General features: G+C 36.0%; 2 protein-coding genes across 2 annotated transcripts; both read left to right on the top strand.

The window, feature by feature from the left end:
* Positions 1-36,413: 36,413 nt before the first annotated feature.
* On the top strand, positions 36,414-48,931 carry LOC149539750 (uncharacterized). Its single transcript, XM_089800954.1, has 4 exons — positions 36,414-36,530; positions 41,077-41,309; positions 41,473-41,769; positions 48,615-48,931. The coding sequence occupies exons 2-4, from the start codon at positions 41,285-41,287 to the stop codon at positions 48,641-48,643; spliced, it is 351 nt and encodes a 116-aa protein (XP_089657080.1). The 5' UTR covers positions 36,414-36,530; positions 41,077-41,284; the 3' UTR covers positions 48,644-48,931.
* LOC149539751 (uncharacterized) lies at positions 36,459-37,634 on the top strand. The gene has a single exon (XM_089800953.1). It carries the CDS (start codon positions 36,459-36,461, stop codon positions 37,542-37,544), a length of 1,086 nt encoding a protein of 361 aa, XP_089657079.1. The 3' UTR covers positions 37,545-37,634.
* Positions 48,932-72,089: the final 23,158 nt, after the last annotated feature.

Genomic DNA, 72,089 nt, shown 5'->3' with positions numbered 1-72,089 from the left:
GAATCAATAAGTGAAAATAATATAGAGAAAATATATTTGGGGGATAATAGTGCTTTAGAAGTTAAAGGGACTGGTAATGTCAAAATTGATAATGGTTTGTTCAAAAATGTGAAATTAGTCCCTGAATTAAAAACAAATCTGCTTTCAGTATCTCAAATTGCAAGTCAAGGACATAAAATAGAATTCTACAATGATAAGTGCTTAATCAAGGATGTCAATGATAATTATAGAGTCATTGCAATTGGTAAAATGGAGAATGGATTATATAAATTTCAAGAATTTACTTCTAAATGTGGAGATAAACATATGTGTGCTATTGCTCAATATGATGATATGAGCAGGATATGGCATGAGCGTTTGGGGCACATCAATTTTCAAAGTCTCAAGCTTATGGAGAAACTACAAATGGTGCATGGGCTGCCAAAGATATCATTAAGCCCTAAGGTGTGTGAAGGATGTGCAATGGGAAAACAACATGTGGAAAGTTTCCCTCAAGGTAAATCATGGAGAGCAAAAACTCCTCTACATCTAGTCCATAGTGATGTAATGGGTCCTTTCAAAACATCATCAATTGGAGGATCAAGGTATGCCCTCACTTTTATAGATGATTATAGTAGAAGAATTTGGGTGTATTTTCTACAAAAGAAAGATGAAGTGTTTCAAAAGTTTAAAGAGTTTAAAGCTTTGACTGAAAAACAAAGTGGAAAGTACTTAAAGATACTAAGAACTGATAGAGGGACTGAATACATGAATAAAGCTCTTTTAGATTTTTGTAAAGAACATGGCATTAAAAAGGAATCAACTGTCTCTTATTCACCCCAACAAAATGGTGTTGCTGAAAGGAAAAATAGAACTATAATAGAAATGGCTAGGTGCATGCTTCATTCTAGAAATCTAGAAGCTAAATTTTGGGCTGAAGCAGTTCATACTGCCGTATATATCTTGAATAGAACACCTACTAAGGCAGTTTTGAACATAACACCAGAAGAGGCATGGAGTGGAAGAAAGCCTACAGTATCTCATTTTAGAATTTTTGGTTGTAAAGCATATGCTCACATTCCTGATGAAAGGAGGAGCAAACTTGAAAGGAAAAGCGAGAAGTGCATAATGGTTGGATATAGTGAGGAATCGAAAGGATATAGGTTATACAATCCTAGAACTAATGAAATCTATATTAAAAGAAATGTATGGTTTGATGAAGATGTTAAGAATGATAATTCTCCAACATTATCTTTCTTTCCAATTTTGATTGATGAAGAAAATTCTACTTCTACCAATAGTCAAAGTCAAGGTGTGCAAACCACTACATGGGATGAGACTCAAGAAAGTGATAATGAAAATCCAAAAAAATTTAGAAGCATCAAAGAAATTTATCAAGAAGGTCCTAGATATATATTTGCTAACTATGCTCTTATGACTAAGGTGATGCAGGTTGACACTCCAAACACATATGAAGAAGCAAAAGGAAAAGAAAAATGGGAAGAAGCTATGCAAGAAGAATACAATTCTTTGATGAAGAATGGAACATGGGAACTAATAACACTTCCAGAAGGCAAAAATGTGGTTGGTTGCAAGTGGACCTATAGAACCAAATTCACATCAGATGGAGCTATTGAAAAATACAAAGCAAGGTTAGTGGCTAAAGGTTTCTCACAAGAAGAAGGTATAGACTATACTGAAACCTTTGCTCCAGTAGCTAAGATGACTTCCATTCGTACAATAGTTGCTTTAGCTGCAAAGTTTGGTTGGAAAATTTTTCAAATGGATGTAAAAAGTGCATTTTTGCATGGTGACTTAAAAGAAGAAATTTATATGCAACAACCACCAGGATTTATTAAGTATGGAGAAGAGAATTTGGTGTGTAGATTAAGAAAATCACTCTATGGTCTCAAACAAGCACCAAGGGAATGGTACTCAAAAATTAATAAGTACTTCCTAGAAGTTGGATTTAAAAGAAGTAATGCTGATCCAGATGTGTATGTAAAATATTGTGATAATAAGGTTGTTATCATTGTATTGTATGTGGATGACTTGATTATTACAGGAAATCACGCACATGATATTGAAATAACTAAAAATCAACTCAAACAAGCTTTCGAAATAACTGATTTAGGACTAATGCACTATTTTTTGGGTATGCAAGTATGGCAAGAAGAAGGAAGAATCATGCTCTCTCAAACTAAATATGCTCTTGATGTACTTAAAAAATTCAATATGAGTGATTGTAAACCATGTAATACACCATGTGAAATAGGAGTAAAGTTAGGTGCTAACTCTACTCAAAAGAAAGTGGATGGAAAATTATATAGGCAGCTTGTTGGAAATCTTTTGTATCTTACTATAACTAGACCAGATATTGCATATGCAGTTGGTATTGTATCAAGATACATGGCAGATCCACACATTGAACACTGGAAAGCAGCTAAAAGAATATTAAGATATATTAAGGGTACTTACCAGCTTGGCATTGAATACAAATATGGAGGAGAACCTACTTTAGTTGGATATACAGATTCTGATTATGCAGGTGACATTGATGATAGAAAGTCAACTTCAGGATATATCTTCCATCTTGGATCGGGACCGATTTCGTGGAGTAGCAAGAAGCAATCAACAGTGTCACTCTCATCTACAGAAGCTGAATATATTGGTTTATCAAAGGCGTCTCAAGAAGCATTATGGCTTAGGAGGTTACTTGAAGAATTGCATCATCCACAAGACTCTCCAACAACAATATTTTGTGATAATCAAAGTACTATCAAGCTAGCAAAAAATCCGGTATATCATGCAAGGTCCAAGCATATAGAAGTGCATCATCATTTTGTTCGAGATCTAATTGAAAGACAAGAGGTGGAGCTTCAATTTTGCGGAACAGAAGATCAACTTGCTGATATATTTACAAAAGCATTGTCTATTGTAAAATCTACGAAATTTAGAGATCTATTGCAGCTCAAAGATGTTCCTACTCTCTCCAAATAAACATTATGGGGGGGTGTTAAAAATAATGTTTATTATAGTAGCTGGGCATTTAATGCACAGTCCAGAACTTTCTACTTGCTTCTTGGAGCCTCTCTCTTTGTGCAAAATTTGAATTTAAAATTATGTAGAAATCTCTAGAGTGCTTCCTTTCTTGAAGCTTCTCAAGAACCCTCTAGAAATATGTATGAGCTCTATAAATAGAGCATTCCTCTCAGCTGTAAGAATAAGAAGAAACTTTATAGCTCTTTGATATATTTGAGTTTTGCTGCTCTGTTTTTAAGCTCTGTTTTTATGCTCTGCTTTTCTTTCTTTGTGCTGCTGTTTTAATTCATCAGTTAATGACTATGATGGATTTAGATACTTGGTACTTACGATGGCTCTCAGCGAGGTTGATGTGTTCGTTCTGATAATTGCCGAATGAGATTCATTCACTCCTGGGTATGAGAGATTGTATTTCTTATTCCTAGTTCTATACACGGATTGCCTTCCATTTCTATCTGTCTTCCATTTCTATTCTTCCTACTATGGTGTTTGCGCCCCAGTGTTAAACCATTTCAATTTATCATTATTATTATTTTATTATTTACTTTTATTTAATTGATCTATTTATAGATTATTATTCCAATATTATAGTTAATATTATAATAAATTATATTATAATTTTATTATTAAAGTAATTATTTATATTTTATTAATAAATTCTACTTGAGGAAATAGGGGACACGACACTGCCAATATTTTGAAAAAATATCCTCATTTTTAAATTTCCAAATAAACCAAAGAATGTAAGAAGATAGAATATTCTTGAAAAAGGTTAGCATCTTTTTTGAGACCAAGAATAGAGCTAGTAATGATATCAAAAGGAAAAACATGACCAGTTAGGGAGATTCCAAATAAATGTCAAATATCTCTGGCAAAAGAATAGTCAAAGAAAATATGTCACATACTTTCAAGCATGTTACAAAAAAGACAAGTAGGAGATCCACCATGTTGTGTCTGAATTGGCAGCCTATCCAAGATGAGCTGCCATCTGAAGCATTTAACCTTAGAGGGACCAAAGATTTCCAAATTTTATTCAGGATTTTTTTCTAGTCGGAGGGGTTAATATTGATAGACCAAGTGGAGTTAAGGTGATTCAAAATCAAGGAGTCCTTATTACAAACTAGATAAATATCTTTAGCCTTGACTTGAGGGAGGAGGGATCCATCAAACCAACAAAAATAGAGAAATTTGTGGGAGTCTACATCAATGCTACAAGCAAAATTAAGGAGGGAACAAGCATCTTTAATAATGCTATAAGTTCTTTTGTGGGTAGTAGGAAGATCAAAATTATTAACAGGAGTAGGCTAGCTGATAAGGTTACCATTGACCATAATATCCATAAAACATTTAATCCCTTTATTATGCCAATATCTAGTAGAACATCCTTGGGTCAAAGCAAGGGGTTTACCATTATGTTGGAGGTTCCAAGAGATAGAATGTTCACCATGTAGGGAATTTTAGTTGTCAAACCTAGAGTTATGTATATGGCCATGGACATGTTCCCAAGCTCTCCAAATGGATTTGAAAATCGAAGTACCCCAAAGAGAAACAGGAAAGGAACTAGCAACAAGATCACTAAATGGGAGATTTTTCCAAGATTTGGCATGTTTAGGAACACCAGCTTGGATATTGTTTCTAACAAGCACTTCCAAGGTTTGTGACCATCAAGGGCCTGGAAAATCCACTTAGCAGCAAGGGAGATCCCCTGCAATTTAAGATCCTTCAAACCCAAGCCACCAAGAGACTTATTAATATGACACTAGCTTCGTCTAATGACATGAGTTTTCCTTTTCCCTTTTCCATCAGATCATAGGAAGTTCCTAATAGTCTTTTGGATTTTATAGATTTGATAATTGCTAAACATCCAAATGGATGAGTAATAGATGTTGTATGATGAAAGGATCTTTGACAAACTTGGATCCTATCGACAAGAGAAAGCACTCTATTATCCCATTTAGTAAGCTTCTTACTAATCCTTCCTTAATCCAAAGCCACATATCTTTAAGAGAGGGAGAAATAGAGAAGGGGATGCCCAAATATCAAACAATTTTATGGGGGGCACCCTAGGAGAAGCCAGTGCATTGAAGCCAATCTGGGGGGATCTCATCCCAACCCAAGAGAATGGATTTAGAGGTAGAGCTATGAGCACTAGAAGCCTTTTCAAATAAATCAAGCTTTTGGGTGAGGTTTTAAATATTATGATAGGTAAGTTCAAGAAAGATCAAGGTGTCATCAACAAATTGGATATTAAGAAGTTCAGAATTATCAAGAAGGGTAATGCCTTTGAACTTAGGAGACAACATTCTATCTTTGAGTAGGTAAAGCAAGGCCTCAAAGCCAATAACAAAGAGGGTAGGGGTATGAGGGAAACCTTGCCTAATGGAGTAGGAGAGGGGTATAGGATGAGAGAGATTCTCATTGACTTCAACAAGGGCAAAAACCTCCGTAAGGAGGACAATAATATATCTATAGAAGATGTCAAGAAATCTAAAAGCAGAGAGCATGGTGAGAACAAAGTCCCATTCAACACAGTTGTAAGCTTTTTCAAAATTAACAAGGAAAATAGCAGCATGTTGGCTAGAAGAATTGGCCCACTCCATGGCCTCCCAACTAGTGAGGAGTTTTTCCAAAATATAACACCCCTTGATGAAGTCGGTTTGAGTAGAGCAGATAAACTTGGGGAGAATATGCACAAGGCAGGAAGCAAGGCCCTTAGCAAAATTTTTATAAGAAACATTAGGAAGAGTGATAGGGTTTCACCTTATCCCCATCCTTAGGGAAAAGCTTAATAATGGCGGTGTCGATGAACTGACCAAGAGTACCCGAATCAAAAGCTTCAGAATATAGATCATAGAGGTCTTTTGGAATCTAATCAACATTAGCCTTGTAAAATTCAGCAGAAAAGCCATCAAGGCTAGGAGCTTTATCATCTTTAAGATAGTTGATGGAGCTAATAATTTCTTGGAGGGAGACCTTGGAGTTAAGTAAGATAGCATCCACCTTAGAGATCTTGTTAGGAATTAAGGATTTACATTTGTGCCTGATAATCTTAAAAACATCATTATCCTCTAAAGTAAACAGGGATTTACAGAAATTCTCACGATACTTAGATATTTAGAGAAAAATAGAAGTCTTAGTTAATATTAATTATATTTAAGAACAAAATTCAATTGCATAATATTTTTTAATCTATCCTTTATATCACATTCTATAATTTATTACTAATAATCATAAATTAAGAGGATTAAAATTTGATAAAATAAAATCTAATTGAAAATATTTTAAAAGTTAAAATACAAATAAAGCATGAACTTTTCAAGAATCACAAATTTTATAAATATGATTTTATATAATTACAAGGATAATATATATCAAATTTAAATCTCTACAACATGACTTTTTTATCTTACAAATTCTAAAAATCACATTTCTAACAAAAAATAGAAACTTGCTTATAGAATTAAAACTTAAAATGCTAAAATTTTAAAAGAAAAACTTTCATTATTATTGAGTAAAGTTTTATTATTAAGAGTTCTTAAAAAATAAGATTTAAGTGTATTAAAAATTAAATTTTTAAATATTAAAAGAAATTCCAACTCAATTATTAAATTGAAATTTTTTTTAAAAAAAATTATATTTAATAGCTATAAAATTCTATATTATTTTCTTATTTAAAAAAATAAAGTAGTACAAAATAAAACTATTTTTTTTGCTAACTCTCTTGTAGACAGATAATTTATTTAATTTTTAAAATTAAAAAATAATGCATCTTACTTTTATGAAGTTTAATTTTTCTAAACATAACATACAACTATTATTTAGGTGGGCAATTAGAAGTTTGAGGCCATGCTTTTAATTTATTATTATACTCTTAGTAAAGGTTTGAAAACAAAAAATAATGGAAAACAATTTATAAAAAAGAAAAAATATAATCTTCAATGATGTTTACCATAACAAAATATAAATAACAAACAAAAGATAATGAAATAAATTAGCATATTGTTGTATTGTTGTGGATAATTAAAATAAAATAACAAAATAGTCAAATTCTTAAAAATGAATCAACCAATATAATGAGAGATTTAAGAAGATTAAAAAATGAAATCTTCAAGATATTATTTATAAATATATAATTCCATAAGAGATCTAAACCTCAACTTTAATGTACTCATCCATTTCAATTTAGAATGATTTAAATGTTAGAGAACAATAACACACATTTTGAGGAGAAAACCATTATGATAAAATGAATATAAGTCTTTTCTACCTATAATCTTAAATCCATCTCTGGAATAGTTGACTATCAAATTATTTACAAATTTACAAATACATTTACACCATTTTAAAAAAAAAAATAGATCTCTTTGTTCTCAAACAAAATTGTACAATTAAAATATTTAAATGAATCTATCAAGAAAATCAATGGATCTCAATGGATCTCTGTATTCACCTACAAATAAAAAATAAACATTTTCACTATGAATAGCTTTAAAAAAACTTGAAAAATTAAGTTTGCAAGACAAGAGGGTGATGATTATGGGAAGAAATCATGAAAAAATAATGTTTCAAAGAGTGTAGTACAATTTATATGCAAGTTAAAGGAAAGATCATATGCAAAACAAAAGATCATAAATTTAGGAATGCAAATTAGTAATAGCCATAATGAACTAACTTATAATAGTACTTTCTTAAAAAATAAATTCACAATTAAAATATTTTTTATGCTAGGCTAACAATTTTTCGGTGGGGCTGACAATTTTCTGGCAGAAAATTATAAAATCCAGGAGCAAAGCTACCACATATAAGCCTATTGGCTTAAAAATAACATTAAAAAATATATGACATACAAATAGATGAGATCTATACTCAAAATTTTGAAATTTGCCACAATGAGATTGGAGATTTCAAGAAGAAAATAAAATCAATTAAAACCTACATAAATCACAATGAAATGAAAATTATAAATTATCTTTTGTATTCTCACTTTTTCCTTTAAGTTTCTATGATGCTTTTGATCAATAGAAAAGATCTTTATAAAAATATATAATAAAAATGACACTAATAATTTTTTTGATACAAAATGAGATAGAATAACTAAATCTGTGATAAGTATTTGGATATCTATCTTTCACTATGCTATATGATAATTTGTTAATGGATTGCTAGTTTTCATTGCCCGACAAAATTATGAGACAACAGCTCTATTCGAGCTTCAGTCCCTGCCTTTTATGGGGAGTAATGTAGTGAGGCTATTATGTGTCTTAGTGGTTTAATGTTAGCATATTTTAGCGTACAAGAAAATTGTGTGAAATGAACACCATGAAGTAACAAAATGGAATAAGGAAATTGGGAGTAAAGATATGGTTTTGCTAATTCATCCATTTTGAGAAGCAAGTTTTTATTAATAATTATTTTATTTGTGAAAAGTATAGCATGAAATATTTAGAAGAGATTTGGTTCAACATTTTTAGTATGTGTGGTCAGTCAAGTTTGACGTGTTGTAAGTGGTTTTGTTGGTCTTAGTGCTGAAAGGAGACAAGATGTATGTTGAATTTATTGCTAGAATTAGAATAGTGTGTTGTAAAAACTATGAAGAGACAACACCAAAATAGCATTGTATATTTATATTGCACAAAGAAGAAAATTGCCAACCTTGAATGGTTCATTATCAGTCCTGAACTTGATTCCACGAATAAAGGTGCAACCAAAGTGGGAAATCCCTATATCAATTGAAATGACAATGATTTCATCTACCATTTCTATACAACCACGAGAATAGATAACATCTTCTGGGCTTGACTTACCCATAAGTCCACTCTGCACATGCATATGGACCAATACAAAGATGGGCATATAGTCCAGCCTTTTGAATTTATTTTATGAACTTCATCAAATCATACCTTCCCTTAAAGTTGTATTGTAGAAAATAGTTGATAACAATATAGACTTAAGCAAAATGCATTCGTTAGGCAACATATGCTTGTGATTTTGTTCATTAGTGACAATACATCATTTCTCACCATGGCTTAAAAAATTCTCCAATCTATATTTAGAAACATTTATGACAAACAAAATAATTTCTACTTGTTTTAAATATACCATTAAAATTTAGTATTTAAGAGATTACCAAACCGAATATGTGGCAAGGAATAAGGGAAAGCTAATTAAAATAATTAAAACAATTACTTGATGAACTAGATCCCTCAAGAAGTAATGCATCTGGGGAATTAATCGATCAAATAAAAATACATCCAGAAAATTATGGCATAGTAATTGCAGAGAGAGCTTCTAAGCCCATGGAAAGTTGTGTTAGAAATTTTCATTTTTTATAAGAAAGGTGTAGTAGCAGAGGATATTTCACACTCTATGGAAAAATAGAATTGTTGAAAAGCCAGTTTCTTGGTCATGAAGTATCATAAGGTGCTAAAAAAGGTTCAAGGTTGGAGACATAACAATATAAACTTCTAAAAGGAGGCAAAGTTTCAGAATGATTTGATGCTTTTTGAGGCATTTTATCAAACACTTGCCATGCCTTGTCCGCAATTTCATATTTTCTATGCATTGCAAAATCCATTTGGTCCGTTTCACCAAAAATAGGAGAGCTCCATAAGCAGAACAAGACTATTTGGCTAACGAAAAGTACATGTTACATATAATAATAGTTCCTTCAATCATAGCCATGCATTTCTAAATATGGGCATATGCACCGAGTTGTGGTGCCAAAAAGATGACAAGGAATTTTTTTTTTTCCTACTTTTAAAAGTGTGTACACGCTATAGCGCGTACACACTATAGCGCGTGCGCGCTTTAAAAAAATAAAAAGTATATATGATGGGCTGCAAACCCGTAGCCCATCATTTTCATCAGCATTTTCTTCTACTCCTACAGCGAGCAGCACGTACGCGAGTTGAAGACTCAACATTTGCACCACCATTTGCCAAAATGCCTCCTCGTCAACGAAATTCAAGACCACAAGCGCACCCACGACGACACCATAAGTGATATAAACCTAACTTTGCATTGTTTGATATATTTTTCATATTGTTTTGTAAGTTTTTTATATTCTTTTGTAGGGTTTTTACAAATTTCATTTAGATTTGTTTATTTATTTGAATTTGAATTGATTTTTTATCAAGAAATGTTCATAATCAACCAGAAAATCCACAAGAACATCAAAACCCTCAAGAACCCCAAAACCAAAACCCTCCTCAAGAAGAAGAACAAATTCCACAACTCAAACCAATTGCAAGACCTCCACTAGGCACACAAGAAAATATAAGAAATGAAATAGAGAGAGGCAAAATTGAATTAGAAGGAATCATTGCTTGATTGAAAGAATCCGGATAAACCAATCCAATGAGGGCTCAATTGGCATCATCCCTCGAATCCATTAACACTCAGATAGCCTCAGTTAGTGGTCAGTTAGATATTTGGCAGGCTAAGAGGGATGGACAAAAAAGATTTTATGCAAATAAATTGTCATATGAAGATGTTAGAAAAAAGGAAATACCAAAAGGTAGTATATGTGCATTATTTAGAAAACCCGGTGAGAAAAATACTGTTAGAGAGAATACTAAACGATTCCCCATCCATTGGTGCATACATGATGCTATTAGAAATAATTTTTGGGATAGATGGTGGATGGTTTTTGATGCCCCTCCTTGCAACAATCACGAGGTCCCCATGTATTTTTTGAAGAAATTATATTGTGAGTTTGTCCTTGGGGAGATCCCCAATTATTTTGATATGTTAGACTCCCAAGGTAGAGGTGGAGGGTCATCATTTGAGAGGCCAGGAGCACGTCGTGACCCTAATGTAGTTAGGGCAGTCATGGTCCATCCACAGCGCGAGCATGTGATTATTCCTTCAGTTATGAAGGAACATGTAGAGGCCAACACTCTAGGGACCATTAATGCTTTGATGCAGACCCTCATCCATTCCACGAGCCCATTAGTTGAGGGGGAGCCTTCTATACATCGTGGTCACATGTGCACTTCATGCGGATCCCTATGCACATTTGGCACTCATGTCGGAGATGGTGCAGATGATGGGCTTGTCATTGATCAGTTCCTGAACGAGACATTTGGCATTTACACACAGGTAAATTACTAATTTGATCACATTTCATATGTATAGTGAATGATTAATTAATTAGGATTTATTGACATTGTTCAAAATTTAGGGTCAAAGTGTTCCTGGGCCTAGCAACAATCCTCCAGGCCCTTTTTTTGTCCCTTCGACGAGTCTTGAGGTATGTATCAATTTAATCATTTTAATTAATACATATATTTATTACGTAATCATATTAAGGATTGACCAAAAAAAATATGCATGTGCATCAGTTCTCCACAGGACCCTCAACCTTTACCATAGACGCAGAGCAGAGACATCATACGAGCTTCACATAGGTACAGTTGTTTGATGTTAATTTAATTCATTTGATTATATTTATTCCATGTTTCATGTTATATATAACATGTATTGTATAACATGCAACTCATGATGTCGGACACAACTCTTCATCTGCGACAGTCTGTTGATAGTGGAGTGGCCGCAGCTATGGCTAGCTCACAGCCATTGACGGAGGTATGAAAAAAATTTCTTGGTTTTAGTTGTTGTTTATAATAGTTAATCTCAAAATTTCTAATGTTATTTATAAGTGATTATATTTATTGAGTTGTTGTAGGGTCTTGTCACGCCTGATCGTCCACGAGCATTTGAGGTGGACTTACAGAGTGACTATTTGTTGGCGGTAAGAAAATAATTGATTTTGTGAGTACATATATTTGATTTCAACGTATAATAAATATTGATTCATATCTACTTTCTTTGTATCATTTGGACCTGGAGAAGAGCCTCAACAAGAGGTCAAGTGAGCATGTCAGGAGGGCCCCGTCATCTCCACTGTCTCCCTCCACACGACAGCAGAGGACGTCGAGAGACTTGTTTCCTTCCCCTCGTGGGAAGGAAAAGATGTAGTTGAGATATTTGATACATACATATAGAGACTTGTTTCCTTCCCCATGTATATATATAGGCATCTGAGAGACATATTCGATACACATTTGATGTACATATGACATTCTATATTTGATGTATGACATATTTGATGTATGACATTATTGGTTAATATATGATATGTTTGTTCATATACGACATTATTGGTTATCATAATATATTATGTGTTTGTTAATGTATATGACATTATTGGTTATCATTTTATATTATATGTTTGTTCATGTATGACGTTAAATTAGATATGTTCGTGTATGACATTAAATTAGATATGTGCATGTATGAAATTAAATTCAATTGCTAGAGAGTTGCCATTATGTCTACCAACTAGTAGATGTTCTTTTTTGCTTTATTAGTATTTCTCAAAAACTGCAAAGAAGTTGTTTCTGGTGAATAGTTGTAAACAATTGTGATCATCGACTTCATGTACTCATGGCTTTGGCTGCGAACACTTGTAACTTTGGCTATAAGCATCCATGGCTTTGGCTATGTGCACTAGTGGCTTTGGCTGTGAGCATTTATGGCTTTGGTTGTAGGCACAATATAGCCTTGGTTGTAGGTTGTCTTTCTTGCTGCATGTCGAAGTTACCTTCAAGAATATCATTAGTCTAAGATCATTACAATTAAAATACTATGACATAATACCTTGGAAATAATAGTCTTTAACCCATTACTTTATTTTTTAAAACATCATGTAGTATCTACTGTAGTCCTTCTACTCAAATATGTTTTCAAAAATACTTAGTATGGCAAAGAAATGTCTATGGAAAGCTTGTCAAATAGGATATTGAAGAACTAAATGTGGATAGTCATTAGTACCCATCAATAAGAACATAGACATCTTTCTCAAGCAAGCCATATGACATTAGCAAGTAATTTATAAATTTCCTTTGCAAATAACTAGAAGATGCTATGAATCTTAATACAGAGTTAATCACGAACTCATTATTCCATCCAAGAAGCATATATCACCCTAAGCCAATTAACCAACACGATAAAAATTAATTCAATTTCAACAAAATTTTGAGTATAACAAGCATCTTAGGGATTCTTACAAGAATTAACACGATGTTCACAAGAGCATTACAAGTTCTTGTAATGCTATTTCACATATTGTAATCATATTCAGTTTTGAATGGCCATTTGTGTTACAAGCATAAATGTTCTTTAAGGTCTTTTAATTCTAGACATGAATTTTATTATGAAGCTTTTTTATGACAACCCACTCAATGCATATATTGTTGTTCCACATTATGCTAATTTGACTTTCATTGGTTGATTTGGGTCTAGACATGACGTTATTCACTATCTTTTATATATATAATTTTTTTGTAGTGAGGTTCTGGCATGAATGAATGTATTAATCATCGAAGTTGTGAACCTTGGTCGAGATCCTTACAAATATATTTTCAAATTGGACCTCAAATAGTTTTCTCAGTCACCCCCTGTACACAGATACTGAAATTGTAGTTAATTACAAAATTAATACTGAATTAACACAAGTTTAATTGAGAAGTATTATGTTCCTCAATAGGCTAGATTATTATTGACCGGGAAGCTTTATCTTAGAGCAATTGGTTTCCTAAATCTTTAGCGCAATGACAGTCTTATGGAATGTGGAATTAGGTCTGCTAGCTAAGGAACGTTCTTTAAAAGGTAGAGGAAACTCAAGACTCACGTGTTTCCAATCAATATAAATGTTTAAATCGCTTCTCTAATTTTTTCTATTTATGATCTTCTTAAAACTTAACTTTCTAAATGCATTGATGGGGAAATAAAGATCTTCTAGGAACTAAAGGCTAATCATGTTTAATACTTACAATTCTCTGTTTTTATCTAATAATTTAAAAAAGATTGTACAAGTGTTTTAAAAGAGCAACACTTGTCACTAACATCATAAGAAGGAATATCCAAGGAGACTTACCACTGATCCCCCACCACCAAATTCAAGAGAAAACAAAATTCCACTACTAAAGAGATAGTAACAATGATCATCCCTAGTCTCTCCCTTATCACAAAATGATTACCATCAAAATTTGCATTTCCAATTGCGTCATGTGCGTTGAAGCGATAGTAACATTTTCACTCTCTTACCTAATGTCTCCCATTTCTGAAACTCCTAGGGAAGGGCAAGGCCATCTTCTCAGTACTTCAAAATACAACGAGTTCCATTTTTTCACATATTGATAATTTTTGACTTAAAGTATAGTCGAAGTATTGACAACCCATAGATATGCCCCATCAAAGATCGCAGCCCTGTGGCATTTAGTGACCCTTAGGGACATTCTGGTTCAACGTGCCTGAGAATGTTCGAGCACTGAAGGGGACAGGAAGAGGTTGGGGATAGGGTTTACCCAGCCACTCGGAGCTAATGGAGCAGACAGTTTGATCCCACGACGAAAGATGAGAGAGATTTGGCAATTGGCAACTTTGTACTGGCCAACACTACAAGTTTTAGCATCACCTGAGATGGCATTGTAGAATGAAAATGGAATGTGATCTCCAAAAAGCGAGAGAGGTTATTGTAGGTCTCTGCAACACAGTCCTTTAGGAATTGGAATCTCATCCATATCTCGCACGAGCTCCGAGATATGCCCCGTCAAAGATCGCAGCCCTGTGGCATTTAGTGACCCTTAGGGACATTCTGGTTCGGCATGCCTGAGAACGTTCGAGCACTGAAGGGGACAAGACAAGGTTGGGGATAGGGTTTACCCAGCCACTCGGAGCTAATGGAGCAGACAGTTTGATCCCACGACGAAAGATGAGAGAGATTTGGCAGTTGGCAACTTTGTACTGGCCAACACTACAAGTTTCAACATCACCCGAGATGGCATTGTAAAATGAAAACGGAATGTGATCTCCAAAAAGTGAGAGAGGTTATTGTAGGTCTCTGCAACACAATCCTGTAGGAACTAGAATCGTATCCATACCTCACACGAGCTCCGAGATATGCCCCATCAAAGATCACAGCCCTATGGCATTTAGTGACCCTTAGGGACATTCTGGTTCAGCGTGCCTGAGAACGTTCGAGCACTGAAGGGGACAAGAAGAGGTTGGAGATAGGGTTTACCCGGCCACACGGAGCTAATGGAGCAGACAGTTTGATCCCACGACGAAAGATGAGAGAGATTTGGCAGTTGGCAACTTTGTACTGGCCAACACTACAAGTTTCAACATCACCCGAGATGGCATTGTAGAATGAAAATAGAATGTGATATCCAAAAAGTGAGAGAGGTTATTGTAGGTCTCTGCAACATGGTCCTGTAGGAATTGGAATCTCATCCATATCTCGCACGAGCTCCGAGATATGCCCTGTCAAAGATCGCAGCCCTGTGGCATTTAGTGACCCCTAGGGACATTCGGGTTCGACGTGCCTGAGAACGTTCAAGCATTGAAAGGGACAAGACAAGGTTGGGGATAGGGTTTACACGGCCACCCAGAGCTAGTGGAGCAGACAGTTTGATCCCACGACGAAAGATGAGAGAGATTTGGCAGTTGGCAACTTTGTACTGGCCAACACTACAAGTTTCAGCATCACTCGAGATGGCATTGTAAAATGAAAATAGAATGTGATCTCCAAAAAGAAAGAGACGTTATTGTAGATCTCCACAACACGGTCCTGTAGGAACTAGAATCGCATCCATACCTCGCACGAGCTCCGAGATATGCCCCGTCAAAGATCGCAGCCCTATGGCATTTAGTGACCCTTGGGGACATTCCGGATTGGCGTGCCTGAGAACGTTCAAGCACTGAAGGGGATAGGACAAGGTTGGGGATAGGGTTTACCCGACCACCTGGAGCTAACGAAGCAGACAGTTCGATCCCACGACGAAAGGTGAGAGAGATTTGGCAGTTGGCAACTTTGTACTGGCTCACACTGCAAGTTTCAGCATCACCCGAGATGGCATTGTAAAACAAAAATGGAGTGTGATCTCCAAAAAGTGAGAGAGGTTATTGTAGGTCTCTGCAACATGGTCCTGTAGGAATTGGAATCACATCCATACCTCGCACGAGCTTCGAGATATGCCCCGTCAAAGATTGCAGCCCTATGGCATTTAGTGACCCTTGGGGACATTCTGGATTGGCGTGCCTAAGAACGTTCAAGCACTGAAGGGGATAGGACGAGGTTGGGGATAGGGTTTACCCGGCCACACGAAGCTAACAAAGCAGACAGTTCGATCCCACGAGGAAAGGTGAGAGAGATTTGGCAGTTGGCAACTTTGTACTAGCCGATATTGCAAGTTTCAGCATCACCCGAGATGACGTCGTAAAATGAAAACGGAGTGTGATCTCCAAAAAGTGAGAGAGGTTATTGTAGGTCTCCAAAAAGAGTGTTTAAAAATGCAAAAACAGTGGGGGGTCCTTTGTATGGTTTGGGAGTTTGACCGTTAAAACTAGAAATTGTCCTAGTAGTAAGTGCTGGTAACAGTTTTGAAATTTGATTGTTGAGTGTTGAGAAACCTCAAGTTAGGGATTTTTCTTGTTGGTTTGAGTCTATAATAACCATTTCCATCTGAAAAGTTGAGTGTTGAAACCATTTAAGAAGTATTTGCATAGTTTTCCCTAAAATTTGAGTGCATAAAAAGGGGTATGTGATTGCTCCCAAGGTGGATTTAGTTTTTTCTCCAAACAAGAGTTGCATTTTATGTTTGAAGTCATCTAATATAACCAAAGTGAAGGTTTTTGAACCATTTTGGGGTTCTAGAGATGTTGCAAAGTAAGAGTTCTAGAAAGCCCTAGGGTAAAGGGGCTAGAAAGGAGGGTTTTGTAAAAACCATTGTAAAGTTGATCATTAGACCAAAAAAATAGAAGAATCCTTGCATTTGAGTCGTGTCTGAAGACTTTTTTGGGTCATGGGAGTTCCAAAAGTTAAGGGATTGTGAGTTGCTTTGTAAATGGCCTCAAACTAGGCCTAGTTGGTAGACTGAAATAGCTAGTTTTGAGTGATATTTTACAAAACAAGTGTAGTTGGTTTTGGAGTATATTTTAGAGTGAGGAAAAGGGTATTTTAATCACCCAATAGTTTAGGAAGTTCTGTGGAAAATTTTGGAGAGAAGAACAAATTAGTGACTGGCAAGGGCTAGTTGGAACAAGCCTAGAAGAGGCAAAATTGAGAAAGTGTAAGAGATGAGTTGCTGAGAGTGTGCAAGGAGTTGGAACATGTTAGATGAGATGTTTTGAGATTATCCAAGGTGTTGAGGCCATGATATGATGCCAAGGATGAGTTTTGGTACTTGCATAGGGTGTTCCAACCAAGCTACAAATGCATAGGATAGGACCTTGTAAGGTACTTGCAAATTATGGTTCTAATGCCGACAAAATAGAACTCCCACCAAACTTGGAAATTTACCTTATCTTTAATGTCAAGGACTAAGTTCAATATAAAGGGCCTACATTGATAGAAGGACAAAAAAAATCAAAGGTTGAAGAAGTCACTATCCCATTATAATCTCAGCCAAAAGCTGAAAAGGTTATGGATTCAAGAATCAAGAAGAAGACTTGTCATGGCACCTATATGGAGCATCTTATCAAATGGAAGGATCAACCAGAATCTGAAGTAACATGGATAGATGAGAGTGATTTGGAAAGAAAGGTATTCCTACGAAATTCCTTCAGATTTATCCACCATGAGTTCTTTGTCACATGGGGAGAATGGTGCAAGAGCACCTAGTGAGTTTGAAAATTTTGGCCTCATTGGGGCTCTAGACCTAGTAGGTCAAGTAAGAAAGAAAAGGACATCTATGATTTGGGTTGGTGAGTCGAGTCTTGTGATAATTAGGAGAGTTTGGAAATATCAAGTTGAGGACCATATAATAACCCTAGATATTGCATTGGGGTTTGTGCCCAATTTTTCCTAGTAGAGAGAAAATGCCTTCATTTGAATATTGGGGTGATTGAAGTTGACATAGTCAATTGGTGTGCATAGATCCTAGGGAAGGGGATAGTTGGGAGATATCCTCTTAGGAATAGGGTCAGGAAGAAACCCTATAGGAAACTAGAAGAAGTCATTGGTTAGTTTGGGCATAGTGGCCTAAACTAGCAGGGTGGGTCTCCTTACATTGCTGTTGGTTAGAGAATTCCAATTTTTATTTGTTCAAGGCTAAGAGACATATAAAAAACTACATTTTCAATTATGATCTCAAGGCCTGCATGGCAGTCCAAGTACATGGATGGATGATGAAATAATTATTCTTGAATTGGCTAGACCACTTTGTAAGAACAATTCCATGTGGGGTGTTTCTCTCAAAAAGGTGTCTTCTAGTATTTGATGATCATGGAATCCATATGACATGGAAAATAATTGATAAAGCAAAGAAGTTGGGCATAGATTGTGTGTCACTTTTAGCGTATACCATCTATAGGTGTCAATCATTGGAAGTTAGTTTTTTCTACGTTACATGCCACTAGACAGAAAACAACATAGTGGTTTACCCAGTAGATTCCTATAGCTACCAAAGAAAAGGATACAAAATTCTAAGGAACAAGAGAGACTAAGAAGTTATTTGAGGCTAATGCACTTTACATGAAGGAAATATTCTGATATACCTTTACATGAAGAAATATTTGAGGCTAATGCCCAACATACCTCTTCTCCCATAACATAAATCACATTCTGATATGTTCAATTCTCTAATCCCTAGATTAGGAAATATTCTTACTTAATAAGTGTAACCCCAAGCATTGTCACCATAGTTGGCAACAAATGGTGAGAGTCCCAATCAACTAGTGAAAAAAATGACTAAGTTGATGGAGCTGAATCCTACATTACACACATCTCCTAGTAGTGGACAAGAGGATGTTGGGATTGGGAGCATAGCACCTATTCCCTTTCCCAGTTTTATGGACAATTGATGGGAACTCAAGTAGATGGGAGAAATTCCAATTTTTTTGAAGCGATAAAGTTTTGTGATGTATTTAGAATATGTAATGTCCCTTTACTGATTTTTTATGATATTTCCAACCTCAAATCAGAACTTTTAAAATCAAACAACCAATATTACAAAGATCTGCCAATTTCCCAATAAAACCCAAATCGGGTATGTCCAAATTAGTGCCAAAAACTTCACAACTTCACAAATTATTAATAAATTTGAAGATTGACATTTTTACAGAAATTTCAGCAGCAAACCAAACTGATATGAAACACTCAGCTGAAAACCCAAACTCAAACCAAAAACAACCCCGAAAACACCCAAATCGGCACTATTCAGCACAAAGGAAAACTCTGTATGAGCATGCACATGGAATGGCTTCAAACTCCCGTCTGTAGCCTTCTTGAAAACCTGCAAACTCCCATTCTTGGGTCTCCTTCTCCACATGTTTGGCAGCCTCTGAAGAACAACAAGAAAATTAGCAAGAATCAAGATGTAGAATTAGCCCAAAATGCCTCCAAACCCCTTTTAAAGAGGGCATAACCCTAACTCACGTCCAAGAGGGGTTAATAAAATATAATTTAATAATAATTTTTATTTATTAGTCCATTGGTTTCCAAAGATTAGCCACTTTTTTCCGAAATTTCACCTTTTTGGAGCCTGCCTGCCTTAACAAAGTTTATTTATTTTTAATTATTTGAATAGGGGACATGACAAGTCCTCCCCTCCCAAATATTGCTTGTCCTCAAGCAATGAAGGTTGGAATTCTCAAGAATATGTGCTCCTTCCCAAGTTGCATCCTCTAGTGGTAATCCTTTCCATTTGACCAAATGCTCTATGATGCTCCTATTTCTCAACCTTTTCTCTCTTGTATCCAAAATCTCTTCTGGTATCAAAACTAATTTCCCTTCATCATCAAGAGGTGGTAATTCTGTAGATACTATGGTTTGCTGGCCTAGAACCTTCTTTAAGCAAGATACATGAAAAATATTATGTATTTTGCTGTTTGGTGGGAGCTCCAATTCATAAGCTACCTCTCCTACCTTCTTGATGATTTTATAAGGCCCATAGAACCTTGGCTTGAGTTTCTCTGCCCCACTTCTCTTCAAGGTGCTTTGTTTATATGGCTGCAACCTAACAAATACCAAATCTCCCACCTCAAAAGATCTTTCAATCCTTTTCCTGTCAGCATATATCTTTTGTTGGTTTTGTGCATGTTGTAGATTATCCTTGAGGGACCTTATTATGTCTTGGCTTTGCTTGATGAAATCACTTGCTGCGGGTACTCTGCTATCGAAAAGTATTAGATCAACAAAGGAAAGGGCATCATAACCATAAAGAGCATGAAAAGGAGGCATACCAATAGACATGTGATGAGATGTATTATAACAATACTCCCCTAGGTGTAACCATTTCACCCAAGCATGTTGTTGATTTGAAACATAGTTCCTCAAATATCCTTCTATCCATTTATTAACTATCTCTGTTTGTCCATCTGTTTGAGGGTGATAGCTAATACTGGGAGTGAGTTCAGTTCCTGCCAAATGAAAGAGCTCCTTCCAAAAAGAGCTGAGGAATCTACTGTCCCGGTCACTAACATTGTTTCTAGGCAAACCATGTAATCTAAAAATTTCCTTAAAGAACAATTCGGCCACTTGTGATGCCTTGAAATCAGATGTGATAGGAAAGAAATGTGCATACTTAGTTAGTCTATCTACCACCACATATATGCAATCCTTACCTTGAACCTTGGGCAACCCAGTGATGAAATCCATGGAAATACTTTCCCATTTTTGTTCGGGAATAGGAAGTGGCTGCAACAACCCTGCAGGAAAATTTTGCTCACTCTTGCTTTGTTGGCATACCATACATTCCTTAATGTGTTTAAGGACATCCTCCTTCATACCCTTCCATGAAAACTACTCTCGAATTTGCCTGTATGTCTTGAAGTATCCCTGGTGACCAGCCAAAGGTGTGTCATGAAAGGCCCTCAATGTCCTCTCCTTAGTTTTTGACCCTGGCACTAAGAAGATCCTGTTCTTGTAATAAATCAATTCATCAACAACCTTGTACCTGTTATCATCCACTAACTTATCCAAAATCTTGGTGGCAAATGAATCTTTAGCATACTCTAAAATTATGGAGACCTTCCAATCAGCAGAGATAGATGATAAGGAACACAAAGTGGGCTTTCTTGAGAGAGCATCAGCAACCACATTATTCTTTCCTTTCATGTATTCAATATCAAAATCATAAGCTTGCAATTTGCTTACCCATTTTTGTTGACGATCATTCAAATCCCTTTGGTTCAAGAAGAACCTGAGGCTATTATGGTCTGTCTTTACAATGAATCTCCCACATACCAAATATTTTCTAAACTTATGAAGTGCATGCATGGTTGCCAACATTTCCTTATCATAGATGGAGTACCCTTTCTCTGATTGATTTAATTTTTGACTCTCAAATGCTATTGGATGTCCCCTTTGAGTTAGGACAGCCCCTATACCTTCTCCAGAAGCATCACATTCAACAACAAAAGGTAAAGAGAAATCTGGAATTGCAAGCACAGGGCATGAACTCATTACTTCCTTAAGCTTATCAAATGTTTTTTGTGCCTCTTCTGTCCAAACAAAAGCTCCTTTCTTTGTCAAATCAGTCAAGGGGGCAGCAAGCTGAGAAAATCCCTTGGCAAATCTCCTATAGTAGCTACACAACCCGAAGAAACCTCTCAACTGTGTAAGATTAGTGGGTGGAGGCCAATCCAAAATTGCATGGATTTTTTGTTGATCAACCTGTACTCCTTTAGAGCTTATAATATGTCCCAAATATAGGATCTCTGTCAAACCAAACTCACATTTAGATAGCTTAGCATAGAAGGATTGCTGCTCCAAGATTCCCAAAACAGTGTCTATGTGCTTTAGATGCTCTTCCCATGTTTTACTGTATATCAAGATATCATCAAAAAATACCAAAACAAATTTTCGAAGATGCTGACTGAATACCTTATTCATACAAGATTGGAATGTTGCAGGTGCATTAGTGAGTCCAAATGGCATAACAAGAAATTCAAAGTGCCCATAGTGACATCTGAAAGCAATCTTTTCCACATCTTCACTCCTCATTCGGATTTGATGGTAGCCTGATCTTAAGTCAATTTTTGAGAAGTATACAACACCATGTAACTCATCAATGAGTTCATCTATGCGTGGTATGGGATACCTATTTTTTATGGTCTTCTTGTTTAGAGCCCTGTAGTCTATACACATTCTCATTGTACCATCCTTTTTCTTGACAAGTACCACAGATGATGCAAATGGACTAGAGCTAGGCCTTATGAATCCCATGTCCAGGAGTTCTTTAATAGTTTTTTCGATTTCTTCCTTATAACCTCTTGGATGGCGGTATGGGGTTGTTATAACTGGTTTGGCAGCCTGTTCTAACTCTATAACATGCTCAAAACCTCTATCTGGTGGTAATCCTGGAGGCAAATCATTGATAACTATACTATGCTTGTCAAGAATATTTTGAATTTCAAAATGGAAATTACCTTGATTCTTTGGAGAGCTTGTTGGTTGGATTATGACTCCTGCTGCCCATGTTACTTGTCCTCTTCAAAAAGTCCTCTTCATCCTCTTTGCAGAGACCACCTTAGGTGCTCCATTCGATAACCCTCTCAATATGACTTCTTTCCCATTGGAATGAAATTTAAACTCCATAGTTTGATGGTTCATGTAATAGCCTCTGATAGAGTGCAACCATTGAACACCCAATACAAGATCTGTCTCCCCAATACCAACCACATAGAAGTCATCACATAACTCATAATCTCCTAAGGTCATCTTGAGTTGTTTCACCACCCGTGTGCAAGGCATAGTGAATCCATCAGCTACGGTAACATTGAATCCCTCAAAATCTTCTGCTTTAAGCCCTCTTTTCATGACAAATCCCTCATCAATAAAATTGTGAGTTGCCCCACTATCAAGAAGAATAGTCAACCTTTGCCCTGCTAGTACCCCTCGAATTCGGAAGGGATGGTATCTTGGGACTCCTAATAATGCTGCTAAAGTGCCATCCTTGCTGATTTCTTTTACTTTCTCTTCTTCTACCTCCTCCTTAGTATCATGAAATTCCTCATGCTCATTTGAATCAGATTCTGAAGCAACTTCAATATAGTGCACTTGACCTTTCCCCAAACATCTGTGTCCTGGAACCCATGGTTCTCTACAAGTAAAACAAAGCTTTTTCCTTCGTAATTCACTCCTAGTCTCTTCATCTACCTTCTTTTTTGCCACATTTGTCACATCTTTTGGTGGTAGTGTTGGGAAAGTCTTTTTCTGAAAAATTCCCTTATGTTGCCAAAGATTTGGGGGTTTTTGATTAGTGATTGATTTCATAGGCATGCAAGTTTCAAGTTGCAAGCTTCTTTTGATAGCATCCTGTAAGGTTGAGGGTGAGAAAGCCTTAACCAAACCCTTAACAGAATCTTCTAAACCATCAAGAAAAAGATAAACGGTCCTCTTTTCACTCATATCAGTTACCATAACAGCCACCTTTTGAAATTCTTCTATATACTCATTAACTGATTTGGTTTGCTTCAACTTTGACAATTCTTAAAAGTACTCTTCATCATCCTTGAGGTCAAATCTATCTATCACCCTTTGACTGAAATCTTCAAATGTAGTTACCTGATCGTGACCTTGAGTAGTCATTCCATGATACCACCAATCATAGGCTGCATCTTCCAAGTGTAGACTTGCAAATTGAATAGCATCACTCTCTGTCATGGGGTTAAGTGTGAAGAAAGTTTGTAATTTTTGTAGCCATGCTCTAGATGAAATTTTATTTGTTCCATCAAAAGTAGGTGCTGTAAACTTGCTTATTTTATTTTTGAGCTCTCTTCCACTTGTGTCATGCTCCCTCCTGTTCTCTTTCTTGGGCATCAAAGCGTTCATCATATCCACATATTCTCTAAAAGGAACTGAACTACGAAAGTCATCATCTAAGCCATTGTAAGTAGCTCTTAATGTAATCAAATTACCTGTAACCTCTTCCACTGGATTAATGGCTGGATTTGGTACTTGTGGCTCATCTGTAGGCAAGAAAATAGATTTGGTTGATTTAGATGGTGTGGATCTCCCATTTCTTGGCTCCTCTGAAGTGCTCCCTTTCTCATTAATAGATGCAATTCCTTGTAATTTTTCTGTCAATATTCGCAAAGCCTCTCTAGTTTCCACCAAACCATCCACTGTTTGCTTCTGAGTATTTTGGATGTCTTGGAAGAATTTCTTTGCCATCTCATCTGGATCAGCCATACCTTTTTCTTCCTTGGATTTTGTACTTTTGCTTTCAACTGGGGGTTTGATCAAAATTTTTTTATTCTTTTCTCGCTGCAAATATCTTTTTTCTCTTTCACTTAGTTGCATGCAATCATAAAATATGACATGCAAGATCTGGTTAGTTATCAAAACTTGACATGCAAGATCTGGGTAGTTGTTAAAACTGACATGCAACTTCTACAAACCCTCAGGCTGGCAAGATCACGGCTCTGATACCACTGTAATGTCCCTTTACTGATTTTTTATGATATTTCCAGCCTCAAATCAGAACTTTTAAAATCAAACAACCAATATTACAAAGATCTGCCAATTTCCCAATAAAACCCAAATCGGGTATGTCCAAATTAGTGCCAAAAACTTCACAACTTCACAAATTATTAATAAATTTGAAAATGGACATTTTTAAAGAAATTTCAGCAGCATAACAGCCTAAAAAATGACATTTCCATATTTGTATAGCCTTTACACAACAGCTCACAAATGTAGGGCAAAACTATGCTCAACCGGGCTCCCGAAATTAACACAAAAATGCTCGGAAACACCACAAAACACTCATAAACTATCTCAGAAGTTTAATCACGACCCAATACATATATTCAACTCTATTTTAACATCATAAAGTCTGAAATATAGCAGCAAACCAAACTGATATGAAACACTCAGCTGAAAACCCAAACTCAAACAAAAAACAACCCCGAAAACACCCAAATCAGCACTATTTAGCACAAAGGCAAACTCTGTATGAGCATGCACATGGAATGGCTTCAAACTCCCGTCCTTAGCCTTCCTGAAAACCTGCAAACTCCCGTTCTTGGGTCTCCTTCTCCACAGGTTTGGCAGCCTCTGAAGAACAACAAGAAAATTAGCAAGAATCAAGATGTAGAATGAGCCCAAAATGCCTCCAAACCCCTTTTAAAGAGGGAATAACCCTAACTCACGTCCAAGAGGGGTTAATAAAATATAATTTAATAATAATTTTTATTTATTAGTCCATTGGTTTCCAAATATTAGCCCCTTTTTTCCGAAATTTCACCTTTTTGGAGCCTGCCTGCCTTAACAAAGTTTATTTTTTTTTAATTATTTGAATAGGGGACATGACAGAATATCTAAGATAGACTTATTTTTTATGTGAACTAAACCATTCTTACATTACTATTTAAATGTATTTGTATTTTTATAATAGTTTGATTGTTGGTCATGGTGTACTACTAGCATACTTAAAATTTTAATTATTTTTTTTGGTAAATTAAGTCGAGAGATATCTAATTTAAAATATGTAAAGTTTAGAAATATAAATAGTTCATCATAGAGATATTATAGAATTAATTTATTTTAAATAATAGAAATAATCATAACAAATAGATAGAAATAAAAAATAATAATTTTATACAAAAAGTTTTAATTTATTTTAAATAATTAAATAATAGAAATATCATAGAATTAATAATTCAGTATAATCATAACAAATAGACACTAAACAATCCCGAATTCAAACATACGAAGGTCCAACTAGAATAATGACTTTAAATAACCAAATACCAAAGCCAAACAAAGGAAATGAGACTTTTACCTTAAATGAATAAATTACATGAAGAAGGGTGGCTAGCTGTTTGGAAATCTACTTATTTTTCTTCTCTCTCTCCTGTCATCCAAGAGAACATGCAATGAAAGAAAAATATTGTCACAATAAGAAAATATGAAAAATATTGTTCTAGCTTTAAAAAAATTGGAGACATCAAAACATAAAATCTAGATTCTAAACAAATCAAAACATAAAATCTATGATTTAAACTAAATCTCATCACTTACGCATCATAACAATACGGTCCACCTTAGTCATGTTGACAGTCTTGGGGAAGAGGTTGCAACAATGTATTTGGATCCAGTTGATCTCTCTCTCTCTCTCTCTCTCTCTCTCTCTCTCTCTCTGTGTATTCAATCTAATGAGCCAACTGGATCTACTTGACATTTTAATGTGTCAAGTATTGCCTCGTGGTCTGACTCACGAACTTTCCAAAGATTCTTATTATGTGGTTTTCCACCATATTTTATCAAGTGGACATTTGATGCGACAACAAGATTTGAATAATGAAGAATCTTCCTCTCTGTTTGTCAATCCTCAAATAACCACAAGTTAGGGTTCTTCATAGAATATCGTCTAAGCCATGTGCCGATTACAACCACTGCACTAACATGGTACTCTAAACCTTCACCATCTATAATCGAGTGATCCAATTTTTGTTTGGCTTGAACACAATGACACAAATAATAATCTGTCCCTTCTTCATTGTCTTCAAGTGCAATAATAGCAAATACATGGCCTGCAGTGACAAATGTACAAAATGCGGTCATTAATTCAGAAAATACTTGCGTAAAAGTTATAAAGTTACATATTGAAATTACAAAGATATATAAATATATATATTACCAGGTTGCACTAGATCAGACAAGCGGTCAAAGTCAATAGACGATTCCATCTGTACCATTTCCAGTGCTTGTGGGGGACGATAGGTGTCAATTGGGTCCAAAACTCGTATATCCCATTTGTCCACCCATTCAGTCGACTCACAGTCATCCCAATTTTCCTTTGCACATGATGGACAATAGCATGCCATTTTTCGTGTGTGGATACTCCATGAACCTACATCAGAGCTTCTAAAAGAGTGCAACTCACTGGATCCTGTTAGTGTGCAACAATCCTGATATGGTGCAATGTTAGTATTATCTATCAACCAAAAAAATCTACGAACCGTAGACTCACCTTCCTTACCTGGACCCATTGTAGCGTTACACCACTGGACGATGGATTTTGCATCTGTCAATATTGCTCCATCTTTGTACTTTAGTTCTTCACGAGCTAAGGCTCTTTTGATGCATGCACCTGCACCATCGTGCTCTCCCTTTCCATGACCAGCCTCTGTGAAATTCCACATGTATTGAATTCTACACAACTTGTGCATCCTACTCAACCAATAGAACATCCGTGCATTCTTGAATTGAGATGCACAATTGTCTGACCAAATAATGTGCTGACGATATGTGATGCCCCTATTAGCCAAATCTCCATAAAATAGTTGAAAACAACCATGTACGAACTCCGTAGAATTTGATCGATCATCGCTGATGTAAAAATGGTACTCCCTCAAAATCTTCCTGTCATCCTCTGTACTTGTAGGTGAATGCATGAATGTTATGTGAACAAATATGAAAACCTGTTGAGAAGTAGAATACTTTGCTTGCACCTCATTTTGTGGTTGTAGTGTGTAGTTCTCTGCGAAATCTACAACCGAAACAATGGTATCCAGTGGAAACGTATCCTTGCACAACTTGAATTGCAAATCCAGCCATCAAGCTCTATGAGTATGCCTTACATACTCGTAAATAATATTTTCATGAAAAATCTTCATGAACTCATACACTGGAATCTTTTCAATGACTAAATCACATCTTTTACCATGTTTCCCATCTTTTAGAGCATATGTCACTGTCTTAAATTTTTCGTAATCTACTATTTCATTTCCAATTGCATGTGTACTATCCATATGTTGACAAGTTGATAAAAGTTGCAAAGAACCACAAAATAAACACGTACCATCCAAGCATGATGTCTTGTAAAATTGTTGGCCGTCCCTTATTTCACATAAAACGTTGGATATGAATTCCCTTGAAGATCTTGGTGGCTCATTTATGTCACAATCCTACAAAACAAACTAAGAATGCAAAATTACACATATATGCCTACAAACATCAAAATGGTTAGAAAATTCAATATGTATCCTACAACAACAAGTTGTGCGTGTGTGATTTATCTTCACATAAAAAGGTTTACCCATCTCAAAAAATCTTTAACTTATTCGAATTTGAGGATACATACCAATAAATTTTGCAAAAAATTGTGTCTGAGTTGTGTCCAAAAAATGTTTCGCATGTGGCTCGCGATTTTGGCTACCAATCCTCCTTCTTACAACATCTCTTTGATTAGGGGAAACACGTGTGTTATTTTTTCAAAAATCTTCAATCAATGATTTCAAGGCTTCACTAATTTCTTTATCCTTTCGTGGTAGTCTACCGCTAAATGTCCATAACTCATTTTTTGTTGGATCTTCCAATCTCTCATGCCTTAGCATGGCTCTACTTAGAGTACCTCTACCAATTTTTAATGTTTTGCTTGTCTTTCTCATGAGTCGAGCTTTCTTCATTTGGCTACTTACTATTATCGATGTAAGTACTCGTCTTGCGATATTAATATCTTTGGTACGTGATTTAGAACCCACTTTGTCATAAGCATTCATTAGATTCTTTACAATGTTTTTTTCATTTGAATCGTCCATCGTTCTTAGCCCAAGAATCTTCATGATAGGCCTAAATTTTAAATTCCTCATCATTTCAACAAATAATTGGCATTGACCTGTAATATTTAATTCATCAAAAAATAATCTCTACATACGATTAACTTTTCTTTGACAAGTACGCTTGCTAATCTTGTCAGACATTGATTTCAAAATGTTACTATCAATATCAATCAAATATTTTGGTATTCTAAAACGAATTCTAGAAGGTGTTACAATCTCTTCAATTCTCTCAACATTTTGAACATCAACATAAGGTTGAGTGTATTGCGTACCTTGAATCGAAGATGATGTGCCTTGGCAATAAGATGCAAAAGATGGAATATCACCTACTTGATGTGTTGATGTTGTGCCTTCAACATGACATGATGGAGTGTGTATATTGTCGGATCTACAAATCGGTGTCTCTTCAACATGAGAGGACGATATGACTTCAACATTGGAAGATGGTGTAGCGGACGATATGACTCCAACATTAGAAGATGGCGTAGCTTCACAATTCAATTGTCTTCTTGAGTGTAACAGTCTCATTCGTTCTCTTTGTCTTTCCAATTCTTCCTCTTTGTTTCTTGGTACCGGTGGTTCTTGATCCTCTTCGAAAGTCAATTCTTCATTATTGCTTTGCAATTTTCTTTGCTCACGTAGTAATTTTATTTTATCTCTTTTAATTGCCAAATCTCTCTCCCTATCTTCATTTGTTTAATTTTTTGGTTTCTTCCTTAGCATGATGATGATTTTTACATGTCAAATTATTCAAACATTTGAATTACTTAAAATGTGTAGATTACAAATTATTCAAATACATATAAAAATTATAATTATTTGAATGAATACACAATATATATATAAAATGACTTGTCAAATTTCTAACCATTTCGAAATAACATTTCTTTGAAACATACAAATTTCAATGAATTCACTATATATTAAACAACATGTCAAATTATAATCAAATTTGTATCTATATATCAACAAACAATATTTAAAATAGATTGCACTAACCTTTTCTATACAAGGAATATTCAAAAAGTCTTCAAATCGTGTATCCAATGATTGAATTTGGTGTTTGGTAGCTTCCAAAAGTGTTTGCCACCTTGAAATAGTGTTTGTTAGCTTGAAATAGTGTTTGCCACCTTGAAAGAGTGTTTGCTGTGTTGAAACTCGTGATTTCTGTCGGGATAACAGAGTGCAGAACAGAACAAAAGCAAAGAGTGAATGAAATGGGCCCCAAAGTTGCTTTTTGACCATTTTTAGGTGATTTCACATAGTGCGTACGCGCTATAGCGCGTATGCACTATGTGAGAACACATCACTCTCCACCCTCCCTACTCTCTCTCTCTCCCCCTACTCTCTCTCTCTCTTCTTACTCTCTCTCCCCTCTCCCATCCCCTACACTCTCTCTCTCTCTCTCTCACCTCTCCCATCCTTTACTCTCTCTCTCTCTCCCTCTCCCACCGCCTACTCTCTCTATCTCTCTCACCCTCTCTCCTCTCCCATCCCGTACTCTTTAGATCTCTCACACACACTCCCATCCTCCCTCTCCCACTTCTTACTCTCTCTCTCTCTCTCTCCCCCATCTCCCTACTCTCTCTCACACTCTCACATTTTCTACTCTCTCTCTCCCATCCCCTAAACTCTCTCTTTTACAGATACACACTCCCATCCCCCTCTCTCTCTCCTCTCCCATCCCCTACTCTCTACTCTCCCTCTCCCATCCCCTACTCTCTCTCACACACTCTCTCCCATCCCCTACTCTCTCTCTCTCTCTCTCTCTCTCTCTCTCTCTCCCATCCCATTCTCTCTCTACCACCTCCTACTCTCTCTCACACTCTCTCCCATCCCCTACTCTCTCTTACACACACTCCCATCCGCCTCTCTCTCCCATCCGCTACTCTCTCTCTCTTGGGCTGCTCTCTCTCTCTCTCTCTCCCCTCTCCCACCACCTACTATCTCTCTCTCTCTCTCCCTCTCTACTCTCTCTCTCCCATCCCCTACTCTTACTCTCTCTCTCTCTCTCTCTCTCTCTCTCTCTCTCTCCAATCCCCAACTCTCTCTCACACTCTCTCCCATCCCCAACTCTCTCTCACACTCTCTCTTATCCTTTCACTCTGTCTCTCTCATCTCGTACTCTCTCTCTCTCTCTGCCACCTCCTACTCTCTCTCACACTCTTTTCCATCCTTTCACTCTGTCTCTCCCATCTCGTACTCTCTCTTTGCCACCCCCTACTCTCTCTCACACTCTCACACTCTCTCCCATCCCCTACTCTCTCTCTTTCATAGACACACACACACACAAACACTCCCATCCCCCCTCTCTCTTCTCTCCCATCCCCTACTCTCTAGATTTGTCACATGCACTCCTATCCCCCTCTCTCTATCTCCCTCTCCCTACTCTCTCACACTCTCTCCCATCCCGTACTCTCTCTCTCACACTCTCTCCCATCCCCTACTCTCACTCTCTCTCTCCCCCCCATCCCATTCTCTCTCTCTGTCACCTCCTACTCTCTCTCACACTCTCTCCCATCCCCTACTCTCTCTTACACACACTCCCATCCGCCCCTCTCTCCCATCCGCTACTCTCTCTCTCTCTCTTGGGCTACTCTCTCTCTCCCCTCTCCCATCCCCTAAACTCTCTCTTTTGCAGATACACACTCCCATCTCCCTCTCTCTCCCCCCTCTCCCATCCCTTACTCTCTAGATCGCTCACACGCACTCTCATCCCTCTCTCTCCTCCTCTCCCACTCCCTCTCCCACCACCTACTATCTCTCTCTCTTTCAAGTTCTCTCTCTCCCTCTCTACTCTCTCTCTCTCTCCCATCCCCTACTCTTACTCTCTCTCTCTCTCTCTCCAATCCCCAACTCTCTCTCACACTCTCTCCCATCCCCTACTCTCTCTAACACTCTCTCTCATCCTTTCACTCTGTCTCTCTCATCTCTTACTCTCTCTCTCTCTCTGCCACCTCCTACTCTCTCTCACACTCTTTCCCATCCTTTCACTCTGTCTCTCCCATCTTGTACTCTCTCTTTGCCACCCCCTACTCTCTCTCACACTCTCACACTCTCTCCTATCCCCTACTCTCTCTCTTTCACAGACACACACACACACACACACTCACACTCCCATCCCCCCTCTCTCTTCTCTCCCATCCCCTACTCTCTAGATTTGTCACGCGCACTCCCATCCCTCTCTCTCCTCCTCTCCCACTCCCTCTCCCAAGTCACCTACTATCTCTCTCTCTCTCAAGTTCTCTCTCTCCCTCTCTACTCTCTCTCTCCCATCCCCTACTCTTACTCTCTCTCTCTCCCATTCCCAACTCTCTCTCACACTCTCTCCCATCCCCTACTCTCTCTCACACTCTCTCCCATCCTTTCACTCTATCTTTCCCATCCTTTCACTCTGTCTCTCCCATCTCGTACTCTCTCTTTTCCACCCCTTACTCTCTCTCACACTCTCACACTCTCTCCCATCCCCTACTCTCTCTCTTTCACAGACACACACACTCTTATCCCCCCACTCTCTTCTCTCCCATCCCCTACTCTCTACATCTGTCACGCACACTCCCATCCCCCCTATCTCTCTCCCTCTCCCTCTCCTACTGCCTACTAGATCTCTCTCTCTCAAGTTCTCTCTCTCCCTCTCTACCCTCTCTCTCTCTCTCCCATCCCATCCCTTACTCTCACTCTCTCTCTCTCTCCCATCCCCTACTCTCTCTCACACTCCCATCCCCTAATCTCACTCTCTCTCTCCCATCCCGTACGAGCTCTCTCTGCCACCACCTACTCTCTCTCACACTCTCACACTCTCTCCCATCCCCTACTCTGTCTCTCTTACACACATTCTCATTCCCCCCCTCTCTCTCTCTCTCCCTCTCCCACTCACTCTCCCACTGCCTACTTTCTCTCCCCCATCCCCTACTCTCTCTCTCCCCTCTCCCATCCCCTACTCTCTCTCTTTCATAGACACACACTCCCATCCCCCCCTCTCTCTCTCCTCTCCCATCCCCTACTCTCTAGATTTGTCACACACACTCCCATCCCCCCTCTCTCTCCCTCTCCCACTCCCTCTTGCACCACCTACTATCTCTCTCTCTCTCTCAAGTACTCTCTTTCCCTCTTTACTTTCTCTCTCCCATCCCCTACTCTCACTCTCTCTTCCATCCCCTACTCTCTCTCACACTCTCTCCCATCCCCTACTCTCTCTCTCTCTCTCTCTCTCTCTCTCACACACACACACACACACACCCCCATCTTGTACAAGCTCTCTCTACCACCCCCTACTCTCTCTCAAAATCTCACACTCTCTCCCATCCCTTACTCTATCTCTCTTATACACATTCCCATTCCCCCCCTCTCTCTCTCTCACACTCCCTCTCCCATTGCCTACTCTCTCCCATCCCCAACTCTATCTCTCTTACACACTTCCATTCCCCCCCTCTCTCTCTCCCTCCCACTCCCTCTCCCATCGCCTACTATCTCTCCCTCTCTCCCTCTCTCTCCCATCCCCTACTCTCACTCTCTCTCTTTGCCACCCCTACTCTCTCTCACACTCTCTCCCATCCCCTACTTTCTCTCTTACACACACTTCCATCCCCCCTCTCTCTCCCTCTCCCACTCCCTCTGCCATTGCCTAATCTCTTTCTCTTCCATCCACCCTCTCTCTCCCTCTCCCACTCCCTCTGCCATTTCCTACTCTCTTTCTATCCCATCCCCTACTCTCTCTATCTCTCTCTCCCCTCTCTCATTCCCTACTCTCTCTCTTTCACACACACCCATCCCCCCTCTCTGCTCTCCCATCCTCTACTTTTTCTCTCACTCGCTCTCCCTCTCCCACTGCCTACTCTCACTCTCTCTCACTCTCTCTCTCTCTCTCTCTCTGCTACCCCCTACCCTCTCTCACATTTTCACACTCTCTCTCTTTCTCTCTTACACACATTTCCATCCCCCCTCTCTCTCTCCCTCTCCCACTCCCTCTGCCATCGCCTACTCTCTCTTCCATCCCCTACTCTCTCTCAAGCTACTCTATCTTCCCCCTCTCCCATTCCCTACTCTCTCTCTTTCACACACATGCACTCCCATCCTCCTCTCTCTCGCTCTTCCTCTCCCACTCCGTCTCCCACCACCTACTCTCTCTCTCCCCCATCCCCTACTCTCAATCTCTCTCTCCCAACTTGTACTCTCTCTCACACTTCCTCTCTCTCCCATCCCCTACTTTCAATCTCTCTCCCCCATCCCGTACTCTCTCTTTTCCACCTCTACTCTCTCTCTCTCACACTTCCTCTCTCTTGCATCTTATACTCTCTTTGCCACCCCTACTCCTCTCACATTTCCTCTATCTCCCATCCTATACTCTCTCTGCCACCCCTACTCTTTCTCACTTCCTCTCTCCCCTCTCCCATCCCCTACTTTCTCTCTATCTCTCTCACACATACAAATAGCCATTCCCTCGCTCCACCCCCCCTAGCTCTCTCTTGGTTTTGGTTTGCAATTTAGGTCTCAATAGTGCGTGCGCACTACCTCGAATTCAATAGTGTTTTAATAGCTCATGCGCGCTATAGGGCGCACGCGCTATTCAAAGCTTTGCATTAAAACCAAGCCTAAGGCTTGGTTTTTCCTTGGAGATCCAACCCAAAGGTTTGGAGTTTATAAACAGGTCTGAGACGTGTTTTCCAGCAAACATACAAAAAATGATTGATTGTTCTTGTGTGCTCCCCTTCAAGATTCCTCGTAGTTGGGTATCGATAAGATCGAGTTACATAACATTATAGGTCTCTGTGTTAGCTATCTAACCATATAATTTATTTTTAATTTGAACTATTTTAAATCTTTCATCTATAATTTCTTTTGAATGTATGTTCATTTTTTTGTCAAAAACCACCATGTACTAATTGGGCTGTAGATTTTAGCTCATTCATCGAATTTTGTAACAACTTAGTTTTTTAGAAACTAGACTCCATTCTACACACTTTGAAAAAAAGAAGTTTTGATTTTAGATTAGTTTTCAATCATTTCTAGGGGGAGCACACAGATATTTCACGTTTTTGGGATGGGTTTAGTTAAAAAATTCATTAAAAAAAAATACACATTATAAAATTACCCAAAAAATCTGGGATAAACTACATAGTGTTAGGTAACTTTTGACTAGAGTGATTAAAGAATTTCAAAAAAAAAGTTAAAATTTTAGGGGGGCCACACTTTGTACTATGTTATGTTTTTTTGGAATAAACAGTACCACTTTCTGTGGCCCCCTTTTTTGAGGACCTAAAACTAAACCATTTTGAAAAAAAATTAGTAGTTTAGAAACTAGATTCAAAGGACTACGACTTTTGTTTTTGTCATATCTTAAAATTTTGAGCGTAACTATCTTCAAATTCTTGTTGAAGTCTAGAATTTGTTGATTTCAGGAAAAAGGTGTCCACTTATACCCCCATTTTGGCACCACAACTTTGTGCACTTACCCATATATTCTACCATCAATGACAAGGGCATTTCTGTAACACTTAAAGTTGGAATATTCTGATCAATTTATGACGATGAATAAAACTCGCGTGTTTTCCCTTAATATGTGCAAATAATGAATGGTACTTCCAACAATTCGTTTGAATTTTCCACTAAAAGCAACTTATAAATTGAGGGTTTCTCTCTTCAGTAGTTTTGACTTTTTACAACTTATTTTGAAAGAAATTTAATATGGGTGCCTTTATATATTAGGGAGGTCATACACTATCAGACCTTCACATAAACGCTAGCATTCTGATCAATGTTTTAAAATGCTTTTAATGGTGCAACTTTCAGTTCCACAAGATTTTAGAGGGCTTGTAAACATAAAGTCAATGTAGGGATGCACCACAAGTCACAGTGTGTCGTGCTTCAAATGTCACGTTTATTTGTTGGTATGAACACTAGTAAACAAATATGAAGAGGATTTACAAATGCGAAATTTTTCAAATGTCATGGCTTTGGAATTGAGAAGGAAAATGCATCCATTTGGGCTTATATTACTAGACAATGTCTGTAGTCCCAAGTAATTTGGAAAGGGCACCATCAGTCGTGAATATGAGGATTGTCCATGACAACAAATTTGTTTGAACAGAAGAACAAATGTGACTCTCAAACCTCATGAAATAAATCCTAAAACTAGATGTCATAGAGAAAACATGACATCAATATGTCCTAGATATAGGAATCATACCATGTACAAGAAATCGATAACTACCAAATGCCATTTAAAAAAAATGAACGAAATGCAATTTACATTTCTCTGTGGCTGGGAGTGAAAGGTCTTGTTTCTAGAATCGTAGTTGTTGTTGGAAATAACTCCAAATACCTAGTCAGAAAGGAATGTAAATACCTCTGATTTGCGTAATAATAAATTTTTTGCTTCATCTATCTAACATAATAAATGACCTTGGCCTATAGTCTCTGGAAGCGTCTACACAACCATTTCGAAGATCTCTGACATCGTTGGCTGTCACAGCCAATACAAGGTAATCTGCTTGAAATTTTTGTACCATTTTTCAGCAATTAAAAATAAAATTTACCCTGGCAAAAATCATTTGGACCAATAGAAAATTAGAATTTAAATCAAATAAAAGACTTTAAATATTACATATTTAAACTTTAGATTAAGACAACCTGTCTAATTATTTAGAGTAATTATGTACCACTACATAAAACATTAAAACCAAACCCTGCCTTATGCAATGCAGGGACTAATAATAATTTCGGTGAAAATTTATAAAATCTGTTGCCACATCTAAGACTATCAGCTAATCTATAGGCTTGCCCAACATTATAATTGCTGTTTAATATTCTCTCTATAGAATAATTCATACGCGTGCTACGACTGCAAACCTAGCTTTTCTTGAATGGATTGCTTATTTCGCTGTTGTTCGGTCTATGACACTAGGGCTTCTCTGTTTACTCGGCATATATCACTGGTACCTCATATTCCTCCCATTTCTCTGCATTCAATCGCTCTGACAACGCGTGATTTTCTTTTTGCCTTTGTTAGAAATCCACCAACAGTCCTCATCTCGTCAAAATTTTCATGGCGTATATCATGTGAAGCCATTTCCACAAATAAGTCACATTTAAACCCACAAATACAAGAAAAGAGACAGCGCCGCCATAATGCCATGAAACACTTCTTGCTCAAGGAATGCTGTTTTTCTTCCTCTGAAATCACATTACTGATGAGGAAAGACCCGAGCCTTTTCAGAAGAAAATCCACAGAAAGAGCCCTTCAGGTACTTCAGATGCTCAGAGATTGTGGATTCAATATAAACCAGATAAAAAGAGCCATTCTCAGAAACCCACCTCTTCTTTCTTGTTCGGTTGATGATTTTTTGAAGCCTAAAATTGAATACTTGAAAACATTAGGGATAGCTGAAGAAGATTTGAACGATCTCATCTCTCGCAATCCCAGAATTCTTAATGTCAGATCGGATGAAACTCTTGATCGGAGAATCTTATACCTGCTCAAGCTTTTTGGGTCAAAGGATAACCTATTTGAGGCTCTTAGGAAGGCACCTGGGATTGCGTCCTGTGATGTTGACCTAGTGAATACTAAATTGAAGATTTTGGAAAACGCGGGCCTTCTAGAGCATGAGATCAAAGAAATTCTTGAAAAGAATCCTCAATTCATTTGTTTCTCTGTAGGTAAGATAGAGAAGAACATGAAGTTCTTGACATGTACTATAGGATTAAAACCAACTGCTGTGGTTAAATACCCCGTACTATTAAACTATAGTGTAGATAAAAGGATAAGGCCACGGTATAAGGTGTTTCAGTATCTAAAATTGCATGCCCCCCAAGACCTTACCACCAGTCTTTTTACAACTCTGACAATAAGTGAGGTGGATTTCACTGAAAGGTTTTTATCCGAGAGTCCTGGGGTCAAAATGTTATATGATAAATACAAGGGGAAGACGGTGGATGTTGAAATACCTTAACTTTTACCAGCTCACCAAATTTAACTTGGAATTGAACGGTCATTTGTAATGTATCAGGTAGCGTTATTAAGGTACGTTTTATTGATCTTACCGAGTTATTTGCTTATATTCACTAAAACTACACTTTCCTGCAATCCATTTTTTCCATTTAATTGTGAAGAATTTTTATTGTTCTACCGTGAATTCAAACAGGACACTTATGTATGGTCAGCTAAATTAATTAAGTTGTACTATAAACAATTCTTTACATTTAGTGTAGAGGCCACGGAATGTTCTTCAAAGATTTACCGAGTTCAGGCATGAATTGGTTGTTTTATTGGTAATCAACTCAACTACATTATATAGATTTCAGCATCTCCGACTCATGCCTATTTTTGAAGTTTCTTTTGGCAAAGCTGTCACAAAATGGGGATTTATTCTTCTAAATTTCTCATGAATCAAACCTCATCCAATCGCATATTTGAGATTTGAAGTTTAGTAGATGATGTCACGTACTAACGTCCTCGCCAATTCAAGTTGGCCTCTTAAGTTAATTTGATGTTTTTCCTATGTTCAGAATGCAATCATCAATATTGATATATAAAATGAGCATTTACTTAAAAATACAATACTCAAATTGGATATGATATTGTATAATTACTTTGTAATTGTTTATTTGTACAAATAAACTGTATTGTATTGTGGTATTTTTGTCAAGGGAAAAAGCAATATGATTTGTAAATGAAAACAGCTTAGTGGTATTGATTATAAATTTATAATTCTTCAATCAGAAGAGGGTTTTGAATCCCTATGAATCTCTATTAATCATGATGTTCATCACACTAACATATTATACGTTGGTGTACAGAACGGATCTTTCATTTGCAGATATATAATTATACTTGTGGTATATTAACAAAATGGAATAATATCTGGTTTGTAGATAGGGTAGTTTACATGCAGTAAACAGTTTTCGATATTTTGCTTGCTTTATGAGCAACTGCAAGCATACTTTTCAGATCTAATCTCTCTGTTGCAGTCACTATTCTTCGTAATTGAAGTTTATTTTTCCAGTTTATAAGAAGAAGAAGGAATAATTAGATCTTGAAATTCAAATGAGATACATATAATTGAGGTGGGTTTCATTAGATCATCTCTTTCTTCCAAGGGATTCGATCTGAGTAGACATCTTATTGAGACTAGTTAGTAGAAGCTCACTTCGGAAGGAAGCAACCTGCCATGTACATCTCGAGAAGTTGAGGCTTTGAGCCCAACATTCAACAAATTGATTCCCCCAACCAAACCATAAAATCTTGGAGATCCTTAGATGATTAAGACCTCTTTTATAGAACAGCTTTCCATCTAAAATAGAGATCTACTATGTTTCCAGGTATGCTCATAATTCGTCCTGCACACATATCAGGTGCATCTGAGTATGGGCTAGCCCATGGGCGTGCCTGGGTGTGCACAAGGGTGAGCCTTCAGGTAACCAAAGGTGCTCAGCGCTAAAAGGTAAGAAACCAAAAAGACATTTTCTAAATTTCTTTCCATCCTAAAGTCCCATAGCACTGCCGAAAGCATCATTTGACTCAATGCAGAGGTCATTTTATTCTCTTGACTCTCTCTTTTCTCATTTTGACATGTTGAGTGCAGCGGCATATGACATGATATTGAAGTTCTAAGCTATCAATTGACATTCTTGGTACTTCATCTTTATGAGCATCACCTAGATCTAATGAGTGCTAAGTGTTCTAGTTATTTTCATGAGAAATGGATATGTGTAAATCACTACTCATGAAACATGGGTCAATGAGTTTGACTCAAAGACTACACAGTCAAATCCTAATAGCAATATCATAAGTATCATAGTGTCAAATATATTTAATTTTACAATTCTGTATATTGCTTTAAATTTTTAATAGACATAAAATCATTGTCAAAGAAAAATATTTGCCATACTGATGTACCCATACCCTCTACTTGTACCCATACTTGTACCAGACCAATACTTGAGACGTATAACAGAGATGTTGGTTTTCTCTAAGAGTCTGCTTGGTCAAAGATTAGGAGAGGTAACTTAAAACCTCTTGAACAGATTCACCTTTCTAAACAAGAGACTATAGTAGCAGTGGCACCAAAAGGAGGTGCAACAATTTTGATGGGTATAAAAGCAATATTAGAAATTTACAGTAGTACATATTTGATTAAAAATTCTTTATCAGTAGAAGGAATAATTTGTAAGAAATTCAATCTTGTTTGCAATTCAATCTAGTACATATTTGATTAAAAATTTGTTATCAGTAGAAGGAATAATTTGTTTGCAATTCAATCCACAGTTTCCTACATATTGGAACACAACATTGTTGGACTCATACTGAAAAGTTGTGCATGGTCTTATATCAAAGGTATATATGATAGAAGCTAGTTTTTGTTAAGGAATGAAAAGAGGAGTAAAAATTATATGGGTAAAGTGGATGAGTTCCTGGTGCATCGATATATGATTGTCAGCACAGACAAAGAAAACTAATAAATGTGTCATTAAAGAATAGTTTTTTGTTGGGGAAGGCCTTCATTAATCTATTATATATATCTTCAACAATAATATTGGCTCTTTAAAACTCATTTCTATCAACAAGGATGCATTTCACATCCTTAATGTCTTCTCAGAATGGTATTAATGACTGTACCTATAATGATTATATTCATTTTATTAGAATCTGTAGAGTTAAATGTATAATTGAAGCCTAGCGCAACAATTCTTGTAGGAGAAACTAAGGAGCAGGCTATGTTTATATTATACTAAATAGTAAATATCAAAGAACATACCTAATTCAATGGATCAGATAAGATTTTCCCGCACATGTCAGGCTTGACTGCTCATATGCAGAGGTTTCATGAAGGAATTATTGTTATATTATTGTTAATTATCAACCTTTGGCTGTACATCGAATGCATGAATTTTAAGGCCTATATGTTGGTGTGTGCCTGGATCCTAGAAGCTAAGAATGCATTCCAAGTTATTTTGGCCATGGTATCTCTTAAAATTCATCTTTTCGATGGAATACACTCATTGTTGGATCAAGTCCTCTTTGGGTGCTATTTGTGCTTCGTACAGGGATTTTAAAGTTGATTTGGGATCTATAAAAGCAATGACGGGCACAAGCCTATCTGAAGCCTGTTCTCTTTTATTCTCACATAATTTGAATGACTTAATGTATCAGAACTTAAGTGTGTATTTGGTCTAATTGTTTTACCTTCTTGAGTTTTTTAGTTCTCTTTTCTGCCATGATGAAGCATAGGTGAATGTTTTATAAATGTGATTCAAAACCCATCTTTTTATCGCATTTCCAAGTATAATTTTTTTGTCTTCTGGAAAGATAACGATGTCTGCAAATTCAGCATTACTAGTAGAGAAATATTGTCCCTTGGAAGATCTCCATAAGATTTGGTCTTATCCAACCTCTTTTTCATTCCAGATGTAAAACTATATCAGCCATTTTCATCACGCATTAACATACTTCTACTTTGCCTTGGTATGAAAAATCTTTAGCAGGCTGCACTCTCTAATGTGGCTGAGCTACAGTCGCCGAACCATAATGTTTAGGAGAGGATACCGGTGGGGCAATATTGTGCCAGTCTCATATTTTCAGCACCAATCTTTTCTCTTATCTGGCTCTGATACCAAGTGACAGAGCAGATTGAATCCAGAACAGAACAGTGGACCAAGTAAAGGCTTTTGGTACACGAGCAACTAAGCTTTTATGGTTATAGTGAACATCCAATTCAGTAAGTTTTTCCTTGCCTTTGTTTCATTTTGTGCCTCGTGTTTTGTCTTCTTGTGTTTCTGGTCCTCTCTTTTTTGTGGCTTTGTCCCATTTTTCATTCATCTCGTGCCAGAGTTTGGTTCTTCAAGCCCTAGTTACATTTAAAGCAATTAAGTTTTAAATAGGTGATATTAAAAGCAGCGCTGCTGCTAAAGGGCATATATCTCTGGGAGAGAATGTTTCTGACATTGTACAAGAGGCAACCTCAATTCTGACGAAAGGCAAGAAGGAACTTAAACCAACTTTCAAGGCTGTTTTGGCACGTGATTCTACCCTCGTCTGTCTAGTTTCTGCTACCTCCGATGGGTGTCTCAGACCCACTAGAGTGGAAGATGGAGGACTTTTGGAATCCGACACCTATGGAGTGGGCAATGGTGGGGGAGACCTCGTTTGTTCTGCAGAAGGCGGAGGCAGAGGAAACGGTAAGACACTTTCCCTTTATCCCAACCACCGAATGATTCAAGCCATTACAAATGAACAAGGGAGATTGTAGAAAGTGGCTATTTTCTTTATTTGTGTGAGTAAAGATTCTTTGCTGTGAAGGAAGGTTTCTTTTGATGATTGGATTGCTAATGTCGGGTAAAAAGATGGCAATTTACATGAACTTTTGCAGAATGATTAATAAAGTGTTATTTGTTGCTTTTCTGAGGAACCAGAATATGCCACAGAGAGTTTTAAGGAAACCTTACTGGAATGTGGGTAAATCTTTGTTCGAGGCTTTCCCGTGGTCTCCAAAAGGAAACCTTGAAGAGGTAATTGTCCGATCGGCTCCTAACTGGGTAGAGATTAAAAACCTTTAACCTGAATTCTGGCCCTTCATTGCTCAAATTTTAAAGCCTTTAGGCTTAGTTCTTCAAGTAGAAGAATCTAAAGTAACTTTGCCTCAGCTTAATGCTAGAGGATTAGGCCAAGAAATCAAAATTTGCGAGAGTATTTCTATAAATATCGAAGAGGATTTTTATTCACGGGATTTATCCTTACTGGGCAATTTCAATGGAGAGGATTTTTATTCATGGTATTTAGCCTTACTGAACAATTTCAGTGCTTCTTTCAATGCAAATTAAATAGACGTACCTGCAAGGATTGTCCTGACCTAAAATAGATGCAAAAAGGTGTATTTCAAGTTAATAATGAGGGTTTCTCTATCTCTAAAAAATGACTTTGCCAGGACCACAGATCGTGTTAATATCCTTGGGCTGAATGAACCCCTTGATGGTTAGGGTTTAAAGAAATTCATTTCCCTCTTTAATCCATTATTTGAAGATGAATACGAGGTTATTCCTAATCATGAAGGTGGTATGTAGAACCCCACCTTGGTTCCTCCAAGCCATTGCCAACCTAACAAGGCTAATACTAACAAGGACACTTGTGCTAGATTGAATGTTTAACAGCTTGCTTTGGCCACCATTAATGAGATAGCAGAAAAGGCTAAGGTCTCCACCAAAACACCTATAGAACAAGTCAATCCCCAATCCAAACATATGGACTCCTTGGAGGAAATGTTAATTGACCCTCAAGAAGGAATATTGTCACAAAATCACATTATCACCGAGGAGGGAGCTACTAAGTTTATGAAAGTTGTCAGCAAGAATAAAAAAGAAAGAAAAGGAAGACCTCTTGAAAGGGCTTCCCTATCTATAACCAACCCCATAAAATTAAACATTATGAAATTCTTGATTGCTTTAATGGGCTTTATAGAAATAAAAAATCTTCCTCCAATTAATATGATGATGAATATATATCTAGTTGGAATATTTGAGGCCTGGAAATGCTTATAGAAAGTATGTAGTTAGAAGTTAGGGTAACAAATTGTTTAATAAAGACTTGATCTTTTTGCAAAAAGTTAAAGTCACCATGCATTCACTTTGTTGAAATTCAATATCAAAGCCACCCATTTTGTATCTACCCATTTTGTATCCAAACATGAAAAAGGGAGAGGAGGTGTAACCATTCTTGTTGGTTTGGAGTGGAATGATAAGTTTTTGCAACATTTCATCTCTCCCTGCAGTGGAGGTATTTGAATTACATTTAAATGGAAGGAGGAGACTTTTGGAGTTTGTAACATCTATGCCTCTAATGACTACTATGATAAAGCCTCTCTTCAGAATTGTTTGGATTCTTTACTCTGAGAAGCTCATTGGATCCTAGCAAGAGATAACATGATTGAACATGGTGAGAACAAATGCAGGAGACCAAAATTTGATTGGAAAGCTAATGAACACTATTTTTGGCAAGGATGAAGAGGAGATTTTTTTGTGAGATCCTATTGAGCTCAAAAAAATGTCTTTTTTTTTTTCCTAAAAATATCTGAGACATCTGGTGTACTAATCAATTTGGAAGGCAAAGGGTATACTACAAATTGGATAGAGTTTTTGTTGATTCTTCTTTCTTTTCCTTTAGTTCTTTTGGTTGTGTATCCCCTATTGTGGTAGCCCCTGCCTCTATCTCTGATCATTCCCTAATTAGTGTTTTGATTGTTTGTGATGGAAGCCATTAGAAAAGCTTGAGGACTCCTTGAAATCCTCCTTCAAACTTAATGTCTCCCTTCTTCATGACCATGATGCCTTAGATGCTATCATAATATCTACTTGTCTTTCAAAGTTCCGCAACAATGGATTGAGCATTAGAGAGCAATGAAATACCTTGATTGTTGTTTGGAAGAAGATGTTCCAAATTGTGGCTCCAATAAGGCTAAAGATATTAAAAAAAATATGCTAGAATTTTGCCTTACAATCCAAACTTCATGAGATTGAATGGAGGTCACAAGTAGTGGGTCATGATGAGATTTTGGAGAAGGAAACTAATATCACTATTTTTTATCTAAGAAGGATACAAAATTTCATATTGTAGGGGCAAAATTCTGAGTCAAGATGAATTGGCTTTTCAATCTTATAAAAGCTAAGAAAAAAGGGAACTTTGTTGATGTAATTAAATATTAGTAATTACACTTCACTTAAGTTTACTTAGCATAATGCATTTTGATATTAGTTGTCATGTATGCACATAGGAGTTTGCACTTTATTTGAGCACATGTTATCTCACACCTCTCTTTGTGTGATACACCTTTGTATTCTTATCCTCTCTTTTTTGCACATACTTTCATGCACAATGGAGGATAATCCACCTTTGATGGACATGTGCTTAGTTGTTGTACTTATCATTTGCATCACTCCTAATTATCTTGCATTCCTTATATATTCATGCAGATCTACATGTATTGTATCCAATTTGGGCATCGCTTATCCACTACTATTTTGATAATCAATGAATCAAGTCATTTGAGGATCATATCATTTTATCTCTCTTGTGCTATCTATTAAGCTTCTAGATCTTGGCATTTTCATGCTTTGTCTTAGGGAAATTCTTACATGGTATGGTTTTGAGCTTCATCTAAGTCCACGTTGTGCATAGGCATTTGATTTTACATCTTTACCGAGCTTGGACTCAAGCGACATTATTGGTCACATTTTCCTTGATCATGACCCTTTGTCGATTGAGCGAGATACATTGACATTGTAATCCAACCCACACATCAAATCAACCATTCATTTAGGCCAATGTGGGCGTTTTTCTATTTTGCTTTGACGAGACGCAACCCGTCAATTTTGAGCTCCTACTTGCATCAACATTTTTGTGGACTACTTTTGGATGACCTAATCGTCATCACCAGGCAAGTTTCCTTTGATGTGATTGTTGTTAGAATGTCAAATTTGTGATATTATTTTTGTTGACGTTAGCAAGGGCTTTGTTCGAGCTCATATAGACACATTTTTCAGGTGCAATTTTTTTTGGGAACTGTGTGATTTTTTGTCTACTTTGCGAGTTTGGTATCACGTTGAAGAAATTGTAAGTGAACATAGTACTTTCAACATTTGGTAAATTTTGGCCCATTTTGACACTTGTAATTGATTAGATCCTTGAGTGATTTGGTGTCTTATATTTTTGAGTCAACTATAGCTTCTGTGGTAACCATCAAAATTAGAGGTCCACTTTGGTGCATTTTCACAAGTGGCAATTGTACATGCACTAAGTATAAAGTGATAAAGTCATCTATTTCTACAATTCTTTGATTTCTTGTATTTTGGGGGATGCAACATGTTTTGTTGATCTCAATTTGCTTTAGGCGAGAAGTACATCATGGGTAAAATCAATGAATGTACCACTCATCTTGCAATTATATTCAAGTTATCGCGCATAATTATGCATCATGGACAAAGGGCATCATCACATATTGTAGATGGCTAAACATATTGTCTAATCTTTATGGACTTATTCCTATTAGCCAAAGACCAAGAATAAAAAGTTTCTTGGAAGAAAAGGAATTTGGATACCATGGTGTTCATGTAATTAAATATTACTACTTACACTTTACTCAAATTTACTTAGGATAACACATTTTCATATTAGCTATCATGTAGACACATAGGAGTTTGAACTTTATTTGAGCACATGTTGTCTCACATCTCTTTTTGTGTGATACACCTTTGTATTCTTATCCTCTCATTGTTGCACATACTTTCATGCACAATGGGGGATAATCCACCTTTGGTGGACATGTGCTTAGTTGATATGCTTATCACTTGCATCACTCCTAGTTATCTTGCATTGCCTATATATACTTGCACATATACATGTATTGTATTTGATTTGGGCATCAATTACCCATTATTATTTTTATCATCAATGAATCAAGTCATTTGAGGATCATATCATTTTGTCTCTCTTGTTCTATCTGTTGAGCTTCTACATCTTGGTATTTTCATTTTTTTACCTTAGGAAACTTTTTACAATCTTATTGGATAATATCATTGTGAAGAGACAATTATCACTAGTGTTGATGATATTATGGAGACATTCTTCAAATTCTTTAAGAACTCAAATTCTTTGAGAATGAATGAAAAAATCATGAGGCACTGAGTAAGTGCTTGAAACTAATCCCTAGGAAGATTCTTGGGGAGGATACAAAGGCTCTTAAAAATCAAATTACATTGGAGGGAATTGAAGGCACTATTAAGGAATTACCAAATGACAAATTTCTAAGCATTGATGGCCTTACGTATTGAAATTCACAAACATAATAGTGAGTGGATTTTAACCAAATTGCCATATCTTTAAACAAAAGCTTTTGAAGTAGGCACTCAAGGGAGGGGAGGTCATCAACAAATGTGTGATTAAACTTATTCCCAAGATTGAAGATAAAACCCAAACTAAGACTTGGAGACCCTTTACCCTTCTTAATTTGTCATATAAAATTCTTGGTAGAAGAATTGTTAGTCTATTCAATAAAGTGGCATATGTAACTAAAACTAGTTTCATTAAGGGCAAATATATATTAGAAAATCTAATTACTAGTTGGGAAGATCTCAACTGGGCTAAGGATGATGGACAAATGGCCAGTATGGTAATTTTGGACTTTGACAATGCTTATGATATAGTTGAGTGGTCGTTCTGGGAATGCTTAAGGGTTTTGGTTTCCCTCCCTCATTTCTTTTTAAAGGTTCTAACATAGTTATTGAAGTCAATGGTGATATTTCAGGACCCATATCTCTTCAAAGATTTATAAGGGTTGGGTTACCCCATTGCTCCTGCCCTCTTTGTCATTTTTGTTGATGTCTTGTTTTGCATTCTTATGTCTGAAGCCCTTTATCCACCAATAATAGGTATTTGTCTACCTAACAAGGGCATGCTGACTAATACTTAATTTGCAAATGATACAACACTTTATGGAATTGGAAGAACAAAATTTTGATAATGTCATTATGAAATTGAATTTCTTCTATCTAGCTTTAGGGGCTAAAGTGGCTCCCATAAATTTACGATACTCCGATGGAATAATTTTTCTCCTCAATGGATTGTGCACAACAAATGGTTAAAGGTTGTCACCTCTTCTACTGTAAGATTTCTTGGAATATGCTTTGTTGTCTCCCCTTCCACTAAAGACAGGTGAGCTTGGGTATATGCCAAGATAGAAAAGAAACTCTTGAAATAGAAAACTAATATGCTTTCCTTGGAAGAATTCAAGTGATTCTAAAAGTTTTAACTACTCATTCTATTTACTTCTTTGTTATTTGGTTATTTTCTAACTGCCAGATTGATAAGCTAGACATAATACTTAAGGATTTCTCGTGGTATGATGGTAGAGGATCAAATAAAAGGCTTGTTGTTAAATGGGAATGGTGCATTATGCCAAGAAGACTTTGTGGACTTGGTTTGAAAGATCTAAAATCTCATGGAATTGCTCTAGCATCCAAATGGATAGTCAAGGCCATGCAAGGGGAAGAACCTTGGAAAGTCCTAATTAGAAACAATATATGTACATCTTGATTTAAAAAGGTAAATACTACAAAAACTTATCTCTCTGTGATATTGTCATGGGTGACTTTAGTATCTAAGTGTCCGGATCCAAAGTGTTTTGTTCCCTATGGAGAGCATGGGCTTGGGTTAGGAATCTTATATGCTTTAGAGGTATTGTGGGTGGCTCCCCTTGTATATGAGTCCTCAACTAACCTATATGGTGGGGAATCAATCTCAACCAAAAACTGCTAGCTTTGACATAGAGATGCTTCGCTAAACTGTGGAATGAAAAGGTACCTCTTGCATATTTAAGGACTTGTCAATTGGCAATAGGTTGGGAAATTGGGAAGAACTACAATCTATGTATAATATTCTAACTTCTCATAAGAAGACTTATACCTTGATTTTTAATGCAATGTGAATCTACTTCTCAGGCAAAATTGTTGATTCTTTTTAGTTTCTCGAGTTTGAAATGGAAAGATGGATCAAACTTTTTTGAGTGTTTTCATTAAATTGATTTTTAGCATGCTTAAAGATGCCTCTTTGATTCTTGATAAATTAAATGTTAACTAGTGCTTGAATTGGTCGGATTCTAAATGACACTTTATCCTTGATTTCCTTTGGCATCAACCCACTGAACCTAACAAATCTTGCTTTAGATGGCTTGTGTTACATCCCAAATTTTGACCTAATTTAAATTTATTTATAGCCATTGAATTGAATGGATTTTCTTTCATAATCATGTGAAAAGGGTAGTTAAATATATCTGTTGTATTCATTAATTTGTTTAATTGTTTAATGATGATGGTCGTTATCCATTGTTTGTCATATGATGATGATAGAAGTTAGCAGTTGCTTGGTTTTGAAATTATGGTTAATAATTAAATTCCTTGCTAATATCTATATTAAATGTTATTATGGATTTGTCATGGAACTTGTTATTATTGTGAAAAATGTTGCATGGTGATTGCAGGAGAAGATGAAGGGGATAAGCATTGCTAAACGAGATCAACTAAATGGGATACTATATTAGTCCACTTATCTAGTCGACAAATATGACCTCTAACTATCTTGGTAAGGACCCAATGACTTGTATAACATGGTACAATCATTTGGACACGCATGAGCTATTAGATAAACATTTAAAATATTAATAATTTCAACTTAATTAAAGTACATGCCTTTATTGGCTTATGGTTGACATTTCCATCATTTCATTGTAATACATATTTATATATGTGCACATAAGTATAGAAATAAAGGTGACACCATAATATAGTTTTTATACAAGATTCTATTTAATGCATACATTTAAATACATGTACAAGAAGATAAAATAATCTTTCAAATAAAACATATATTTAGATATACATAATAATATATACGACCTTGGATAAAATAAATAATATGATGTCATCTCATAAATACATATACATGCAAGTAGATAAATATATTGTAAATTATCCTTGATTTATAACCTTCAAATCTTTTTCTATATTTATTCAATTTCTTGCTTGAAACTAAAATACACATTTGGCATATTATATTGGCGTTCAAGAAGCCAAGTCTTTTCTTTATGAGTTATAGCTTCTTGGAAGCCATGAAGTTTATCGAATACCTCTTTAAATTATGGAAGTCATGAGAGACCAAGGGGACATAAAAGACCATTGAGTCTCATTCCTCATGATATATACCTTGCAAGTATTTCTTATGGTGGATTCCTCTAAAAAATTCCTTTTGTTCATCCTTGCATAATATTTCTGCTGTGATAACTTCCCTTCCATTTATATTTTCCTTGCTAAAGTACGTGATTAGTAATTGCACTAAGACTGCATCCAAAGTTCTCTCCATGAAGGAGCTGATTGATAGCGTCCAGTCAAGACTCAATCATTTTTTGAATTTTACCAAGTTATGTGGTTGCCCCCATATCCCAATGATCATAATATGTTTTTATCAGATACTATTGCATTTTGAAATTAAGTAGTAAGACATAGTTCCAAAATATGTCATAAATCATCTTTGTTTAATATCATCGATTAGTTCCTCTTTAGGATAGAACTTCTTATGATGAGTCAAGACTAAGTATCCATGACATGATATCATTTCTTTATGTCAAAATCAAATGATATTTATTTTGCAAGTCTTAAGGTTATATTTCTTAGGTCACAGAAATGTGATATGCTGGAAATATATAATATTCTTATATCAGTTGAGGATCAACAGAAAGGTGATTGCTCTGAGATTCAAACACCAAGGACTCACCCGACTGTATAGTCAAGGAAGAGGTGAAAATGTGAGATAGAAATCTACATTAATAAGGAATACAAATCAGACATGACATAATAATTCTAAATTATTTTAAAAAGAAAAATCATTTAATAGCTCATGCATGTTCATACTCATTGTTCGCCTTATTGCCAAGTCGAGCGGTGGTGATCGGGTCATTGAACCCATCCGAAAACCTTGGCCAAGGTCATTAAAGGCATGTTTGCCATCTATGATCACTTGATGTCAATAGTGCCAATTATTCAGACATGTCCATCCATAACTATGTAGACATTCTAAACACCAAAATGCTCAGGTGTTTGGACTAAAAGTATCCCAAGTCTAATCCTGGGGTAGCGAGGGTCTTTCTATTCAATAGATTGTGTGGGGATGAATATGGTCTGAGATTGGGAGGTTAAGCCTAAGTCAATGCTTCTCTACTTACCAAAAGTCAAGGCTTGCACAACTAATTAAAGACTCACTAGTCACTTCTTGTATGCTCCTCTTTCTATTTTATGTTATGCATTTACTTTACTTGTATGCAAGGAAAGATAGTTAATCGTTATTTCAGTTGATCATTATTACAGTTATTTCAGTTGATTGTTATTACAAATATTTCAGTTGATCATTATTATAGATATTTCAGTTGATCGTTGTTATAGTTATTTTAGTTGATTGTTATTACAGATATTTCAGTTGATTGTTATTACTATTATTCCAGTAGATCGCTATAATAGTTATTTTAGTTAATCATTGTTTTTTTAAAGTTATTTCAGCTGAATGGTTATCTCAGTAAATCGTTAGTAGTTAAATCAGTTATTGTCTCATGAAATGGATTAAGAATGTTTTGTTTTGAAAGTTGGTTGAAGAAAACTCTTTCATTTCTATAAGAAACCAGATATTAGTTCTTTATTTTGTTATAAAAATTCGTTTGTTACAACTGGTTTTATTCAAGAAGATAGTTGTTGGTTTTGTCTTATCTTATGTGGGTATTAATCCTGTATGTTTCTCTTTGAGCTTTGAACACCTATTTTTCTCTTGCATGTTTGCCTCTACTATTTGGTCAGTGCTGCTTGGGTCCACTGTCACTTGGAACTCCACACTAGGGCTCTTTAAGATTGATGTTATTTTAGGCTTTATTGATGAATTTGATGCTTAATTAAATAAATTTTGGTCTATGCTTTTAGTTGAAGTTATTTGGCTTAGTTGGAAAAGGAGAAACGGAGATGTCTTTCAAGGTAAGAAGTGGTCACTTACTAAGTTTGATATAAAACTCACAGGTTGCTTCATAATGTCACATGTCTCTATGGTGCTTGAGATCCCTACAAGCAGATTTATGATCCTTATGTAAGAAGGAGAAATGACCATCTATAAAGTAGACATCCATTCAACCCACTACTTCAATACATACAATGATATGCTAAATTAAAAAGAGTTGCAGGAGCTTAGGAAATTGGTTAAATAAAAAGCCATAGACATTAAAGAGGAAAATGAATGGATCAAGAAGACTCATGTTAAAGATGCCCCCAGATGAGATCTTGAGATTCTGCAGGTTGTTGATCCACTATTAGGGAGCATTTGACACAGATCAAGCAAAATGCAACAAAAAAATTATTAGCCCTTAGGATTAATAGCTTTTATACTTGTTATTATGCAATGTGTTATGCTTGTTTGAAATTTTCTTTTAAAAATCATATCCTCCTTTTTTATGAGGCTTTAAATGATGTATAAATGATGTAATTATGTACTTGCAGGGATACCTTCCACAAAAGGTAAATTTTGAATGATAGGCTTATGGGCATGATCTAAGAGTTTCTTTTGTTTGTTGTTCCATGGCTATTTGGCTTGATAAACTATTTTCAATAAAAAAAAGAACTAAACCTTTCAAGGCAACTCTAAATGTGCTTTGGTAGCCAAACCAAAGCCTTGACAAGTTGGTGAGGGCTAAAGCATCATTGAAGAGCATCCTTTCTTGTGAATTGATATGGGTATGAAAGGAAATATTATATGGAACAATGGCCATATAAATCTAACCAAATATTAGTTTGTATGAGTTTTTTCGTTGGTGTTCCATGAAGTGATTATATTATCAATAAGATACATCAAATACTCATTAAGTATTGCAAATAAATATTGTTGTTCAGTTTTTTTACGGGAATGACAGTTTTTTGAAAACAAGGTTTTGGTCAATTTTAATGCCAAATGCACACAATTACTTGTGAGTTCGCGTTCAGTTAAATCCTAAAACATGACACTTGTTTTCATTTCTTTTTAGTCATAGATGCCCATAGATAAAAGCTCAAATGATGTTTAGCATCTCTTGTGAAAATTTGAATGAGTCTATGGACATTTGGTGTAATTAAATATAACTAATTACACTTAAGTTTACTTAGGATAAAAAAATTTCATATTAGTTATCATGTAGACATATAGGAGTTCGCACTTTATTTGCACTGATGTTGTCTCACACCTCTCTTTGTTTGATACACCTTTTTAGTGTTATCCTGTCATTGTTGCACATACTTTCATGCACAATGGAGGATATTCCAACTTTGATGGACATGTGCTTAGTTGTTATGCTCATCATTTGCATCACTCCTAGTTATCTTGCATTGCCTATATATACATGGACTTATACATGTATTGTATTTGATTTGGACATTAATTACCCATTATTATTTTGATCATCAATGAATTAAGTCATTTGAGGATCATATTTTGTCTCTCTTGTGCTATCTATTGAGCTTCTAGATCTTGGCATTCTCATTCATTGCCTTACAATTTTTTTTCCAACTATTGGAGAAATTCAATATGAAGAGAGAACTATCACTAGTGTTGATGATATTATGGAGACACTCTTTAAATTCTATAGGAATCTCATCCCCTTTGAGAATGAATGAAAAATTTATGAGGCATTGAGTGAGTGCTTGAAACTAATCCCTAGGAAGGTTCTCGGGGAGTATACAAAGGCTCTTGAAAATAAAATTACATTGGAGGGAATCGAAGACACTATTAAGGAATTGCCAAATGATAAATTTCTAGGTAGTGATGGCTTACCTGTTGAATTTTCAAACATAACAATGAGAGGATTTTAGCCAAATTGCCAAATAATTTTTTTTGAAGTAGGCACATATGGGGAGAGGGTTGGGTGGAGGAGGGATGCATATCAACAAATGTGTGATTAAAGTTATTCCCAAGGCTAGAGATAAAACTTAAACTAAGAGCTGGAGACCCATTACCCTTCTTAATTTGTCTTATAAAATTCTTGCCAAAAGAATTATTGGTCTACTCAATAAATTGGCATATGCAATTGAAATTGGTTTCATTAAGGATAAATATATATTAGAAAATCTAATTAGCAGTTGGGAAGACCTCAACTGGGCTAAGGAGGATGAACAAATGGCTAGTATGGTTATTTTGGACTTTAACAATGCTTATGATAGAGTTGAGTGGTTGTTTTGGGAATGCTTAAGGATTTTGGTTTCCCTCCCTCTTATTGCCACCATATATCAATTCTTTTTAAAGATTCTAACATAGGTATTGAAGTTAATGATGATATTTCAGCACCCATATCTCTTCAAAGATCTATAAGGTTGGGCTACCACATTGCTCCTACTCTCTTTGTCATAATTGTTTATGTCCTGTTTTGCATTCTTATGCCTGAAGCTCTTGATCCTCCAATATGAGGTATTTGTCTACCTAACAAGGGCATGTTGATTAATACCCCAATTTGCAAATGATACAACACTTTATGGAATTGGAAGAACAAAATTTTGATAATGTCATTATGAAACTGAATTTCTTTTGTGTAGCTTTAGGGGCTAAAGTGGCCCCCCATAAATTTACAATTCTTCGATGGAATGATTTTTCTCCTCAATGGATTGTGAAAAACATATGGTTATAAGTTGGTACCTCTTCTATTATAAGATATCTTGGAATACCTTTTGTTGTTTACCCCTCCACCAAAGACATGTGGGTATGGGTATATAGTATATACCAATATAGAAAAGAAACACTTGAAATAGAAAACTAATATGCTTTCCTTGGTAAAATTCAAGTGGTTCTAAAAAATTTAACTACTCATTCTATTTACTTCTCCATTGTTTGGTTGTTTTTTAACTACCATATTTATAAGCTGGACATAATCCTTAAGGATTTCCTGTGGTATGGTGGCAAAGGATCAAAGAAAAGGCTTGTTGTTAAATGAGAATTTTGCATCATGCCAAGAAGACTTGGTGGACTTGGTTTGAAAGATCTAAAATCTAATGGAATTTCACTGGCATCCACATGGATTTCAAGGCCATGAAAGGGGAAGAGTCAAGTGTAAAGTCCTAATTAGAAACAATATATGCACATCTTGATCAAACATGTAAATACTGCAAAAAATTATCTCTTTGTGATATTGTCATGGGTGGCTTTGGTATCTAAGTGTCTAGATCCAAAGTGTTTTTTCCCTTATGGAGAGCATGGGCTCATGTTAGGAATCTTATCAGCTCTAGAGGTATTGTGGGTGGCTCCTCTTGTATATTAGTCCTTGACAGGTCTATATGGCGGGAATGAGTCTCAACCAAAAACCACTAGCTTTGACATAGAGGTGCTATGCTAAACTATGGACTGAGAAAGCTACCTCTTGCATTAAGGACTTGTTGGTTGGCAATAGGTTGGGAAAATGGGAAGAACTACAATCTATGTATAATATTCCAACTTCTTATAGGAAGACTTATACCTTGATTGTTAATGCAATGTGAATCTACTTCTCAGCAAAATTTGTCGATTCTTCTTAGTTTCTTGAGTTTCAAATGGAAAGATGGATCAATCATTTTTCAGTGTTTCCATTAATTTGATTTTTAGCATTCTTAAAGACGCCTCTTTGATTCTTGATAGATTAAATGTTAATTAGGGCCTAAATTGGTTGGAGTCTAAATGACACTTTATCCTTGATTTCCTTTGGCGTCAACCTGTTGAACCTCAAACATCTTGCTTTAGATGGCTTGTTTTGCTAAAAAAAAAAATAGTTGTTGGTTCTGTAATATCTTTTGTGGGTATTATTCTTGTATGTTTCTCTTTGACCCACGAACACCTATTTTTCTCTTGCAAAATTGCCTCTACTATTTGGTCGGTGCTGCTTGGGTCCAGTGTCACTTGGAACTCCAAACCAGGGCTCTTTAAGTATGATGATAGTTTAGGATTTATTGATGATTTTGATGCTTGAGTAAATAAATTTTGCTCTATGCTTTCAGTTGAATTTATTTGGAAAAGGAGAAATGAGGATGTCTTTACTTACTAAGTTTGACATAAAAGTCACATGCTGCTTCATAATGTCACGTCTCTATGGTGCTTGAGATCCCTACAAGCATATTCATAATCCTCATGCAAGAAGGAGCAATGGTCAACTAAAGAGTAGGCATCCATTCAACCCACTACTTCAATACATACAATAATACGCTAGATCAAAAAGAGTTGCAAGAGCTTAGGAAAATGGTTAAAGAAAAAGGCATATACATCAAAGAGGAAAATGAACAGATCAAGAAGACTCATGATAAAGGTGCCCCCAGATGAGATGTTAAGATTATGCAGGTTGTTGATCCACCATTATGAGCATTTGACATAGACCAAGCAAAATGCAACAACAAAATTATTGGCCCTTGGGATTAATAACTTTTATACTTGTTATTATGTAATCTGCTATGCTCGTTTGAAATTTCTTTTAAAACTCATATCCTCCTTTATAATGAGTTTTTATATGATGTATAAATGATGTAATTATGTACTTTTAGGGATACCTTTTACAAAAGGTAAATTTTGAATGACAGACCTACGGGCACGATCTAAGACTTTATTTATTTTATTTTGTGACTATTTGGCTTGATAAACTACTTTCAATAAGATTTTTCCACTAAACCTTTAAGGCAATTCTAAATGTGCTTTGGTAGCCAAGAAAAAGCCTTGACAAATTGGTGAGGACTGAAGCATCCTTGGTTGTGAATTGATATGGACATGAAAGGAAATATTATATGGAACAATGACCATATTAATCTAATCAACTATTAGTTTGCATGAGTTGTTTTTTGTTGGTGTTCCATGAAGTGATTAGATTATCAATAATATACATTAAGTACTCATTGAGTATTGCAAACAAATCTTGTTGTCGAGTTTTTTTTTAAGGGATTGGCAATTTTTTGAAAACAAAGTTTTGGCTAGTTTTAAGGCCAAATGCACACAATTACTTGTGAGTTCTCAGTTAGTTAAATCCTAAAACATGATACTAGTTTTCATTTCTTTTTAAGTCATACATGCCCATAGATAAAAGCTCACATGACGTTTAGCGTCTCTTCTGCAAATTTGAATGAGTCTATCGAAAGTTTGAGGAATTCTCAATTTTAAAGTTAAATATTTGTGTTTGTTTGTTTATGTCGACATGTAAATTGTTTCTTAAATAATTTATACTAGATTTGTAATCATGATTCAATTTTGCATGCATTGAATTCAATTTCTTTAATTTTTTATTTGTAATTTATGATAGTTTTTTATAAACAATTTCATTGCGATCTTATCATTTTACATAGGTTTTTTAGTTTGAGGACAGTTATATTTAAAATGTGTTATCCATGAACATTATATAATTTATTATGTTTAAATGATTGTTTGTTTTATATTTAGGAAGCTATAAAAAAACATATAACGATACCTAACTTTGCATAAGGCTTGACTTTAGCAATTGAAGTCATTCTTTTGAAGTTGTGATAGTGCTTGAAAATATCATACAATTCCAGATTAATAGTGTGATTTGCACCTTTTGTAAAAAATTAAGGGGGGCATTTTGCAAACATTTCTTAATGTGATATTTAATTGTCAAAGAAAATGACAAGAGATGCAAAATAAGAGATGTATATATGCAACCTTTGTATTGTTGGCTTACATAAACTAAATAAGGCGATGACATCCATAGTCATAGTAGCGACTATTAATCTATACTTAGTAGAAAAAGTGTAGATAATTATGATATATATTGTTGACTTTGGTTGTGGTCTAGACATGCAATACATTCTCTTCGTCTAGTTTGAGAAAAATCCAATCACACCTTTTTTTTTACTTAAAAATATAGTTCAATCATGACATTTGCATCAAGTTATTGAGCGTAACAAGGAGCTACATATAAAGTAAATAAGTCATGATTTATGATTTGACAAAATCCATTGTTTTAATGTATTAAAAATCCCATCTTAGGACTACTTGGCTAAGACATTAATACCTTCAATAAAATGGTAGGTGTCCCCCTAAAAAACTAAAATGAACTATTGTTTTGAGATATTGAGAAGTCAAAGATAATTAAGAAAGACAAAATAAAAGTAGATTTGGAAGTCTTCATGTATTGTTGTTGTAGATGAGTGGATAGATGGAAGTAATGATATTTGATAGCTTCAGTCAGACAAAACTGAGACTATACTATTGTGTGTGTGTGTGTCTATATATATAAATAGGGTATGTTAATGAAAGGGACATGTCTCCATGTCTTATTTACAATATAAATAAGGGAGCGATTGTTTCCTTTGAAAAACACAATTCATAAAGTAGTGTGAATACATTTGCAGCGATCCTCTAAATTTCAGCATGGTATCAAAGCGAAGTTTGTAATATAAGAGACATTGAGATTTATTACAATCTACATTGAAGCTGTCATTGGTTGTTGTTAAGGTGGATATTTTGGGCGCCAAGGATCTCGTGCTTGTAAAATCAAAAGGTGAGCAAGACTCAACATATACATATTATGTCGTGAAATAGGACCAAGTGGATCAAGATTTGGTTGATAGCTTTCATACCAAATGGAACACACATGGTAAATCTATGACACCCGTATGCTTCTCATGCTTAGCGTATTTGATAACTCAGAGGTTGAAGTTCAAAATGATGCAAGCAATAATGATTTTCATGTGAAAAATCTAACTATTGCAATTACTGATTATTAATCTCCTATCATAAACGATTATTAAACTGCTAAAAATAAATTCTTAGCTAATATCGAAAAATAACACTACTACAACTTCACTTATAAAATACGGAAAGAAATGCACAACATAATGAACACAATATTTTCGGACAAATTGTCCCTGGAAAAACCCCTAAGGGAAAACAAGTTCTACAGACGAGGAATTATATTAAACTTCAGCAAATCAAGAGATACAAAATTCCTTTCCTCTCACTGGCAGAACTCTGACAACCTCCTAATTTATCCCACTGATATTCCCCACTGTTATCCCCACGCTAACATTGCGCCCTTGCTAACACTGCAAGACTGTTTGCTAACACTACAAACATTTTTCCAAACTTCTCTCTCCAAATGACCCAATGACCCCTTTTTATACTACCCTATTGGAAAAACCAACGACCGAGATTAAATCAAACCAACGGCTAAGATTAAGACAACTCGATAGCCAATAAAAAAATTGGTTGCAAGGTGTCCAAAAGGGAATCACTAAAATTAGTAAATAATTATCCTTGCAATAACCATTTACTAATTCTTGGCAAGTGGACAAACAGTTGTCCAAACTACCCATAACTAATGCTGCTATACATAGATAAGGACAAATAGCTATCCAAGCTACCCATAAATACTACTGCTATTTCCAAGTCAGAAATAACAACTGTCCAACTAACAATAATTAACATTTCATAGTGGGAAGTTTCGAGTTCAAACCTTGGCATTGTAGATAACCAAATATTTTATGAGTGACCCATTGTTTCTTCGATCAACAAAGGTGGCAGTAAAACCAATGCTACCATTCTACATGGAGTATGACAATGCATAACAGGATAGGAAGGATGCTCGCTTCATGATTAGATCGCCTGTGAATATTGAGTAGGATGATATAGGCATCATACTACATTCGACTGAGCTTTAAGAAGTATATGGGGGAAAATAACACAACATGATCTAATAAAAAGGGTGATTTGTTGTTTGTTACCAAGCATAGATGAATCACAAAATAATGACAAGGGGTTCATGAAATTCACTGACCCTATATATGGAGGGAAGCATTGGGTCATTAGACCAGGCCCATTCATTCCCTAGACCAGTAGAAATATATTATGTGATTAGACTAAAATGTAGGAGGCCTTGTCCAATGATGTAAGTACATTGTTGCAAACATTACACGTATATACTATAATATATAGAATGTAGTTTTTCACTGATAAATAGTGGTTGAATAAGGTCCAAATCGACATTATCTACTTTAATGTAATCTTAAGGATATTGATTGATCTCTAGCCATACATTTATGCCAATATGGGAGAATTATACACCACATTGGATAAGTGATCGTTTGAAGACAAAGACCCTCATACTAGGACAAATTGTCGTCAAGCCTAACATGTGATAATGTAGAGGAGTTTATTAAAGAATGACGATCGTTGATGATTAGACCAAGAACATAGGGTGGCCACCACAAGAAAGGAAAGCACATGTTTCGAGGATAGTATTCATTCTCAATAAGACATAAGGGCCCGTTTGGTGAGTGGAATAGGAATACGTATTCCAAAAAATGTGAATTCCTTGTTTGGATGCACCAAAACGGGATTGGAATACAAAGCAAAAATGGAATATGTATTCCATTTTTGGCCCAAAAATGGGGTTTTGCAATTCCACCAAAATAGGTGGTATTGGAATACGTATTCCTATTCCATTTTTTTTAATTTTAGAAAACATAAATTTTCGGATCCACGAATTCCCATCAAATATTGGCTGAACCAAATGGAGAATAGGAATACGTTCTATTCCAGAATACGTATTCCTATTCTGCTCACCAAACGGGCCCTAAAGGGTTTGTTTGGCTATGGGAATAGGAATAGGGGAATAGGAATAGTTATTCTAGAATACTTATTTTGGAATAGAAAATAAGGGTACATATTCCTATTCTCTATTTGGTTTAGCTAGAATTCGATAGGGAATTCATGGATCCAAAAGTTTATGTTTTCTAAAATAAATAACACTAGAATAGGAATATGTACTCCAATTCCACTTATTTGGGTGGAATTGCAAAACCTCATTTTTGGGCCAAAATTGGAATACACATTCCTATTTTATTTCATCTTCTATTTCCAATTTGGTGCATCCAAATGAAGAATTCAAAATTTTAAGAATTTACATATGTCTATTCCACTTGTATTCCCATTGCCAAATGGGCCCTAAATGTGCTCCTTAGTCAAAGTACAATACCACCAATGAAGAAGGTACAATACAACCAATGAAGAAGGTGATGTGGATGCCACCAATAATCATCAGTAGAAGATAAACACATAGGTAAGAGTGACTCGATTGTTTCGACATTTAAATGTTATCATTATGATATTATATGTATGATTGGTGAATTAATATAAGTATTAGAAAATAATCAATGTGATTATATATATGATAATAATGACTACATCTAATATTGGGATAAAATTAATTCATTGTGAATTAAGTATAGAATCAAATTTCTAATGTTCTTATAATTAAATATAATAATACTATTATTGAGAGTAATTATTGAAGGTAATTTTTTATTGCTATAAGAGCTATTTGCCTTGATCTTTTCCCTTCTCTTTGAGGATGTTCTTGCAGGAAAAGGAAGATTAATATCATTTTCAGAGGGAGTTTGACACTTCATCAAGAGCAACTTTGTACAAGCAAGTTAGAAAAGTTGGTATAAGATTTAGAGAGAGTTTTAACTTCATGTAAACTTTTGATGTCATATATGAGACTACATGATTTAATGGGCCTACCCCTTGTGTACATCATGAGGAAGTGACGACTTCCAAATGATATCACGTGTATTTGCAGAAGTTATTTAAAAGTGATAATCTTACAATAACTTATTCTTCTATTATGATGGACATCTTATGATGTCTAAGAAGATCACGATAGATGATAACTTGCATGATGGATTGAGTTCCTTACATAGACCATGGCCTTCTATTATGATGGAAGTCTGATGATGTCTAAGTAGATCATGATAGATGATAACTTGCATGGTGGATTAAGTTCCTTAAACACACTATGACCTTCTATTGTGATAAACATCTTATAGCATCTAAGATATATCATGATAGATTATATCCTACATGGTGGATCAAGTTCCTTAAATAGTCTATGAGTGTATCTATGGTAAAAATTATTGAGGATACATTATCTATGAACATTTTTTGAGTACTTGGTGAATATCATGTGACTTGATAATCCGAGGATATTACTAATATTTGAAATAAACTTGAGTATGCAAAACCTTTGAGCTCAATACAAATAGATGGGTTTTCCTTAGAGATGGGCATCTAAAATGTCAATGTTAACACATTGATATGTGGTGCTTGATTCAATGGAAGAGATAGTTTTCATGAAGTCATTTGATATCTGAAATAAAGTTGAGTATGCAAAATCTTTGAGCTCGATACTTGAAGTCAATACAACCAGATGGGTTTTCCTTAGAGACGAACATCTAAAATGTGATGTAAAATGTCCATGTTAACACATCCATATGTGGTGCTTGACAAATTGTTGGATAAGATGCATGTGCGACACTTTTGGACATGTTACATAATTAATTATCTTAACCTTGTTTTGGAGGATATAGGCAAACTTATTGTAAGGAAACTTGTCAACAAAGAATATAATTGTTTCTACATAACCCATAATAGATTTGAAATAAATACGAAATTAAAATCTACATGCAAGAGAATACACAACATACCCACAAAAATGTGACACAAAATATACCTTGGGAAACCCTCATTGAGGGAAAAATCCAACCTCCAAAAGCATCCATCACCATGTATTATTCAACAAAAACACCATTGCAATACAACCATAGAAGCCCTTAAAGCCATAACCACTATCAAGAAAACTATGTAAACAAGCATGAATCCACACATCCCATGTCATACTTCCAACCTTCATAAATGCTCCCTTGACTAACCTTTCAAGCCTTGTCTTGCTCGACTCTTCCCTTTTTGCTCACACTCAACAATTACCCTTGTGGTTGCTTATATAGTAGCAAGTCCCACAAAACCACTAAGTGGTATTATATAAACCATGTGCTAAAACCATGTGCTACCTAACCCATTGACCCCACATTTAATATTAGAAATTTAATTCTTTTTTCCAATATTAAATAATTACATAAAATATTATCACAATGTTATAATACAACTCATCAAGTATATCCCATGGGAATCTTTACATATTGCACGTCCATCTAGGTGCAACATTACATAATAAAATAAAACAATACAATATAACAATATTATGTAATGTGTGCAACACCCATTATCTCAACAATCTCCCACTTGTTGTATACATTGCATAAGGTCAATCCGTAGCCACATAAATGAACAAGGGAACAATCCCTCTCAACACATCCACCATCATTGATCAAAGTAAACCAAGTGCTCCATCCTAGTACCCACAACAAAATCAAAGTATCCAACATCTCAAACATGAATGATCTCACCTTCTATTATTCCACTGCCACCGAACATACATAGAAGTCATCCAAAGAGAAAGCCACCCAACCTGTCACATTAAAAGATCATAAAATCATGTACCAATTAAAATGCAAAGCACAACAAACCTGATCTAAAGGTAATCACATGTATCCGCAGTTGTCAAAATATTCATAGTTGAAATAACACCCACAACAAGTGCCAAACCCATCCAACTATCCATACCTCCAAAGGTATACCAAGTGAATCTCACATCATCAACATATCCAATATGTAACCTGCACTCACAAGCCTCAAGAGCAATACCTACTACATATATACCAAGAAGCTCCCACTGCAAAAGATAATGTCAAATCTATAACCAATTCACTCACAACATCTCAAAGAAGTGAATCCATGTAGTGTCAAGGACATCCACAACACATAAACTGATAACTTGCAAGAACAACTCTCGTAACAAGTCTCTAATGCTATCCCAAGTTCTCCACAACCAACAGAGGAAAGAGATAAATATATAACCATTTCATCTCTCACATGATATACATGAGCACAAACCAATGATCACAATCTCTAACCAATCTTAGATCCAATGCAAGTAAAACTGAACATCTAGAAAGATATCCAAGACCAAAGAGAAACCGTGCAAATCATAACCTGTATCATGTCCTTCTACACACACCACTAGATGTAAACTATGAAAGTATGATCTCAATAAAACCCCAACAAGAAGCCACAACAACACCCAAACCATACCATATAACTAATCATGGATGTAAGCCTCTCACAAGAAGATCAAACTCATAAACCATTCCTAATCCAAGAAATATGCACAATATAAAACCATCTCCCAAACTCAACCAACATAACAATATATACAAATAGAGATAACCAATACTAAACCATCTCTCAAATGAACCCTCTAGAACTAACTCGTGTATTGTAGCTCAAGATCCATATCCATGAAAGATAGACATAAATATAATACACCTGAGAGAAACAAAAGGCTATATCTCTCAAGTAGAAAACTGCTAAGTAGACCAAGAGTGGGGAATGAGAATGCTCATCAAGATATCCAAGTCTCCAACCAAGACTCATCTAAGAACAATCTCCTCTCAAGTCCATATCAGGTGAATACCCCTTAGACTTCCTGCTGGAACCAAACAATTGTCCCAACAAATACTTCTCTAATCCAAGAGAAACTAGCATCACCACTGCCTCTAAGTATCCATGAGTGCTTGTAACCAATCAATCCATGCCAACTTCAAATGCAATATAGCAATATCATGAAGTATGTAGCTTATGATCAATGTACTCAATACCAAAAAAAACAAAACCAAGATCAATGTCAAAGTTCCAACTATGGCCTCAGGAACATAAACATGACAACATGATTTAACCATCTCAACCAAAGAGACAACATGCTCCATATGAATATACTATAACATGTCACAACTCTAAACACATATTAAGAGTATACAATGACATAATAATGAAACCATCCTCAGACCAAGGATAACATGTCAAATGAAAGCATAAACCGCACCTTTACCAAGAACCCTGTGAGTCCTCAAGATGCAACCATCTCCACACACCATGAAAAAAACCATCTTCATTTACCATGAAGAACCATCTCCAAACACCATGAAGATAACCAAGAACCCCATGAGTCCTCAAGATCTAACCATCTTCACACACCATGAAGATAACCAAGTGCATCATGCATATGTCAAAGATGCTTCTATAACAACTAGATCTAAGACAAATCTCCAATATGTGCAAACACTCAATAAATATAACAATGCCAACAACTCCCACTCAATTGTAGTATCGAGTTACCCATGGCATCATAAAATCCATCTCCTACATGAAGATCTTCCAGGTCTACACCCACACAACCAAAGTGTTAGTACCAAGTGAAACCAAGATCTCCAAATCTAAGAAGATGCAAACTAAACCAGGAAATAACCTTGCAGTGTCACCTCATCACTATCACAAGCTCCCACTAAATCATGTGTCCAAGCTATTCATGACATCATGATGAAAAACCATCCTCTAACCATGAAAATCAACCAAGGCATCAAAGCTTCAAAGAACTCAAAGTGCACATCATGACCTCAAAAAAAATCAAATAACCATGATCCTCAACCAAGAAGATATACCACCATAACCAAATCAAGAATTCAAGCTAGTAAACATCAAGGATGTACCTGTATATCCAATCATATCATGCCAAAATCCATGACACTATGATCACATCCATGAATCGAGCATCTGGCTCTCAATATGTCCAAACTATTAGCATAAAATAGTCAACCATAATCCTTTGCCATGACTGTACCTGATCACAACATCTCATTCCTTCTACATGAAGAAAAATTAGTAAATCATGTGACTTGGGGCATAGACAACCCAAATCCAAGCCACTGATCTAAATATGCATCAATAATGAAAGATCAATGGGCAAAGACAAACCATAAAAAAGCCATAAATGCAACCTATAAGTATAGACTGCTTACAACACTGCACAACTTGTAGACCCAACAAGTTATACATATCCAAACCAAATATTGATAAACATATCATCATGAGACCAATCTGAAATATGAATTGAGTATACAATGACATCAAATCTTAAATCTCCAAAATATACAATGTTATAAATTCACAATGCTACCATAGTCAATATATATCATATACTATTCAGATTAATGTATCACCAAATAAACTATGCCAAACTTGCACCAAATTTGAACCAATGTGTAGATCTCTCCAAGAGCTTTCTGTTGACTACTTGAAGTCCAAAATCTGGCTCTATATGCCTAAGTTATGCTCTAATTTGTGCTCAAAATAAAAAATATCTTTGGGCTCTTAAAACCTGAGAATATGTCAAAATCACAAAACCAAACCTACACCAACTTGTAGTGCTCTGAATTGTCTTTCCAATGCTTATAAGAAGTCTAAAATCTAATATTCTAAGAAAAAGTTATGGTCATTTTACTAAGACAGTCTTTTTACCATTTTCATTGCAATTTTTTTTGACAAAAATTCTGATGAGATTAAATTTGACGGCCATCACGGGCTGAAACAAAAAAACTCTTTCATTTCCTCTGAACATGACCAATCTAGGGCATATTATATATCAAAAATTATGGAAATGTCAACCCAGATCCAATAGTGAGGTCTATTTTTACCCAGATGGTCATTTCTACAAGCTACCCCCTAAAATCTCATTTAAATGAAACATTCGAAAAACCCTTTTGTCTAACAATATCACATACCCAAAATCTAGCAACATCCCATCATAATAGGAAACCTTACCCTCAGGTCTGTAATAAATAATTTATATATCTTGCCCTTTTTCTTATCCTCTCATGCATTCTCATGGATTCAATCTAGGGTTACAACAATACAACCATAGCTCTGATACCACTTGTAAGGAAACTTGCAACAGAGAATATAACCATTTCCACATAACCCATAATAGATCTAAAATAAATATGGAATTAAAATCCACATGCAAGAGAATAGACAACATACTCACAAAAAATGTGACATAAGATATACCTTAAGAAAGCCTCATTGAGGGAAAAACCCAGCCTCTAAAAGGATCAATCACCATGTATTATTCAACAAAAACACCATTGCAATACAATCATGAAAGCCTTCAAATCCATAGCCACCACTGAGCAAATTATGTGGACAAACATGAATCCACATATCCTATGTCATGCTTCCAACCTTCACAAATGCTCCTTTAGCTAACCTGTCAAGCTTTGTCCTGCTCGACTATTTCCTTTTTGCTCACACCAACAACTACTCTTGTGGTTGCTTATATAGTAGCAAGTCTCACAAAACCACTAAGTAGTATTACATAAACCATGTGCTACCTAACCCATTGATCCCACATTTAATATTAGAAATTTAATTCTTTTTTCCAATATTAAATAATTACATAAAATATTATCACAATGTTACCATACAACTCGTCAAGTATATCCCATGGGAATCTTTACATGTTGCACATCCATCTAAGTGCATCATTACATAATAAAATAAAATAATACAATATAACAATATTATGCAATGTGTGCAACACCCATTATCTCAACACTTATTAGGGGTAGAAAGTAGTAAAGATATTATAAACTATAACTATAATCACCTTGTGGATTTTTGGCTTGATGAGAAATTATACTAAGGGGAAAATGCTTATGCAATCACATGTCACAATGTGTCATAGTCCCATCTTTGGTACATTAAATAGTAATATTTGTAAGAGGAGAATAATTTTTTCTATCGAGTATAGTATATGTCGCATTTACATCAAATTTGGAGTAGTATTCAAGAGTTTGCCACTACAAAATATATGGTCTCTTGAGTAGGAGAAAAGCTTATAGGAAAGCTTACTTGACATCTAATGCAAATTTAGATAGGAACAATTATATCTTAATCATATTACCAAAAAATAAGTATGAACCAAACAATTATAATAAGATCTCGTCATTATTTTGTGAACCCATGTTTTCCATCCATTAGTCCCGCTCATCCACTTCAGAATTTTGTCATTTAGGATGGAGTTGTTGTAAGGGTACACTATATCAACAACTCTTGGTTGCAAAGGTATGTTTGCAATGGTAGATATTGGTTCTTTGTGTCTTTCCTTCTCCCTATTTCATTCATTTTTCTAGTGAGGTTGTTCATGGCTTGCTCAAAGAGTAACATTTTTGTATGAAGCTAAGTTGCAACGTAACCTTAATCAACCTCTCTTTTGAGCACTCTAACTAATCCATCATTCAACATATCTATGAAATTTTTATCCACAATCTTCATGGTCACCATATCTTGCATTGCAACATTGTTAAAATGAGTCTACCCAAAGACTCGGTAAAGTGTCATACTTTTTTGTTAAAGATATCATTACACAATTTCCAAATGGACCATAAATTTTTAACAAATAATGTAGACCAAAGGAGATTATTGATACTTTTAAGGCTCAAGAATTTCCCATATATGATATGCAACAAAGTGAAGTTATGATGCAAGTAAAAACCAAATAGCTCCCATACTTCTTTAGCAAAAAAGAAGTAAAAAAAGATATGCTTCATGGATTCACAACATTTACAATAAAGATACATATTAGGCTCCCCATTGGGCTTCTTAACAGACAATCTATGCAAGAGGAAACACCACATGGAGCCAGATATTTTTGGTTTCACATGTTTATACCACATTCCCATCAAGTGTTTATTATTGACAAAGGTATCTGAGTTGGATTCTAGTAGGTATTCAAAAAATTCATGGTTATTAATGAGGAGCTTATAAAAATATTTGGATTTGGTATTGGAGAGTAGGGTACCATCAAGCCGCATAAGGTGATAGATCCCCTCATTGTTGCATTTACTCCTCTTAGGAAGGCCCAATTTTCTACATGCTTCCCTCAACATGGAGTATGTTTTCTATGGAATATCAAACTCTAGCCACAGTTCCTTCTAGCTAATACGACTTCCACCTTGAATAATATTTGAAAATTGCTTGATGCCTTCATTTTCTCATGTCCTTGCAGATAATACTTGAATTAAAGCAAGTGTATTGCCCCTCTACCTTAGATTCCACTACATTGATTTGTTCCCACATACCATATTATTTTATATTGTTATTAGTAATCAATTGTCTGACACTTTCCCAACTCTTCCAAATTTCCTTAGAGATATTAGATCTCGAAACTTTGCTTTCAAAGCTACTTGAAAGAAGACCATTGATATGTAACCCCTTCTAGAATGAGGTTTTAGACTATCTCTAGCAATATTATTCTTGACTAAAACCTTCCATGGCTCTTCTCCTTGTGTGACTTTTGCAATCAATTTAACTACAAGTGTGATACCTTGTGTCCTTAGATCCTTCAATCTCAATCCTCCTAAGTCTTTGTTCATGGTACATTACTTGCACCACAAGTTTCCTTTTTTATTTCCCTTTCCATCAAACTGTAATAAGTTTTTTATTCTCTTCTAGACATAATTGAACTATGCCTAATTAAACAACCAAGTAGATACATTGTGGATTGTATACGAGGACAAAATCTTTTGGCATATTTGGAATCAAATCCATGAGAAAGATAGTATGTGTTCCATTTGTCCATCATTTTATCTATTTTATCCTTAATCTATCCCACTTCTCCTTAATGTTGGGGGTGATTACAAATGGGATTCCAAAGTATCTAAGTTGGTGTTTAGGATCTTACTAGGTGAGAGAAAATCTATTACACCAATTAGGAGGGATGATTATTCTTTCCTAGCTTGATTGATTTGGGGAAAGAGACTTTAGTCCTAGAGGTTATACAAGATAGGTCTATATTGTTCATGAGATTACATGCATCATCCTTTAAAAGTTTAATTATGATAGTTATGTCATCCAAATATTGGATGTTAGATAGTTCAGCCTTATTGATCTAGATAGTTCAAATGTTTTAGATCTCACTCCATTAACCTTAACGAAAGCACTAGCTCCATTAAAGTGTTTGAACCATTTGACAAAATAAGTTAGGAAAGCCCAAGCTTTTAAACATCACGAATATAAAATTCCATTATAATTTTTCATAGGATTTCTCATAGTATAAGAGCAACATACAAACATGTTAGTTGAAATCTTCAACCCTATCCATAACCCTCAACAAGTGATCAAATCCTCCCAGATCTAGGGACCCTTGACAAACCTAGTTTGACTTGGATTGTCACATGGGGTTAAATATTTTCTAGCATTAATGCAAGTGCCTTGGCCAAAATCTTATAGGATACATTCAATAATGTTATGGGCCTCCAATTTTTTGTTAAGGTTTTATCTCCTTCTTTAGGGATGAGTTTGATAAGACTTGAATTTATATCAATTCCAAGAGATTTATTTTTATAGCTTCTGCATAAACTTGGTGTAAACACTTAAAATATCCCTATTTTATTACTATTTTAGAGATGATAGAGGGTCCATAGTAGATTTTGTTGCTCGAGATTGAGAAGCAAGGTAGAGGTGGTCCACTTAAAAGCTAAATTCTCAACCTTCTCTTTCTACAATATCTTTGTCAATGCATCTGCCACTATCACTTGTGTTGCACAATTTTTGATCTGTACAATGTTCTTCTAAATTACTCACATATAGAAGGACAATGTAATTTAATATTTTTAACTTTCTTGTGAAACTTGATATTCTTTATCACCGTCATGCAATATGGGCATAAGATTTGATGAGAATTCAAGTGTTCCTTTATGTGCCATAGAGAGATTCCCTTATTAATTTATACAAATATTGTTCTTCAAATTCAATTTTTTGACATGCCCAAACTTGCATAGGCATTATGTTTATGCATTCATTTTGATGGTTGAATGTTGAAACTAAGAAGACACCTCTACATCTTCTATTTGAGCATTTGAATGTAATCCTTTTAAATTTAGTTATGATCATTTTCTCTTTATTTCTTTTTTTTTCTTCTAATTAACCTTGAATATCATACTTGATCCCCAAGATTTACCAAACAAACTTGGACGATTGTATCAAATCTGTGGCATGGGAGGCCTTGGTACCCCACATGAGTTTTCATAGCTTCTTCCTCAATTGTAAACACATGGGATTCCATTGGAAGCTAGACATAAGTTAATTTGTTGGCATTTTTTCTCTTGTTCCAGCATTGAAAGAGATTGTTGTAGGGCTAGCAAGTAGGGGCTCATCTACTCATTTATGGACTCCATGTCAAATGCTCTAGTCCCTTATGGCTCTGCCATCAATGCCTAAATTGTCTAATTTGCCACCTTGAAAGTTTCCTTCCCTAAAAATATGTTTATATTTAGTATCTATGAATGATATTAGGATTAGAAGACTTGACTCCAATAATGAGTTCAGTTTCCAATTAGGGGTATTAATTGTCTTTTTGACATTTATAACTATCTGAGAATCTCCCTCTATTATTTAATGTGAAATGAAAAGATAGATACATAATTGAATACCTTTAGTAAGCACAACTATTTATGTCATAATGTGTGTAGAAGTAGCAAGTGGCTTTGATAATTTATCTATGATTTGGCCTTTGCTATTATGGACTATTCATCCAATACTAGCAACACCAAGATTGCCTCTAGCATCAAATTTTAGTTTGAATGAACCTTCTCTAGGGGGGTTCCCATTTGCATTGGAGCCTGCCTTCCTCTGGTTGTCTAACCGTATTGGGTAGGAATAATAGGCCCTCCCATTGCTTCTGGATAAGCCTATCCCATTGTGAAAAGGATCCATTAAGATGATTAATGTTTCTAAGTCTCTTGTTTAAGGTTTCTATTATGCTTGCTTCAATTTTCATGTTGAGGGTGTTGGAGTTGAGGAAAGCCAACTCCGAAGACGCCAAGATCACCTGCATGCGAAACCTATCAAAGAGAAGCCAAGAAAGGGAGGAGCATGGAGCACGGGCAAAGCCCTAAACGGACATGAGAGCCATCATAATGCAAACACAAGAAGAAATGTATTTACAATATGCAATAATGTGATGTTGTTGTTCTAATACAATGAGAGAGAGCCCGAATATAAAGAGCTCATGGAAGCTTGTAGAACAAGCTGGAAGGTGGTAGAAGATAAGTGTGACAACTAGAAGGGAACAAACTCCCGTGTTGTCACCAACTAACCACAACATGCATTAAATATAAAATATTAAATAAATTCATGACCTAAGTAAGCTTAAGCAATAGAATAAATAATTAGATATTAATTATTTACTCTAACACCCCCCCTTAAGTGCAACTTAGGGAAATGCCTTAAGCTCACAAAAAAAAGATGAAATGCATAATGGGTCCCGACAACGAGGCCATGTTAGGTACCCAAGTACAATGCAAGAAAATGCAACCTCTGTAAGCAGGGAAAGAGAGAAAACCACATGGGAAAAACCCTCCCCCAAAAAGAGGTAAGAACCCAGTGAAGAGCTGAAGAAGTCTCCAACTAGGGAAATTGTCCCCTAAAACAGGAACAAAGAGTGATCATGAAGAAGCAGCATCACTGAAGCATGAAGAAGTCGCAAATCTGCCAAAACTGTTGATCTGAAGAACCTCCATGGAAGAAGAAGGCACGAACCGAGCATGTCTATATGGTAGATGATCCATCTCACCGAAATGCATAGGTAGCCAACCACTGCAATCGCCTCCGTATGCAAGAGTTATGGCCAAAAAACCAAAGGTAGGTCCAAAAGCAATCGGGAGAGGTGCATGCAAGGGCTAATGCAGCGCTGACGTCAGCAAGTCAGACGATTAAATTTGACGGTTTGGTGGCCGTCGCAGCAAAAAATAGTGCCACGTGGCAGTACTGACGTGGCAGGGGTGACATGGCGGGTCCACGTGGCAAGGTGCCACGTGGCGCCCAGGCCACATGTCACCCCCGTAGTGGCTACAGATGCTGACGGTGCTGCAGTGCTGTCGGGCTGAGTAGTTGGCGGGCGGAGGCGACCGCAGGGGCGGTGGAACCGGGAGGAGGTGGCCGCAGGGCAGCGAAGACGGAGGAGCCGCCGGCGGAGGGTGGCGGCCGGGCCGCGGCGGAGCGCGGGCGGCGCTGCCTGCTACGGCCGCTGCGGGCTGCACGCAGGTGGCGCGGCGGTGGCCCTGCGGTGGCGCGGTGGCAGTGTGCCCCAAAATATATATATATTTTAAAAAAAATACGTCGCTGCGTCCGTACAACCGTATGGCAGGCC

This window comes from Cupressus sempervirens, chromosome 9, assembly GCF_028749045.1.
Source record: "Cupressus sempervirens isolate cs-2001-9-10 chromosome 9, ASM2874904v1, whole genome shotgun sequence".
In the NCBI taxonomy this organism is placed as follows: domain Eukaryota; kingdom Viridiplantae; phylum Streptophyta; class Pinopsida; order Cupressales; family Cupressaceae; genus Cupressus; species Cupressus sempervirens.
Note: the sequence above shows the minus strand (reverse complement) of the source record. Positions and strands in the feature narration are given on the sequence as shown.

Bases quoted from the DNA above. Each gene is read 5' to 3' on its own strand.
- LOC149539751 (XM_089800953.1), top strand. From the start codon at position 36,459: ATGGATTGCTTATTTCGCTGTTGTTCGGTCTATGACACTAGGGCTTCT.
- LOC149539750 (XM_089800954.1), top strand. From the start codon at position 41,285: ATGGTTATAGTGAACATCCAATTCA. The intron at 41,310-41,472 runs GTAAGTTTTTCC...AGTTTTAAATAG, and splicing joins TATAGTGAACATCCAATTCA to GTGATATTAAAAGCAGCGCT. The intron at 41,770-48,614 runs GTAAGACACTTT...TGGTGATTGCAG, and splicing joins AGGCGGAGGCAGAGGAAACG to GAGAAGATGAAGGGGATAAG.